Source organism: Sphaerodactylus townsendi, linkage group LG07 (genome assembly GCF_021028975.2).
Source record: "Sphaerodactylus townsendi isolate TG3544 linkage group LG07, MPM_Stown_v2.3, whole genome shotgun sequence".
Classification (NCBI taxonomy): domain Eukaryota; kingdom Metazoa; phylum Chordata; class Lepidosauria; order Squamata; family Sphaerodactylidae; genus Sphaerodactylus; species Sphaerodactylus townsendi.
The window spans coordinates 102,930,183-102,990,945 of NC_059431.1; the positions used below are offsets into that span (position 1 = coordinate 102,930,183).

At 45.5% G+C, this 60,763-nt stretch overlaps 1 protein-coding gene across 1 annotated transcript; it reads left to right on the plus strand.

The window, feature by feature from the left end:
• Positions 1 to 18,633: 18,633 nt before the first annotated feature.
• On the plus strand, positions 18,634 to 55,973 carry SLC49A3 (solute carrier family 49 member 3). The gene is made up of 10 exons (XM_048502746.1): positions 18,634 to 19,338; positions 35,112 to 35,270; positions 36,546 to 36,765; positions 42,924 to 43,000; positions 43,115 to 43,252; positions 45,134 to 45,250; positions 45,761 to 45,913; positions 48,626 to 48,783; positions 50,580 to 50,692; positions 55,418 to 55,973. Exons 1-10 carry the CDS (start codon positions 18,742 to 18,744, stop codon positions 55,585 to 55,587), a joined length of 1,902 nt encoding a protein of 633 aa, XP_048358703.1. The 5' UTR covers positions 18,634 to 18,741; the 3' UTR covers positions 55,588 to 55,973.
• Positions 55,974 to 60,763: the final 4,790 nt, after the last annotated feature.

The window sequence follows — 60,763 nt, forward strand, 5'->3', positions numbered from 1 at the left end:
GTAAGGTGCAGGGGTTTGTGGAGAAAAATCACCCGGACAAAGCTGTTGCAGGCCATGTCTGCAACTTGATTAATGACAATGTCTTGCCCCATTTCAGACAAATCTTAAAGAGGCGTCAGAAACTTGGACAGCTTTCTGGTGCGACATTGGTCCACTGGCTCGGAAGCTGGTCCTAGTGTTATTGTTTGTTACTGTTTTCAGCATTAAACACTATGTTTATTCACCAAAAATGTGTTTTTGGTATGTTTTTGGAGTGCCTAGAACAGATTAATTGGATTTACATGGATTCCTATGGAAAAGTTTGCCTCAGTTTTCATAGGTTTCGGTTTTCATCGATTCTTTTCGGACGGATTACCAACGAAAACCAAGGTTCCACTGTATTTCCTTTTTTCCATCCTGAATCTATTGCCAAACAACTTCAGTGGGTTCTAATATTATGGGAGAGGGCGAAAAAGCTCCATCAGCCTGCTAACATTCTCTTAATTTGCCTCCCTACATCCCATACCTAAACTAGTGCTTCTTTTTCTTCTCCTCATAAGCGTATACTATCTTTTCCAGGAACCTCTAAATAGATTTCCATGCTGTTGACAACTGGAAACAGGTCACACATAGTTACTTACACAAGAGAGTTCCATCAAGTCGCAACTGAGGCGCACCCCAGCAAAGCAAGCCCGTAGCCACGGTGGGGCAAAAGGGAGTGGAGTCCCATCAATCATTTGTTATGCCCCTCCAATCAGCACTAGGGATTGGTGTAAAATCTGACACAAGTCTCTCAAGTGTAAATTCTCTATGTAAAAGGGAAAACAAAACTTGAGGCAAGAAAAAGTGGGAATTCTGTCATGAATCGTTTCAAATGTGAATTCTCTATGCAGTTGACTAAAACAGAATGAATAGCAAGGCTGAAAAGTCCTGATTTCAAAAGCCTGCAGGCGGTGAAGTAAAATTATGCTAAAGAGAGAGAGAGATTAAGTAATGAAGGGGTAACAATCCTGTTGTACAAGGCCCTGAACAAAGCAGAGAGGACAGGACAGGACAGTGTTCCACAATAGTGCCTTCTTCATGTTCTCTAGTTTTCATCCTACACACACTGCTGCTCGCCCTGGATGTTTGCCATGAACACAACTGGTAACCAATTAATGTCTGGATTCAATTCAAGGTGGTGTTTACTATCAATGAAGCCTTCTTGGCTCAGGACCCACATGACTGCAGGACAGCCTCGCCTGTTGTGTTCCACTGTGTTTGTTCCACTCATCTGAGCTGGATTTCTTGAAGATTCCCTCCCACAGACAAGTGGTCTTCTTCACTGCAGAGACTTGACCTCAGGCCTTCTTGACTGCAGCTACTAACCGTTGGAACAGCTTACCAGAAGAAGACAGAAAAGTCGCCACACATCTGTCCTTCTGCAGTCTAGCTAATACAGAACTCTTTTGGAAGCCTTTTAAATAAATTGGCTAGCGGTTCTTAATTATGATGTCTCGATGACCTATGTTTATTAGTTGTATATGTTATTATTTGTTGGCTTTACATTTTGTTTTGTTATTTACTGGAAGCTCGAGATCTGCCTTGAGTCATTCTTGAGAAAGGCAGACTGTAACATGCTGTAAATAAATAAACAAGCAAGCTTTAAATCCCCCCCCCGCCCCGCCCATACATACCCAAGGCTCTCTTTTTTTTTTTGGTCAGGGCTCAAATGCTAAGGTTTGGCAAGAGTGCCTCTAAGCAGGTGCTGAGTGTCTTTATTTTTATTTATTTATTTATTTATTGGGTTTATAGACCGCCCTCCCCCGGAGGGCTCAGGGCGGTGAACAACATATAAATAGAGCACAATATCAGGTTAAAATCCAGTAAGTATAAATTAATACGGCTCTAATAAAAATAAACCCTACCCCATTAAAATACAGCATTATTAAAATTAACATTAACACAAGATGGCACCTGCTATCAATTCCCTCAAAACCCTAAAAGGGGGAGGGGCGGTAGGATCCACTTGATGTTATAAGAAAAAAAGGGAGAAGGAGGGGCCCCCCCCCTCAACAACGCTTTCGTCTCCCCTAAAGGCCGGCCGTGAACAGCTCTTGTAGTCTTTGCAGGCTCCCCAAGCGGAACTCCAGCAAGGAGTCCCCGCAGGGCCCCGGACAGCTTAGTGGGGAGAGGCTGTTCCACCAGGCCGGGGCCAGAGCTGTGAAGGCTCTGGCCCGGGTGGAGGCCAGCCGTATCATTGAGGGGCCAGGGATCACCAGTAGATTGGACTCTGCCGAACACAGAGACCGATTTGGGACGTATGGGGTAAGACGGTCCCGCAGGTACGGAGGTCCCAGGCCGCGCAAGGCCTTAAAGCTGCACAGAAGCCAATCAGCACACATCTGGGTGCTCCTTTCTAACAGGCTACTAGACACATCAACTCTTGCTTTAAAAACCCATTCAGGCAAAAAAAGGATTAAAAAAAACCCTTATGGCAGTGTTTCTCTAACTTTTGAAGCTTCAACCCCTTTTAGAACTTTCTAACGAAAGATAGCCACGTCATCTCTGCCACTGGGACAGGGAATATTTACATATGTATATATTTATTTCTATTTACAGAATAGAAAATAGGCATCAAGGTAAAGAGCCCAAGGCAGTCTATCGAAGAAGGAGAAAGAGAAGGAAAAGGAGGAGGAGGAGGAGGAGGAGTTGGGTTTATACCTTTCTTTTCTCTATTTTTTAAGGAGACTCAAAGCAGCTTATAATTGCCATCCTTTCCCGTCCCCATATCAGATACCTGGTGAGGTAGGAGGAGGAGGTTTTTATACCCAGCTCTTCTCTACCTTTCACAAGTTTCAAAGCGCCTTCCCTTCCCCTCCCCCCAACTTGTGAGGTAGGTGGTGCTAACAGTGTTCTGAGGGAACTGTGACTAGCCCAAGGTCAACCAGCAGGCTTCATGTGGAGGAGCGGGAATCAAACTGGGTTCACCAGATTAGAGTCCGCTGCTCCTAACCGCTGCACTGCAGTAGGGCCAATTGCCTGTTATGGTGGAAAGTGCCAGTTTTGAGCACAGTCATGAAAAGGAGGAACACGCACTTACTAAGCAAACCAATCTCCTGCCAGCACAAAGATTCTTGCCTTTAGCAGAATGCATAATGACACTGCATGGAAGACACTGCAGAATTAGGGGCAAACTCAGTGGTGGGATCCAAAAATTTTAGTAACAGGTTCCCATGGTGGTGGGATTCAAACTGTGGCGTAGCGCCAATGGGGCTGGGCGGGGCATGACGGGGGCGTGGCCAGGCATTCCGGGGGCAGGGCATTCCTGGGTGGGGCTGCGGCAAGGACGCAGCCACTGCGCCAGTCCTTGGATGGGAAACGAATGCACGCAGCAGGCGCAGGCTGCCATGCATGCCAGTGCACCTCCTGCTAGACTGCTTCATGTTCTGCGTGCTACTGCGGAGAGGAGGGGCGTAACTAAGGCAAAAATCACGTGGCAAAATCACCAATTAGTAACCCCCTCTCGGCACACACAAATAATTAGTAACCTACTCTTGGGAACCTGTGAGAACCTGCTGGATCTCACCTCTGGGCAAACTGTATATGAAACAATATTTTAGCAAGAGGGACTTCTTCCATGTTCCTGTCCCCTTCTATGGTAATACAGCTTGACTAGTTGTTCTTGTCTTTAACGAGAGAGGAACTGAACAGCTCTTTCCTCTATTACCACTACTTGTCAAGTTCCTGTTAAGTAATGTGATGACACACACACACAGAGAGAGGAAACTACAGCAGCTGTTTTGTCTCCCAGCAGATCACTTGCAGAGTTCCTACCACCCAAGATCATCCCCTTGCTTGCCTTCACCCTAAGCTAAGGGGATCTAAGCATCTGAGAATCCCTAAAGGAGGGATTCATTTTCAAGTTCTAGGAAGGAACTTGTGAAATACACACATAGGTGCCACTTTCCAATTATAAAGGCTTAAGGGGTGACAGCTGATTCACACAGTCAAAATAATGTGATACAGTCTGAGCTGTGCCCAACCCATGATTACATAGAAGGCCCAGCAGGGCATTTCACCCATGCATGGCTGCAGAAACTGGACAACACTTTCTGCATATTTAAGAGCTCTTTCAGCATGGTGGACTGTTGCCTCTATAGCTGTGGATGGGCAGGGTGATGAATTGATTCTCTATTATATGATGGCATCCTCAGGGATGGATAGGTTGTACCACATGGAGGTGATTTTGTCTGCATGAGCCTAGCCTTCTGCTGCTGAATGTAAGGATTAATGCCCAGGTCTCACTGAAGCACATTAAGACATTTCTGACTTGAACAGGAGTCCAGTAACACCTTATCACCTAGCAAAATTGACTCCAGCACATGTTTTGCAACTCACAGCTCACTTCATCAGATGTGTGGAGTGTCCATCCAAAACAGCTAGAGTTAGAGCAACAGAAAAGTAGAGAGAGCAGAAGTTACAAGATTTCTGTGTGGAATAATTGACATGTTCCGATCTCTGAATACTTAAATCTGCAGTTTGGGGCCCCATAGAGAGATGGGAGACTGTTCAACAATCTTGGAGGACCCCCAAGGAGGGACAGCCACTGCAGCTGCCTGCCCCCCATTTCAAGTAGGCAGATGAGGTAGAGAGACATGGAGAAGGGTGGGTGGGTGGGTGAGCAAACAAAGGGGGGGCCTCTCCACTCCACCATGTCCCCACCAAAACTCCTGCTGAGATAGCAGTATTGGAGGTGAACAGGCAGGTGAGGAAATTTTGTTACCACATAATTTACTACAAATAAGTAATACTTATATGTCATCCATCTCAGTGTATTAGTCATGTAATTAGTGCAGTCAGAAGAGATCCTTATTAAAATATTGTTAGCTGCTTTGAATTGCTAGATATTAATCCAAAAAAGTAAACCTTGTTTATTTTCATTACCATCCTTCACTTAGTTTTACCGTTTCATATTCACAAATACTGTCCCCTTGACATTTCAGTGCTTTTTGTGTCCATGCCAACTCCATTCTTGCAGAGTTATTAAAAGGGCTCTTTTAATTATTCAACTTCTTTAAGCACTAACTTTAAGATGTAAGAACTGGTCTCCTTCCTTCTTTTTAAAAATTATTCCCCCATTTTTTTTACTCAAAGTGAACTCAAAACCATTTACAATTTTAAAAAGTCTGTCCATAAGTATACCCTAACTCAGCCCAAAATATACATCAAGATAATCAAAACTATATAAAACTATAAAACAATATTTCATTTTTTAAAAATAGAAGAAATCAGCCACGTGAATTGGTGGTTTGAAATTAATGCCTGTTTGAATGCTGATTTGCACACTCTGTGGAAAGCAATGGATGCACCTTGGATCTCCAGTAGCAACCCATCCTAGATCCCTGGGAAACTATACCAAAAAGGGGTGCTGTGTGGTTTCCGGACTGTATGGCCGTGTTCTAGCAGCATTCTCTCCTGACGTTTCGCCTGCATCTGTGACTGGCATCTTCAGATCACACAACACCCCAGTGATTTCGGCCGTGAAAGCCTTCAACAATACATTGTACCGAAAAGCATTGCAAAGGGCTGCCACAGTTTAACCAAAAAAAGTATGAATTAGAACACGGGGTTGGGTAGAGAAAGGCAGTGGAGCAATTAGAGGGCGAAGAGTTATACGGTACCCAACAACTGTTTGGCATTATATCAGAATCTCTCCTTCAAAGCTGCCCAAACCCACTAAAATCAGATCACAAAGGGCTCCCTCTCCTGGCAAATTGTAGGAATAGATGAAACTTCAAAGTTAACTTGGAACAGTGTGAAATTATTAGCTTCCTGGCATTTGGGTCTAGAATCTGATTGAATGGTTCAGAAGCTGGTGCCGTAAAAAATGAATGAAACTTCCCATTCTGTCATCCCCTCTGGAGCCAAAACAAACATTCTATAACCCTTTATTTTTTAAGAACATAAGAACATAAGAACTAGCCTGCTGGATCAGACCAGAGTCCATCTAGTCCAGCATTCTGCTACTCACAGTGGCCCACCAGGTGCCTTTGGGAGCTCACATGCAGGATGTGAAAGCAAGGGCCTTCTGCTGCTGCTGCTCCTGAGCACCTGGTCTGCTAAGGCATTTGCAATCTGAGATCAAGGAGGATCAAGATTGGTAGCCAGAGATTGAATTCTCCTCCATAAATCTGTCCAAGCCCTTTTTAAAGCTATCCAGGTTAGTGGCCATAACCACCTCCTGTGGCAGCATATTCCAAACACCAATCACACGTTGCATGAAGAAGTGTTTCCTTTTATTAGTCCTAATTCTTCCCCCCAGCATTTTCAATGAATGCCCCCTGGTTCTAGTATTTTTAAAATTAACATTTATTTCTAAAACAGGGAGTTTTACCATCGAATGTTTTTACAGGACTGAATTCTCCCACGTAGCAGAACAGATGCAACAACAGAGAGAAAACTGTTCAGTGGAAGGGCGTTCAATTGGCAAGGAGTTGCAAATGGAAAAGGACATAGGTGGAAACAAAAGAGGTCACCTTAGATTTAACTATAAGATGGATAATTGAACATGTGTGTTACTTATTGATGATGGCAATGTTACAGTAACCAGTAATGCTGGAATGAGATGTCACAGATTTAACAAGGCAGACCAAACTTTTCTGCGACTTTAAACACCATGTTTTTCAAAAGATTCAGTTCATACATATCTCCTCAAGTAAAGACGTTCCATCACCTGCCAGCTCACTTCACATCATGATTGCGTGTTGTCACCATGGGGTTTGATTCAATGGACTGTTCCTTCCACATATAAACAGCTTGGATTCTCCTTCTGTGCATGTGCACAAACACATTCCATTTTTTTCTGTGCACCTGCCACCACTGCTACAAGCTGTTTCAAAAAAGGATTCTACATAAAGTTCATGTTGTTGATGAAGGGCAACAGGTATATTTAGAATATATAATACTGTCAAGCAAAGTAACAAGCAGAAATGTGGATTGTGCGGCCCGTTAAATTAGAATAGTTATCTCTCAAAAGACCAGCCGTTTTACCTCAGAAGTTCATAAGGAGAACTTTACTTCACTGAGAGAGAAAACATATACAGTATATACACATTAACAAAGTATCACACACACACAGAGCCCTTCGGGGATGGGGTGGTATAAAAGTTTAAAAAATAAATAAATAAAATAAATATATAGATAGATAGATAGATAGACAGACAGACAGACAGACAGACAGACAGACAGACAGACAGACAGACAGACAGACAGACAGACAGACAGAGAGAGATCGATAGATCGATAGATCGATAGATCGATAGAGAGAGAGAGAGTTACACACACACACACACACACATATAGTTACACACACACATATATAGTTACACACACACACATAAATATAGTTACACACACATATATATAGTTACACACACACACACAGTTACATATATATAGTTACATATATATATATAGTTACATATATATAGTAACTCCGCTCATAGCATGGCTCATAGCAAGGCTGCGATACAATATCTTTGTCAGAACACTTTTACATAGCATTTGGTTTACATCAGTACAGAGAACATCTTTTCACCTAGTCAGGTAGTCAGTGAGTGAGGGAACAGAACACTACCAACGGTTTTTAACTGTCACCTTTAGAAAGTTCGTGCAGCTTCCCAGAATTCCATGCTGCTTGTGCTGCTGCTGCATGCAAACAAGGCTGGAAATTCCAACAGTTGAAAGAATCACCTCACCCTTCTTTGGTATTTTCAGCTCAGTATTGTCTCGATTCAGACTGGCCACAGTTCTGCAGGGTCTCAAGCACAGGTCTTTCACATCACTGCTATAGAGCCCAAGGAACTTGATCCTTTGCACTGGAGATACCAGAGAATGGATCTGGAACCAACTGCGGGCCAAGCTCTACCACTGGCTTCTCCGCACTAGTCCTGACAGCATAGTGGCTATCATGAATCCAGAGCAGTTTGGTTCACACAGGTACTCTCTTGCACAGACTTATAGCAACTATAGTTGATTCCTTCCTTCATCGAAGCAACAGAACAGCTCAAGTCCCGGCTGTCTGTTAATAGGACTAGAAATTTCCAACAAAGAATTCCCACCTGCAGTTCCCAGCACATGTTGCCATTGTGTGTGTCAGTGTGTAGTCAAGGGTTCATTGCTCCGATTTACAGTTACCCTTCCACATCACAGGGGTTAGGGGTATGGCACCCCCATGATCTGAAAATCCACGTAAAAAACTTTGGCCTTCCCTTCATACCAGAGAAAAGGTCTGGATTTTTTTTCCTTTTCTTTTAACTTTTAAAAAGAACTTGGGTATATTTATGATATTAAAAGATAAAATATGTTGATATTATACAATACTATACATATATTTATGCAATTCTGAGTTTCTAACGTTTTTCTGTGTTGTCTCCTTGCCTTCACATGTTGTCTGAGGCTTCCACAAAACTCTCCAAAACTCCCATTTAATTTCTTTTGCCGACCTGCGATATATCAAAACCACGATGAGGAAGGTTGTGATGTGGAAGGGATAGCTGTACTTTATCCTACACAATTCACTTTGCTTTAGACAAACGGTTTGATCACTATTCTTTTAGAAATGTGTTAGTCTTTGAGGTGACACAAGGCTTCTTTTATGGGCCGGTTATAGGTTTTGATGGGCCCTGGGCAGAATGTGCATTGGGGTCCCCATATGCTCCGTTGCTTGTTCCTGTGCCAGTGGCGTATTTGCCTAGGGACGAGGGGTACCCTCTGTCTCCGAGCACCACTAGTCTGCTCACATGGGGGTGCAAAATCAGCCCCTACATGACCCTAGGAAGATAGGTGCCTTTCACCCTACAAGGTCATCATCGACATGGACAGGGTCAAGGGCACCTGGCTGAAGCCCCCCCCCCCTCCACTTCTAGCTGGAAGCCCAGCTGGGAGCATGGGGATGGCAGCAGGGGGGGCTAGGATAAGTCATCGAACGTCAATGGGAAACCACCAAGGAAGTCCAGAGGAAAGCAATGAAACCACCTGTGCTCATCTGCCTTGAAAACCCCATTGTCCATGGGTCACCATGAGTCACTTGCCACTTGACAATATGGAATTGTTATTCATTTTCAGTTCTGCAAGCGGTCTTTTTTGTACTGGTTGCTTGTTGCGGAAATTGGCAGAAGTCTCCTTTTTAAAGAGATTCCAGGGGGAAGGAACATCTCTGAAACATTACCCACAGCTTCTAGAGAGCCAAATCAATTTACAATGCTAATGTTAGCTCCAGCCAACATTTACCAACCTCCAGGTGATCTGAGGTAAGAGCACCTTCCATGGAAAATAGCCTCCACCTAATACACTCACCTGATTACTCACATGTGGTTTCTAATGGATGTAAGAGAGTTTGCCGGCAAATAGACTAAGATAAAAGAGGGCTAACTGTTTTGGCAAGAGATGTTTATCTACATTTAACGTGTCCCCAAATAAGTATAGAGCAAAGCTGAATGGATTGTATATTGTTTTGAAAACAAATGGGGGGAGGGGGGAGGAGGGGGAGGGGGGGAGGAAGGGGGGAGGGGGGAGGAGGGGGGGAGGGGAGGAGGGGGAGGAAGAAGAAGAGGAGGAGGAGTTTGGATTTATATCCCTCCTTTCTCTCCTGTAAGAGAATCAAAGGGGCTTACAAAGGGGCTTTCCCTTCCCCCCTCATAACAAACACGCTGTGAGGTAGATGGGGCTGAGAGAGCTCAGAAGAACTGTGACTAGCCCAAGGTCACCCAGTTGGCATGTGGTGGAGTGCACACGCTAATCTGAATTCCCCAGATAAGCCTCCACAGCTCAAGTGGCAGAGCGGGAATCAAACCCGGTTCCTCCAGATTAGAATGCACCGGCTCTTAACCACTACGCCACTGCTGCTCCCTCAAGGCACCTTAAAGGTGAACACAGTGGTGGGATTCAACTAATTTAACAACCGGTTCCAGTGGTGGGATTCAAATAATTTAACAACTGGTTGTTTACAAGCACCATTTTCACAACCGGTTCTGGCGAAGTGGTGCAAACCTGCTGAATCCCACCACTGGGTGAACACCATTTTATTCTAGCATAAATGTTCAGATGCAGCAAGTGTATCCCTACTATGTAGACATTTTATTTGGAAGGCTGAGCAAACAAACCCAGCAGGGTCAAAAAGGCTTTGAAACAGACATTTCTTAGGCAGGGGCGCAGCTGAATGCTGGCTAGTGGGACTTGCCTTACCTCCAACCTGCACATGGAGGTCAAGAGTGGGGCCAGCTGGACTCACCCCACCCCCATCTCCACATGGAGACTGGAACGGCAAGGGCCCGTTTGAGCCTGGCCTCAGCCTGAATGGAGGTGGAGGTGGAGCTGGGGGTGAGGGTGGGGGCAGAGCCAGCAGTTATACAACTAAAGCCAATGAGAAAAATCAGCCCCCATGCCTAGGATGACAATAGCAAAATGGCCCCAAGCTCTTAATTCACCTTTAATGTAATATTCAAAGTGCAAGTACCTATAATGGGAAAATCTCCCACCCAAACAGGCAAATCTCCCACCCAAAATCCACACTATTATATTACTAATCCAGGGAAGCTACCTGGGTATACAACATGGATACACAAAATGTGTATCTCTGTCAGCCATGACAAAATTGCAAATACATCAAGTGTCCTAAAGTGACAATGATCATCAGAGTCTTAAAGTGCAAATGCATCAATTCCGGAATCCCCCAGTATTACCTACAAGAGCCACAGCTTTTCAGTCCTCAAAACCCACAGCTCTTCAGTTCCCAATGCAATGCAAAAGATGTTTCTTCACATTTATTCTAGGGCAGGGATCTGCAACCTGTGGCTCTCCAGATGTTCATGAACTACAATTCCCATCAGCCCCTGCCAGCATGGCCAATTAGCCATGCTGACAGGGGCTGATGGGAATTGTAGTTCATGAACATCTGGAGAGCCGCAGGTTGCAGACCCCTGTTCTAGGATATCGGTTGATAACAATATAAGACATAGAATTTAAAATCTCTATCTCTATGTTTGCAATCAACAAACTGTAGAACTATTGGGGCTTCAGTGCAAGCATTGTGAATTTTTGACATGGGTTCAGGAATACGTGTACAAATTACCCTTTCCGTCATATCTACATACATAAGGTTGCATTTACATATGATGAAATAAATGCATTGTTTACTCATACAAGTTGAACAATGATTCATATGTCATTTTGGTGGATGACGAGGTGTATGAATCCTCTGGTGGCTAATGACAAATTGCAAGCCAGACAGTGACTGCATCTAAAGCAGCCATATATCAGTGACATAACATCCCTATTACGAGACAAGGACAGAACAATTAGAGCCAGTTAGCTTTTGGGGCTGTTTGCTGCTAGGCTCAGTGAGGTTTGGGGCCAGCTGAGATCAGAAGCAAATGGGCTGCCCCGGGCCCCGCATTTGAACTCCACATGGAGTTTGGGGGTGAGGTGGCCCCCTCCCAAGCTTCACGTGGAGTTCAAGAGTAGCCGGCATTAATTGTGGAGGGCTTTCTAATGGCAGGGGAAGGCGTTTCTGCCTCCCTATGCCACCAGAAAGCCCCCTGAAAGAAGCAGGGTGAGTGCACCATGGCAGCCTGGGGCTCTGGATTGAGCTGTAAGAGTTGTTATGAATGCACTGTAATGAAACCTGGTACAGAAACAAATCACTAGAAATTCATGTAACAAGTTCTAGAAACAGATGTCAGCTATACTAATTATTCCTATGTGTTGTAATAATAATAAAGTCTTCTACTTTTAAAAGCTGGATCAATACTAGGGCTTTTCCATCACAGGATGTGGATTTGATGAAAATCTTACTTCAGCCATGGACATATTAAGGGACAGCAGACCGTCACTTTTGTTCAGACCTCCAGCCCATCTGGAACATCATTGGCCTGCTTTATAAGCCTACTGCAGTGATGGCGAACCAATGGCACGGGTGCCAGAGGTGGCACTCAGAGCCCTCTCTGTGGGCACGTGCACACAGAGTTCATCATGTGGGGGGTGGAAAATCACCCCCCACAGAAACTTCTAAGCTGGCCTGGGCCACTGAGCATGACGTGCGCACACTGTGGTCAGCAGGGAGGACTCACCTGGCAGGCCTGGTGCCTGTGCTCCAGGTGGTTGCTGCCCGAGGGGGGGGGGCGCAGAGGAGGCAGAATTGCTAGAGAGGCACAGAGCGGTGCACGTGGGACTTGCTGAAGGCTAGAGCAGGCTGGCCCCTGCTCGAGCGGGTGGGGCGGAGGAAGAGGGAGTGAACTGTTTTTTTAAAAAAACTAAAACCTCAGCATTCAGGTTAAATTGCTGGGTTGGCACTTTGCGATAAATAAATGGGGTTTGAGTTGCAATTTGGGCACTCTGTCTCAAAAAGGTTCGCCATCACTGGCCTACTGTAAGCCTAAGGTGCATCCAGTAGAACCTTAGAGACTAACAAGATTTTGGGGTATGAGCTTATGAGTGTCAAAGCTCCTTTCATCATATAACAAGGAGGAATGTAGGTCCTTGAATCCCAGTCTGAAGACAGAAGAGGTGTTGCACAGAAGGGAATCAGGGTACAAAGGTACAATGTCAAATGCCATCAGCTTGATTAGAACAGAGGGGAAATGCATAAAATTAGCATCTGTAGTGAGATCAGAATCCTAAATCTCTATTCAGTCCCTGGGGCGGGGGAGAGGGAGTTTCTATTGTTCTGAAAAAGTTCAGCAATTCCTCATTGTAATCTCCCCTTGAAGTTTCTCACTTTGAGGACTTCCTTTCTCAGGTCAGCAATGGAGTGACCGGGAAGATTAAAATATCCTCCATTTGCTTTTGATCGTTGTGATTTTTAATACCACAAGCCTTGTTGAAATTAACAAAACTGCCTTATGTTGAACCACACCATTGGTCTATCAAGGTCAGTATTGTCTCAGACTGGTAGCAACTCTCCAGGGTCTTGGGTTCAAGTCTCCCATCTTGTTTGTTTGTCTTGTTTGTCTTTGTTAACCGGCAAGCTGCAGATTGAACATGGGACCTTCTACATGCCAATCAGATACTCTATGACTGATCCCCAGCCGTGACTGTGAGCATGTTTCTGAAATGCTTTAAGCACCATGTAAGTAAGACACATTCTAACACATGAAATAAGTGGTGGTTCGCCCCATTGGCTGAGTGACACAAGTGTAAAAATGGCACTTAAGAATGCCAACAGCAGGGGGTGTACAATGACTATAAAGCAGCTCTGTAGAAATGCAGTCACTTCTACTTGAATACACAAGCCTGACTTGTGACTTAAAAGATGTAAAATTAGGCGCTATTGAGGGTTTCTGTAAACAGCACAGTAGGGGGGCCTTAATCTACTGCACAGGGCAGCTCGAATGGACAGTGAAAACGGCCACGTTTCTTCCCACCTGCTTCTCTTATCTTATACCATATCTAGCCCTGTAAAGGGCAGGAAGTATAGCAAACTGTTATTCCAATGAAGTGGTTTTGGCCATTGCTGTTATCTTGAGTTGAAAAACTGGGTCTTTCCACATGGACACTTTAAAACATTTTGGGGTAGGAAATAAAGTACTTCCTCCGAGGAGTTCCTCCTAGTTTTTACCCAAAAACATTTTGTTTCCAGCTGAAAACACTTTAAATGAATCCTCAATAATAGTGTTTGTTTTGCTGACGCATTTTCAAAACATTTTGGCTTGCTGTGCGTATCTCTTCAAAATGCCTCCCACGCCTCTGCAGTTCCCGGACTTTCTCCTTGGCACCATTTTCATGTCATTGTCTGACTTGTTTCTTTTTATTTAATAATAAGCAAATATTGTAACTTTTGCTTTATTTGTTACAAGTTACAAGGTAATATAACAAGGAATATATTACCTGAGTTAAGATAAGAGATTAATATTACATGTAATGTAAGAAGTAAATTTAGAAGTAATAATACTATCCATGATAAAATATTAATGTTATAATACATATCTTGTAGAAAGTAAATCCGAAGTAACATTTTAAGTACTACTATCTTGTAAAGCATGGGTGAGGGGCACTAAGGGGTGAGGGGTGGTAGAGGGTATTAAATGGATCTATGGATCTATATATGTATGTAGGAAAATTCAATACTATATTGATTTTATGTATGATTCTGAGCACTTATATCATTTGTTTTGTAAGTTTACCTTTTTAAATTAATATTAATAAAAACTTTATTTTTTAAAAAAAGTGCATTATTCTGCATGTGCGGAAGGAAATTCGGTGAAGGAAATTCTAAGCGTTCACCCGTCGGTGTCCGGATAGATGCTTGTATGACCCCGCTCTCCATCCACAGTTTTGAACTCAGGTTTTTGTTTTGTTTTGAATTATGGGGGAATCTGAATTTATTTCAGCAGCAGAAGGCCCTTGCTTTCACCTCCTGCACGTGAGCTCCCAAAGGCACCTGGTGGACCACTGCGAGTAGCAGAGAGCTGGACTAGATGGACTCTGGTCTGATCCAGCAGGCTAGTTCTTATGTTCTTATTTATTTGGCAGAACGGGGCAGCGGTAGAGCCCTATCTGCCTCAACAGATGGTCTTCAGATCATTTTAATTTTTGGTCGCTTAAGGGGGGAACCTTTCCAGACGGGCCTCTCTACAGGAGAAAGAGGTTTTCAGAAAGCCACGTGCCACACTGGGTTTCATTTGGCATAGAGCCGCTGCGTGTGTCTTTCACTGACCTGCCGCTCACGTCTGTCGTGGGTGGCAGGGGGTGTGAGTTTCGGCACATGTGCAAATTTGGCAGAGGTGTGAACACAAGTTGTATACGTTTGGGGGAAATCCGTTAAAGGGGAAGCCGATTGGAAGCCAGAGACCCCCCCCCCTCCATTTCTCATAGGCCGCTTCCTTTCATTCATAACCTCCGCCTCAGCGAGCACCAAAAATACGTATGTGTTAAGTGCCATCAAATCGCTTCCGACATAGCGACCCTATGAAACAAAGTCCTCCAAAACATCCTATTGTTAACAGCCTTGCTCTGGTCTTGCAATAAGAAGAGGAGGAGGAGGAGTTTGGATTTATACCCCACCTTTCTCTCCTGTAAGGAGACTCAAAGGGGCTGACAATCTCCTTTCCCTTCCTCTCCCCACAACAGACCCCTTGTGAGGCAGGTGGGGCTGAAAGAGTTCAGAGAGAACTGTGACTAGCCCAAGGAGAATGTAGGAGTGCGGAAATACATCTGGTTCACCAGATAAGCCTCCACCACTCAGGTGGAGGAGTGGGGAATCAACCCCGGTTCTCCCGATTAGAATCTACCTGCTCTTAACCACTACCCCACGCCTGGTTTCCTTTATCATATTGGGTTTTCTCTTTTCTTTCTGCCTTCAACTTTTCTTAGCATTATTGTCTTTTCTACTGCCTCTTCTCATTATGCGACCAATAATGGACATCAGGAATCTTGGCACTCGGTCTCAGGAGAGTGGATGAAGAACCGGCTGAGCTATGAATGAAGGCTCAGAGAAACATGGTGGCAAATTGGGGTCATTTTATCCTCCAAATAATTTTACGAGGTAGGTTAGTTCGAGAAGATGCAACTGGCCGGACGTCACCTTGCAAGTTCCCATCGCTGAATGGGTTCAAACCCAGTGGGGGGTGGGGGGGGGGGGGGGTGGGGGGGGGGGGGGGTGGGGGGGGGGGGGGGTGGGGGGGGGGGGGGGTGGGGGGGGGGGGGGGTGGGGGGGGGGGGGGGTGGGGGGGGGGGGGGGTGGGGGGGGGGGGGGGTGGGGGGGGGGGGGGGTGGGGGGGGGGGGGGGTGGGGGGGGGGGGGGGTGGGGGGGGGGGGGGGTGGGGGGGGGGGGGGGTGGGGGGGGGGGGGGGTGGGGGGGGGGGGGGGTGGGGGGGGGGGGGGGTGGGGGGGGGGGGGGGTGGGGGGGGGGGGGGGTGGGGGGGGGGGGGGGTGGGGGGGGGGGGGGGTGGGGGGGGGGGGGGGTGGGGGGGGGGGGGGGTGGGGGGGGGGGGGGGTGGGGGGGGGGGGGGGTGGGGGGGGGGAACATCTGGAGAGCCGCAGGTTCCCTACCCCTGCACTAGATACAGCCCCAGTTTGTAGTTACTGTGAAAACACAACTCAAGTATATACTGTGCACAAATTATACATAAAATTCACTGTAAATTATTATTATTATTATTATTATTATTATTATTATTATTATTATTATTATTATTATTATTATTATTAGGTTTTATATACCGCCCTCTCCCCAGAGGGCTTTGGGCGGTGTACAACGTATTAAACTTGTGAACAGGGTTTCAATCTCAAATAGACTAATCCAGTCTACCCACTTAATTACCACTCTGCATGCCACCCTACGCTCCTTAGAGGAAGGGCGGGTTAAAAATGAATGAGCTGTATAATTAGTTCACATTGAGATGCTACATATTAATAAAGAATGAATTGGAACACCCTTACCCACATGTTTACAATCTAAAGAACAGATTTAAAAACAAGAATGAAGAACAGGGCGAGTGAATGAACAGCCCAAAGCAGTTCTACTCAGAAAGGAGTCCCAAGTTACTTAATGCGATCTCCTCCCAGGAAAGCATCCTTAGTGCTGCACTATAAGCCTTTTTCAAAACGTTTGAAGGTAACAGCAAACTGACTGAGAGCTAACACAGCATAATAACTAAGAGGATGAGACACAAGCAGGAAAACTCTGAAACGTCATCCAGCAATTTACAAAGCAGTGCCTGGATTCTCATGCTCTGTAGTATGGAGAAGACCCATGTCCTGACATGCAGGGCTTGTTGTAAGAACGGTGTTGAGACACTGTGCGTGATGTGCTGTGAAGGCTGCACAATGTGATTGGGTACAAGATCTTGCCCCATCATTTCCTGTACACACACACTGTCTGTCTGTCTGTCTGTCTGTGTCTGTTTGTCTAATTATATCTATCTTATTCTATCTAATTATTAAGCAGAGTGTGCAAGACATGGCCAACCAACAAGACTTAGCAGCGCTCCCAAATTTCAATCTTAAGGCAACACGTAAATATATCTTGGGTCCATCCCCTTATCTTTACGATCTGGATATTCAGTCACTTAGGAGAGCTTTTACACTTGCTAGATGTGATGCCCTTCCATCTGCAATGTTAGAGGATCAGAGGCGGAGCGAGGGGAAACTGCGCCGGGGTGTGTGCATGCCCTGCAACCTGCCACAGCACTGCCCGCCATGCCCCAGGATGCCCCCGCCACACCTCCACCGTGGCTCCTATCCGGGGCATTGCCCCTCCGTCCCGTGGGTGTTACACCACTGCAGATATAAGAAAACACCATACATCGATAGGCTCTGCACATGTGAGATGGCAGAAATGGAGACTCTGTCACATTTTTTTCTACCATGTCCCCTGCATAAGGAGATGAGGGCAAAGATGTTTAGCTCTCTCCCAACAGCAATGTTATCTGGTTCAGAGGAAAGCTGTATGAAAAGGCTTCTAGAAGATGATAATCCTAACATCACAAGAGTGGTGGCAAAGTTCAGCACCTATATTTTTAAAAGGCGTAGATGTAAACAGGGTAATTTAAACACAAATTAGTGGTAGGCCATTTGGATTATCAATTTTATATTTCGGTTTTTTACATCACTTGTGCTATCAGTGTTGAGACCTGATTTTATGTTATGGTTTTAGCATACTGCATTTGTAAAATGTTCGCAGTTTTAATAATGTTCCCAAATTTTACTTGGAAATTGTATATTGTGGTTTTATACTCTGTATTGAATCATTTCTGGTCTTCGACCGCAATAAAGCTGATTGATTGATTCTATCTAATTCTGAACTGGGCAATAGAGTGTGGACCAGAAAACCTACACGGTGGGGCAAAGAATCGGCAACTTGGAGGAAAATAGGACTGGGAAAAATATGCTGGGAATTAGAAAAGCCACAGAAGCGATGCCCACTTCTTTAAGAAAAGTATACTTCTGAAATCTCAGGAGACTACGTTGTGAGGTCTTGGTGACCATTTTGCTAGGCAACCCACAACCAACATTGCTAAAGATTATAAGACTTAAGGTGTCCATGTGTGGGACTGGGAAAAAACAAATGGGAAAAGTAAAAGATGGGGCATCACCCCATTTGAAGTCACACTTTTATTGCTCATGAAGGGAAGAACAGCTTCCTTTGCCGGAGAGATATCCTCACCCTTGGTTGAGTGAAGAAATACTTCTGCCTCAAATCTAGTGCCCATCAACGGAGCTCCTGTGAGCTGGTCTGGCACAACAAGGCTGAAGGAGGCACTGAAGGCAAGACAAAAGAGTTTGTCTCTCCACTTACCAAGCCTTCCTCCCAAAGGAAGAGTCAGTGTGATGTGGTGAAGAGCTCTAATCTGAAGGCCTGGGTTCGATTCCCCACTCCTCCACGTGAGCAGCAGACTTTTCTCTAGTGAACTGGAAGTGCAGAGTGAAAGTTACTCGCCCCACATCTCCACATTGTTTCCCCCACATCTCCACATGGAGCCTGCAGGGTGACCTCGGACCAGACACAGTTCTCTCAGAACTCTCGCAGTCCCACCTACCTTGCAAGGTGTCTCTCGTAGGGAGAGGAAAGCGGGGTATAAACCCAAACCCCTCCTCCTCCTCTTCCTCTTCTTCTTTCTGTCCCCCACCCGTTTGTTTGGCTCTGCCCTGAGGCCGAGACCGACTAGCAGAAGACTTGGCCACGCAGAGATGATTCTTGGTGGGGAGGCCTCATCGTCTGCATTAGCAAACGAAAAACAAGGGTAAAGGGGCACCTTAAAGACCAACCAAACGTTTCCCAGAATGAGCTCCCTAGAGCGGGAGCTCCCTGGCTCAGACTCGGCAGCGCGTGTGCATTCATTGCGCAAGGCTGCCCGCGTAACAGAGGAAGACTTTGGCGCAGCTGAGCCAAGGAGGAATGGGGGGGGGGCTCGTCTCCTTAGGTCTGCCCCCCCCCCCGAAACCCGGCTTTTGGCCGGGGTGGGGCAGAACAGGGCCGGGCTAGGAGCGCTCGTGGGTCCCCGCCCTGGGAGCGTCTGCCAAGGAGGAAGGGCGAGCGCGGCGGGCAGGGCGCGTTGCCAACCCGGCGCCCGCGCCATTCCCGGGCGACTGGCTTTTCCGGAGGTTTGGCAACGGGCCGGGGAGGTCCGGGCGAGCCACGCCGCAGAGCCGCCCCGCGGGGGACGCGCTGAAGACGGCGGGGTGCAGCCACCGCCGGGGAAGGCGGCCCTTTGCCCCAGCCGACCTGGCCCGGAGAGGATGGACGTGGAAGGGGCCGCCGGGACCGGCGACGAGAAGGGCGACCCCAGCTCCCTCCCGGGGCCGGGCGGCTTCCAGGTCTACCGGAGGCGCTGGCTGGTGCTGGCCGTGGTGTGCCTGCTCAACTGCTCCAATGCCATGGTAAGGAAGAAGGGCGCCGCGTTGGGGACGGAGGGTGCTGCTGCTGCTGCTGCCCCGGAGGGTGCCCTGCAAAGCCGGCATCAGCTCCGACCCTCGATCCCGGGAAACCGAGCCGCGGTGCCCGGGATCACGTGCCCACACAGCTTTGCTTTGCCATTTCCTGAGAAGGAACCGAAAGCAGAAGTCCGGCGGTCCCTCATGTAGGGGGAAGGGACGCCCGAAATCATAACCACCAGCCTCCACGTGTTCAGACGGCTTTATCTTCAAGGAAGCGTGTAGCCGGGGCTGCAAGCAGTCTTCGGGCGCGATCCCCAAGCACGTTGATTCACAGCGGGGTCCTTTTTCTGAGCCAGGCCGATTCGAAGATCTCAGAGTCTCCGGTTCAAGCCTTCCCGCTGTCCCATAAAGCTCACTGGTTGATCTGGATCCATCCCTGCTTTCTCAGCCTTAACTACCTCACAGGGTTGTTGTGAAAGGAAGATGGGGGCCGTAAAGCATCCCAGGCAAGGAGTGTCAGGTTAATGTCATAAAGGTCACTGGGTGACTTTTGGCCTCTCTCAGCCTTACAGGGTTGTTGTGGAGATGAACTGTTGGGAACATCCGTGCATGCCGGCCCTGCGCTACTTGAGAGCAAGGGAAACATTTAAAAACGAGAAATTTAAGATAAATAGTCCTGTCAGCTCAGTCGGCTTAACTTCCAAATGCTCATTGAATTCTTGCTTCAGGCTGAGCTCTGAAACCGAAGTTCAGTAGGAGTGCGTCAGAATCCTCTGCACATGTGCCGAGTGCTGAGCAACTGCAGTCACAATATAGGGGACAGGGTTCAAAGTTGAGCCCCCTGCCCTTCTTTTTAAAAGAAGCATTTCTCCCTGACCCGTAAAAAGTGCACAGATAACACCAAGCCGGGGGGGGGGGGGTGTGTTGTTATCTGTGCACTTTTTACGGGCTGGGTGGGGCCCGGTCAGGGAGAAATGAGATCAGCATGTTCAGTGCTCAGTCAGCCTTTTTAAAGGCTACAAACTTCCTTGTAGTTTCCTTCCTTCCTACAAAATCATAAAGGAGAAGTGCCTTGGCTGCGCGTGGGGCCATGGGAGCGCCGGCACGCTTTCCCCTTGACAGAAGGCCAAATGCCTGCTGGGCTGTTTAGTCTGCCATAAGAGGCCGCAGAGGTGGGCTTGGATAAAACAGAAGGAAATTGTGCACGGAAATGTTTTAATCCGCTCTCAAAGAGCTTTGATGAGGAAGACGGACAATTAAGTTGGATGGCGGGCGGGCAGTTCCGAAGCTGCATCCAGCCAGCAAGGCCCCGACACAAAGCAGCGCCAAATCAGTATGCAAAACCCAGACCCAAGCTGAGAGAGAACCCGGTTCAAATCTCTATCCCGGCCCTGAGGATCTGAAGCTAGTAACTTTCGCTCTGCGCGCCCAGTAAATGGGTTAGGCTTCAAACTATCATTTGATTCTGCTGCTTTGAGACAAACAAACCCACTCGGCCTCCCTTCTGGCTTTAGCCCCACAGATCTCAGAAGGGCATGGGAGTGGTGAGCACCCTACAGGAAACAATTATCCTGTCCAGGTGTTTATTTACCTTGTCAATCCTGCTAGCGTGATTCATCCTTAGTGGCTGCCAGTGGGAAGTAGGTCATATTATCTCAGTATACCATTTATTATCAGCATGGTCATGTGACATACTATATCTGGCATTTTGTAACAAAGACTACTACTCCTACTTCTTCTGCTGCTGCTGCTTTTCCTTCTCGCTTCTGCCCTTACAGCTATCCTGCCCAAAATTTCTAAGGTCACTATGGACATTAAAGACGAAACTGAGAACGAAGCAAAAGGCTTAGGCAGGAAGAATGCAACAGATAAAGATTATTTTAGTCAAGGATGCGATAATGGCCTTGGCTCCAGCTATCTTGCAGCTCCAACTCCCTTGCAAGTGGGGCAAAAACTCTATCACGTTTCCCCTTATATCTCTACAACGAAAAGGGCTAAAAACCTTACTTTTTTTAAAAAAAGGCTGGGAATGTAAAAAGAGAGCATGGCGTATTTCTGAGCATGGCATATGCCCCATGTAGCTTTAGGCCTGCATCTAGCCACAGGCTTTGGCCTACATATATTTATGCTCGAACTTATTTGTTGATCTTTAAGATGTCACGAGTCTCTCTTTTATTTCTGTCGTAAAGTAGGTACCTCTTGGGGTGGTACAAGCAAAGTAGGTACCTCTTGGGGTTATTCGCTTTGCCCCCCCCCTCCCCCCATATAAAGTTCCCTGGCCTGTTAGTAGGCTTTGAATATATAGGGAGGGACAAACTGGTTTGAGGATACCCTTGCTGTCTGTACTGACCTGTAAAGGGGGTAAGGAGAATGTTATCCCCTGTTAGGTAATGAAGGACTGGATCAGACTGGCTCTGTGAAAGTTCCCAGTGGGCCATTGCCCTCGAAGATCTGTTGGCCCTGCAGAAAGCTGAGCCAAGCAGACTCCAAATGTGCCATTCTATTCAGGCATTGCTCCCTTCCGTCAGCCAACATCTCAGTCATCCACAAGGTCTTCCAGCCAAGTCGTTGTTTTCACTGACAGAAAGAACGTGTGCCAATTAATATTTCTAAGATGGAGCAAAGCTTAGGGCTACCTGTCATACATCAAGGGGTGCAAAAAATGGGGTGAGCATTGGGAAGAAATGGGAATAAGTCAAGTCATGCAGGATCAGTGGTACCATAAGCAATGTCAAGGTATGCACATTTGCATGACATTCCCGTTAGGCATATACTAGCATATGTGTGGATGTCCCAACCTTTGGCTAAGCCAGCACTTCTTGCCTGCATTTGATTGAGTGATCACTGGAGTACAAATGTTAAAGTTCATGGTTTGAGGACAAATCCATTGCAGAGTTGATAAAAATCAACATTAAAAAAAATCAATCATATTTTAAAAATTCAAATCAGATGTTTTTTTAAAAAAAATCAAAGGTTTTTTGAGGAAAAAAATCTATGAAAAGATATGTATTGTCGAAGGATTTCACGGCCTGATTCAACTGGTTGTGGTGGGTTTTCCAGGCTGTGTGGCCGTGGTCTGGTAGATCTTGTTCCTAATGTTTCACCTGCATCTGTGGCTGGCATCTTCAGAGGTGTTTCTCAGAGAAAAATCTGTTTCACACTGTGGCAGACACAGTTAAATTAGTAAAAGATTGTTTGGAGTAGAAAAGATCTGCACAAGGAACTAAGTGTTAGGAAGAGGGCAAGCAGTAAAAATAAAAGTGAAACCTTTTGTGTTTGTTCCTGGTTCTGCAAAACAATTGGACCCTTTGCTGTTTCCTTATCCTGCATCTCCATCTGTGCCCTTAACGCCCCAGGTTCCTCTGGGACAATTGGACTATTTACTGCTTCCTCATCCTGCAGCTCCATCTGCCCCCTTAACGCCCTAGATTCGAGGACCTGGGGTTCCTGATCTACTGTTGGACCTGGCACTCTCTTCCTTACTTGGTCAACATGTCTGCGGATCACCCGCCCCTCTTCAGTTTCCACCCTATAAGACAAGGGCCCTGTCGGCTGCCTCACAACTGCTGGGACCCAACATGGACCTGCTCCATGAACTGTCTCCGGACATACACCGTATCATCAACCTATCTAAATGTCCGAGGTGCTTTCAACACCTGATCTTCTTTCCGATGGACCGATCCACATCCAACTGAATCCAAAGGTTATGCATCATCGGTCCAGCAACGCTTGTAGCAAGTTTCCTCGATTCATTAGCAACTCCGCGAGGACTCCTCCCGGTGGCTGGTGCACGGTGTTGTTATGTGAAAGTTAACAAAAAATTCGCCAACCGACGGTGCCAATCCCCTCTACTATTCGCTGCAATGCATCCTTACAGAGTTGTAACGCACCATCCCTTTCTGCCTGCCCATTCATAGCCGGATGAAAAGGGGCCGAGGTAACCTGGCGAATAACACCATTGGCCAGGAATACTATAAACTCCTTGGATACAAACGCTGTCCCATTATCCGATACCACCGTATCCGGGAGGCCATGGGTTGCAAATAACTTACGCAGTGCCCTAATAACTGTTTGTGATGTCATTGACATTACTGGCACTACTTCTAGCCATTTGGAATATGAGTCCACTACGATGAGAAACACCTGGCCTTGGAAAGGCCCTGCAAAATCAATATGTACCCTTGACCACGGTCTTTTGTGGACTCCCATTGATAGGTAGGGGCCTGAGGTGGGGCAGGTGCCGTTATCTGACACTCCCTGCACCTGGCCACCCATTCTTCTATTTCACTATCCATCTTTGGCCACCACACATAACTACGGGCCAATGCCTTCATTCTCACTATTCCGGGGTGCCCTACATGTAAGGCCTCCAGCACCCTAATCCTTAAAGCTGCTGGGATCACTACTCTATTTCCCCACAGTAAGCACCCCTTGTGGACAGATATCTCGTGCTGCCTCATTCCAAATGGTCTGAATTTTTCCTCTAACTTACCCAATGGCCAACCCTTCCATGCCCAATTCAAAACTCGGGCAAGCACTGGGTCCTTAGCTGACCTTTCTGCTATTTCTGCCGCTTGCACTGGAGGCTCTGATAACGATTCCAACATCAAAACCTCCAAAAGTGGGGAATGATCTTCCTCCTCCCTTTGTACTGGCAAGCGACTCAACGCATCTACATGACCAATTTTCTTTCCCGACTGGTGCTGCAAGACATAATCATATGCATTCAGGAACATTGCCCACCGCAGCATTCTAGGGGACAATATCTGTGGTGTCTGGCGCTCTGAGGAAAATAATCCCAACAGCGGCTTATGGTCTGTAACAATCATAAATGGTCGCCCATACACGTAATCATGAAACTTCTTAACCCCAGCCACTATTGCTAATGCCTCCTTATCAATTTGCGCGTAATTTCGCTCCGTTGTAGACAATCAATACAATACATTACATGGGACAAATAGTATTGCCTGTTTTGGACAAATGAATAGCAATGTCTGTTTTAGATTGTAAGGTGAAAAGCCAGGCCAGGGTAAGTAGTTGAAAATATTTACACTGCAGGTACATGCTGCAAACCTCTGGTGTTTACCAAGGCTGATTCCGCATGGGCCAAAAACAGCGGTGTGAAAATGGTGTAAAAGGGTTTATACCGTTGTCACACCATTTTCACACCGCTGTTTTTGGCCCATGCAGAATCAGCCCAAGCTTATCAAGATAAGCTCTTTGCAGTGAACCAGGTCTGTGTTTTTTGTCTATTTAGACCAGAAAACTGTCTAGTTAGAAACTATTTCACCTTATATTGAGCAACCATCGGTGTGAGCCTCGAACCTCTAGCTCAGGGGTAGGGAACCTTTAACACTCAAAGAGCCATTTGGACCCGTTTTCCACGGGAAAAGAAAACACTTGGAGCCGCAAATAATTTTTGACATTTAAAATAAAGATAACACTGTATATATTGGGGGTTTTTTAACCTTTTACTCCACTCATTCTGAGAAGCACATGGATGCACCCGCCCTGCTGCCTGCAGGGCGGGCAAGGATGGGGCCAGCGGCTCGGCCTTGCTGGCCGCCATGAAAGCGCCCACCCTGCTCCAACGGGGCGGGCGAGAGGGGAAGCGTGGCCCAGCCGGCCGAGGGCAATTGGTGCGCCCGCCCTGCTGCCTGCAGGGCGGGCAAGGATGAAGCCGGCGGCTCGGCTCGTGGAGCCGCAGTGCAAGGGCAGAAGAGCCGCATGCGGCTCTCGAGCCGCAGGTTCCCTACCTCTGCTCTAGCTTGTAGGGAAACGTTTGTGCTTTTGTTCTCCCTCCCTTGACACACATGCATATTTGAGTGTCTCCACTATCACTGCAATAAAAGCTACTTCATGAGACCAACTGTTTGTTTGGACAGCCTTGTTATTTGTCTAACATTTTCAGCAGAATATTCCATAAATCTTGAGATCTTTGTTTGTATAGCCAGAGGTTTATCATATTGTTCTCTCCCTGGAGGAGAATATACTGGCTGCACGCCATAAAAGAGATCAGGTTTGGGACTATGTTAATGAAATTCCTCTACTTAATTAGACTTAATTGGTAAGTCTTGAAAATGAAACCTTCATTTTTAATATTAAGACTATTCTAGGAAGTGTGAGTCTTTATGTAGAAAACCATGATTTAAATCGAGTCTTGCTGGCTAGCGATTTAAATCGTGATTTAAATCAATTTGACCCCTTGCCATTCAGGAAATGTAACAACGAACCAAGAAATGGTTGCAGATTGTCCAAAATGGGCACATTTTTGGAAGAAGTGCTTAGTGGCTTTGTCAGTCCCAAAGAAGTAAAATCCAAGAAGTCACAACACTATCCGTTTATCACGACCCGTCAAATGATGCCTGGCAGGGTGGAAACTTTTGAGTTCAACAGCATTCTTCTCAGGCTGAATATTACAAATAAATAAATAGTTTGTAAAATTATCACATTAAGCCTAACAAAGAGTTCTGGTGAGCTGGAATTCTCACACACTGTTAGGTGTCATTTGTTGGTCCCATTCAGAGGTTTTATGTGGAATGTGTTTTGTTTTGGGTTTGTTGGTTTTTTAGAGGCAGACTCTTTGCCAAGCATTTTGTTCAGGTCAACAGGTGAATGTCTTGACCTTTCAGCAAACAGTCTGGTGTTTTCCTTCTCTCTGCCATGCCCAGTTATTAAACTCACCCATACTGACGAATACATTCCATTCAGTACCCGCAGTTAGAAACTGTGGTCAAAAACTTTATAGTCAAACTTCGCAGTATGTCAATTAAAAAGCTAAATTGTCGCATGTTCTCTCTCTGGATTGTTGTGAGTGTCCATTGCGACACGGAACAACAATTCTCATTAGTTCATTTTACCTGTGTTAAGGACAGCTCCTCTTAGATGACTAACAGTCACAGAGGAAATTTACGAGAGAGAAACTATGTAGGTTCATTGAAAAAAGGTCCTACCTCCAACCGCTTCAACAGTGCTAAAGAAATGAGACAGCCAAGTTGCAGCTGATGTGATAACTGTGATATCTAGAGCAATGAATTACTTCAGCTGCTCAGTCCTTTCTTGGCCCCCCTTCAGACAGGAAACTATTGGCATCATTAAGAAACGTTTAGGTATGGTTGCCATAATACACTCTGTAGAGCACAATGAGTTTGTTCTACCCATTTTGCCAATATTCTTCTATCTGGCCAGCTTCCCGACTAGCATTCATATTTGACTGTTCCTCGGCATACATGTAATTTTTGAATTTTGCTCCAACATCTGGATCAAGAGGAGATATTAGCTCTTTTATTAGAAGGCAATAGACCCATCACTCTTGCTGTTATTAGCTTTTACACCCCATGCTTGATTTTTGCAGCCAGATGTGGCCTAATTTTTTTATATTTTAGTATCCTGCTTAAAACTAATAAGTTACAAAGCAGTATGAAGTAGAGAAACATTTCCAATGTGACATGTCAGGCAACCTGCTTTACTGCCGTCTCTTATCTGGGGCCCTGTGCCAAAGTCACAGAAAAAGAGAATCCTCCCCCACCCCTCAGGTGGGAAGAGAGGAAAGCATCCATTCTGTTTTCAATCTGCTGGTACCTCTGAAACTTCTGGGAATATTCTCAGATTCTCTACTTCAACTGGTCCAAGAAAGAGAGATCACTTTTCTGACCAGTGCTGTCATCCTGCTTTTGAATTCTGAGAACCAAAGGTCTATTGTCCTCTTTTCTCCAGCAACCAACCCAGACGTCTCCGATAAAGCTGGCAGGCATGTCCCGTGAAGACAACAGTTCTCTTCTCTGTCATTCGGTCCCAACATCTGACAGGTTCTTTCTCTTCAAGGCCGCAGCCTCCTCCACAGTTTGCAGGCTAACTTGTGGGGGCTGTTGTCATGTATGAACCATCCAGCATTCCTACTCTCCATACATTAGCAAGGTTAACTGGAGCAAATAGAAGAAAGAGCTTTTGTCTGGGCATGCTGACTAGAAGGCAATTCTTTTCATGTTCAAAGCTAGTGCATCAAGACCTTAGAAAGGCAGTAGAGGAAATATGAGAGCCAGTGTGGTGAGGTGTTGCACTAGTATCTGTGAGTCCTGGGTTCAAAATTTTCCTTCTGCCATGAAAGCTTGCTGGTTGACTTTGGACTAGTCGCACTGTTAGTCTAACATATCTCGCAGAGCTGTTGTGAGGATAATATGGAGATGAGGCTGTTATTCTTTTTTGTAGAGGAGTTGTTTTTTTGCGGGGAGCATTGTTTTGTAGAATCGTGTAGGCTTCATGAAATCGTGTAGGCTTCATGAGCTCTTCGGGGGAGGGCGGTCTATAAACCCAGTTAATAATGATGATGATGATGATGATGATGATGATGATGATGATGATGATGATGATGATGATGATGATGATGATGATGATGATGATGATGATGAAATGCCCTTTTCCCAGGGCAGGTGCAGCTGGACGGTTATCTCCGCAAACTGGTACAGATAAATGCTGAGCTGTTGCTTGGTAAGGGGGCACTGAGGGGAAGGAATGCAGTGCCTTTATTGGGATAGCTTGGTGGGAACATTTTAATCTTGGCAATGATTTTCTGATGTGTAACCTGCTGTAATCTCCATTCAACAAATCTATTTCAGTTCCAACCATGGCTGATTATTGGGAAGACCTGGAACACGAGGGGGGAGGGGGTATAAATGAGTAAATATATAAATAAAATCTTTTTTTCCATTGATAATTGTTTTTTTGAGGTAAACTGTCAGCTGAAAATATCCCTCTTAACTTGGAGCACCAATGACAAAGTATCTGCATTTTAAATGCATTAAGGAATTTAAGCGCTGCATTTTAATAACTTAATATTAGTATTGTATTTTATCTTTCCACTTGTCTGTTTCATGTTGTAAACCGCCCTGAGCCCTTTGGGGGAGGGCGGTATATAAGTGGAATGAATGAATGAATGAATGAATGAATGAATGAATGAATGAATGAATGAATGAATGAATGAATGAATGAATGAATGAATGAATGAAAATCTGAGAGAAAGATTTCATATAGAAGAAAGTTAAGAAGAATCTATGAACAACAGGCGGCAGACGAACCTACAAAAACCCCTTGCCAAGACAAAAGTAAATTTCTTATAAAATGTGATAGGAAAGCCATGGAAAATTAGATAGAAACGCTGCGCCAGGTAAACTCACCGATCACACCGGGATGCAAAGAAATCCTTCCATATCACTCAAACAGGCAATTTTGTAGAGGGCAACATTGAAAAGGACTCTGATTCATTTGCCATTGTTTGTGTTGGACTCCATCTCTAAGATGACTCAATTCCTTTACTGTCACATTGTGCTCGAAGCTGCCAGACTGCCCGATGGCTTGTTTTAAAGCTGATTATGTTTCCGCTTCTGCGCAAGGCCTACCTGCTCCTGAGGTGCTGCTGTATTTTGCTCAAGGATTATCGCATTCTGAGTATAATGAGCTTGACAGGCCTTGTCAGCTCATGGGAAAAGCTCTTGGTGACAGTTAAGGCTTTATTAATTTTGTTTCCACTGGCAATTTCAATTTAGGGATCCTTGGCTATGACAAGTTGACCCAGCGGGGTTCTGTTCAAGAAAGACTGAAAAAAAGAGCATGCAGACAGAATGGCAGACGGACCTTAGTAGTTGAGTTACAGCACTTGAGTGCCAATTTGAACCCACACTTGTTAAGGGAAGATCTAGGTTGATGAGAATGACTCATTTAAGTCTTCAGAAAGACCATCATGTGGATTGCAGAACAATCAAATTATTCTATATGTTAATTACAATCAGATAAACTCAGGACACCGGAATAATAAAAGAGATATTGGTCATTCACTGAGTCAAGTAATTTGGGCAGATACGGGCTCTCTTGATCTCATCAGTGTTGAAAAACTTCCATCCATGAAGTTTGGATCTAAAGTTCTTCTGGCCTTTAGCAGTCCTATAATCCCCTCAAAGCTGTTTAAAATCATGAAATTTCTTACATCTTTAGACATCTTTCCCAAGAGTGGTTGTTGTGGGCTTTCCAGGCTGTGTGGCCATGGTCTGGTGGATCTTGTTCCTAACGTTTCAGCTGCATCTGTGGCTGGCATCTTCAGAGGTGTATCACAGAGAGAAGTGTGTTACACACTGTGTCCAGAAGTAACACACTTCTCTCTGTGATGCACCTCTGAAGATGCCAGCCACAGATGCAGGCGAAACATTAGGAACAAGATCCACCAGACCACAGCCACAGAGCCCGGAAAGCCCACAACAACCAGTTGAGTCCATCTGTGAAAGCTTTCGACAATACATTTCCCAAAAGTGTTTTTTTTAGAGTAGCTATCCCAAAACTTGATACCTGAAATTGACCTTCTGGAAGAGCAAATGACAATGAGCAGCTGTGGCGTAGGAGGTTAAGAGCTCGTATACCTAATCTGGAGGAACCTGGTTTGATTCCCAGATCTGCCGCCTGAGCTGTGGAGGCTTATCTGGGGAATTCAGATTAGCCTGTACACTCCCACACACGCCAGCTGGGTGACCTTGGGCTAGTCACAGCTTCTCAGAGCTCTCTCAGCCCCACCTACCTCACAGGGTGTTTGTTGTGAGGGGGGAAGGGCAAGGAGATTGTAAGCCCCTTTGAGTCTCCTGCAGGAGAAAAAAAAGGGGGGGGGTATAAATCCAAACTCTTCTTCTTCATCATCTGTTAACACTCAAAATTTTGAAAATGTCCTTTCAAAATTTGCTATCTGCTCTTGGGCTTCTCAGCCACCTTTTCCACGAGTAGAGAGTGGAGGGACCCCAAACACCAGTATTGTCTCAAATATGAATTTACTGAGGACCCATGCCCTCAGTAATCACACTGAACTAGAATCTGATCAAACTGGGAAGGGTCAAATCAAGACCTGTGCATAGAGGAAGAAGCAAAGGGAGGGTGCTAGCGCAGTGAGCCAAGTTCCTGCTTTATTTCCATTGGTTGTGGTATCTGAACATAGCTAATGCAACAGCTGGTCATTGGCCAGTGTTTGACCCTTGACATGTGCTGGAATGCTAGCCTCCGTTACAAGGTGATCTGTGACGGAAAGTGCTGTCAAGTTGCATCTGATTTATAGCGATCCTGTAGGGTTTTCAAGGTAACAGACATTCAGAAGTGGTTTGCTATTTATTGCCTGCCTTTGCATAGCACACACACACACACACACCCAAACAATTGCACCCAAAGGCTTACTTGCAAATCTCTTAAAGTGACAATGCCACAAGGAGCTGAAGGTAACAACCCTTCAAAATTCTCTCACTACGTAGGAAGTATTCAATCAATGTCTCACTCATTACAATCCAGGAAAAACAAGTATGCATGCACAGTAGTCATACACAAAGCAAGTGAATAATACTATCAATAAAACATTGATGATATCAAGAGTACAAATACACACATTGACTTTTCAGTTGTCTCATTACAAAGGTATCTGCCAAATGCAAAAATTAACTAACATACAGTTTCAACTCAGATATGCTCTTAAGTTCTATGAACAAGTTACTCTGATATATCTTTAAGTGTCCTTTTAAAGTGTCCTTTAGACCTGGGGAGTGCGGTCTAAATATGGAATGAAATAAATAAATTCTTGAAATGCAGATAGCAACAAATCCTCTGCCGATGCATGAAATGTGGTTCGGACTAACCAGAATCCAGTGTATTCTGGCTTGAGGTACAACCCTTCCAATTGGCCCAGGATTCTGTGTTAACAATAAACTGAAGCATATTTAAATGTCCCCCGTAAAAAATAATGATATTCTGCACAGCAAGCCTGCATTTCCTTGGTAGTTCTATCCAAATACTAACTAGGCCCAACCCTGCTTAGCTTCCAAGATCTGACAAGGTAAGGATAGCCTAGCCTTCACAGCAATTTACATTTTAAAATATTTCCATTCTGGAATTTTAGGTAATTGTTGGTCTGTTTGTTTATTAGCCCTCTATGTGGCCAGAAAATAAATTGACTGATTTGTGGATACATTTTGTCCATGGGTTTTGAAAGAAACATTTACCAGGTATTTTCAGACTCTTCTGAAGACCAGGTTATCTTGGACTATGCCTATACTAAATTTTACAGCACAGAATTGTCAGGAAATATTTATACCCCTGGAGCCAGAATGCCTTTATAGAGATCAGCGATTTGTAAGCATCTTATCTTGATGGCCCAATGATCACAGATTATAGAAAGACATTTACTAGGGCTAGGTTGGATAATCTACAATTAGCAGTATTGAAAGGCTGTTACAATAAGATCCCATTTGCAGATTGAGTATGCTGTTGTGATCACAAATCTATTGAAGACTTGACTCCTGTAACATTTCGAGGGAACTGGTTCTGGAGGGTTTTCCAGGCTGTGTGGCCGTGGTCTGGTGGATTTTGTTCCTAACGTTTTGCCTGCATCCAGACTTTTCTCTGTGATACACCTCTGAAGATACCAGCCACAGATGCAGGCAAAACGTTAGGAACAAAATCCACCACACCACAGCCACACAGCCCGGAAAACCCTCCAGAACCAGTTGAATCCGGCTGTAAAACCCTTCGACAATTTCAAGGGAAGTTTCTTAGCAATATTTTTACAGCATTTGGCACAGAGATCAGAGTAAAATAAATTAGTTGTGTTAATGGCAGATAAGGATAGAAGGATCGCAATACAAATGGCAAAGTTTGTTGCATCAGTCGTTAAGAGCCCCATCCAAAGGAAGTGAACCACCAGATTCGCCCTCCCTCCCTGAGCGATCTGGCCAGTGTGCAGCTGCCACTGCCTACCACCACCACCACCACCACCACCCCCCCGTACTGTAACGTGGCCGCTGGCACAGCTGAGGCGAACTGGGGCATGGCAAAGCTTCCCTCCCAGCCTTTGCTGAAATTATACTGGCGGGCTGTCCCTTGGACATAAGCCACCCTTTTCGATGGTGTAAGTCCATTGAGGTACATAGAGTCTTCTTGGCAACAGGGAGACTTTTTGAGTCCTTCCACGCATTCATTAGGCTTCACTTTAGATTTCTTCATAAACATGGACGAAGCGCAAATAGTCAAACTTCTGTCGCTAAGGCTACTTGACGCTGAAACCCAACTGCTTTCTACTCAGCACATGAAGGGCATTTTACCGGAGGGCTCCTACCTTCCCCCCTTCCGTAAAGGGCTACCAAGGTATTTCTACAATATATCTTTGCCGCACCTCCGGCGTACCTTCATCCTAGCCCAACTGAACGTCCTACCCTCAGCAGTCCTGAGCGGCAGATTTCTCCAGATCCCATACCAACAAAGAACGTGCCCCTGCTCACAAAAAGCCATCGAAACAATCGAGCACATCCTCCTAGATTGCGAACTATATGCTTCATCTAGAAGACAATATATAGACCCATATACTGAGAACTATGCCTACTCATCAGACAAGGTCAAATCTTTCTATCTGCTTTGTGATCAGTCTCCTCAGAGATCCCTAGTTGTTGCCAAATTCCTGGCGCTGGCACAACAGATTCACCACAGATTTTAGTTTGTTTGTTTGTTTGTTGTTTTAACTGCTGGAAATGTCTGAACCTACTTATTTTAACTTGATTCTCCTCAACCTCTCTGTTGTATTTTAAATTCATGCCAATAAAAGGTTGATGATGATGAGTCCTTCCACGCTGCCAGGTAGCCTCTTTGGGGGAGTGACCTGGCTGTTGGTGGGACTGAAAGATAGTTACGATTGCAGAAGTAAATTAATAAGATCTTAGATATGGTTAATTATATTTCATATTATTTTATGGATTTTATGGATTTATTTTAAGGGGTGTGTTAATTTGTATTATTACTTATTGGTCAAATTATGTGACAGCTTGTGTTGATATTGAAACTATAATTTACTGTGTATTTCTTCTTGTGTTGCCTCGTTTGCTGTGCTGAAGCAGTGAAGTTATTGATTGACTGATTACTTGCAATTAGTCTTTGTCGCTATATATTTTCCATGTGTCTGTATTGTACCAATCTGAGCATATTGGTTTGAATAGAATGAATTTGATCCATTTGCCCACCATTGATTTCAAGTATTTCAAGGAATGGGTCAGAATCAGAAATCTAAGGGGAACGTGTGCTATCTAGTTGTTTTAAATGTATTTCCAGGATTTGTTTTCAGTTCCTAATTAAAGCATTAAGGTGGTTTCAGTTTCAATACAAAAAAATTATATTGTACACTGTGCCAAAGAATGAGGACTAGAAATGCAAGCCATGTAACATAGCATGGTGTAGTGGTTAAGAGCAAGTGCACTCTAATCTGGAGAACCGGGTTTGATTCCCTGCTCTGCCACCTGAGCTGTGGAGGCTTATCTGATAAGCCAGATTAGCTTGTGTACTCCAACACATGCCAGATGGGTGACCTTGGGCTAGTCACAGTTCTTCAGAGCTCTCTCAGCCCCATCCACCTCACAGGGTGTTTGTTGTGGGGGAAGGGGGGAAGGGCAAGGAGATTGTAAGCCCCTTTGAGTCTCCTTACAGGAGAGAAAGGGGGGATATAAATCCAAACTCTTCTTCTTCATAAGGTGTACCATGTAAAGAACAAGTCAAGGGTCAGAGCCATAGAAGACTCTTCACCACCACTCAATTTCTTTCAAACTGCACTCTCTAGAAAACTTTTAAGAAACAACCCCTGGCTGTATTGGAGCAACCTGCTAGCAACCGGCACAAGGCACAACATGCTGGTAGGAATCAAAGGGAAAGGTCATAGGCAGCCAGTGTTTGCAATCCCTGCCCCAAGCCCAAACAACAGCAAACTGCCAGAACAGACAGAAAAAATCTGGATCTGTCTCTGCTTGCCAGTTCATTTGGTAACTGTTGGGTTCATCCATTCCCCACAGCAGAGAGAAATCCCATCTCTTACTGTTGTTGCAGTGATCTTTAGCCTGTGGGGTTGGGACACTGAAGTGGGTCATGAGTCTTATAGATCTGCCTCTTCGGTTGGGAGTTGGTTCTTGGAAGGAGTGCCACAATCTGCAGCTGGGCCAGAAGGAGCGATAGGATGGCAAAGCCAAGAAACTGGTGAGGATCCCTCCATTGGTCTGATCCTTGGCTTGTTGCTCAGATGGTCCATCTTCTGATGCTTGACTGGCATTTCTGCTCCCCGGCTGCCTTGACACCAGTTAGGTCATAATTCTGGTCCTCCCCTTAGTGCTGTCACATGTTTTTGAGATCATAGACCATAATGTTACATGGCTTCATTTTACATGCATGCCTCCTAGGAGTTAAAGGTGGATCCCAGGTCTGCAGAGACTGGATGCCATCTCCTTCTGGTTTGTATAGAATGACTCTGATTCATTTTCCCACCACTGATTTCAAGTATACTAATAGACAGGTAGGACATACATTTTACTGACAAACATTTCATAAGTGGACCGTTCTAAACTCTTCACTCGTCAGTATAGCATTACAAAAGTTACTGGCCCACAAATGTTACTAGCCACCTTACTTACGTATCCTTATTGCAGCCATTTATGGCCCGCGAGCAAACGAAACCACCAACTTTCATAAAGTCTTGATGCTGTTCAATTATCGTTGACTGGCCTCTTCAATGTAACAAATGTTGATTGACTGATAAAGTCTCGGAGGTTGCCTGGAATTAAGCCTTGCATGGTATGCAAAACTGAGCAAGTAGTTAATTGCAAGTCTTTGTTGAAAGCAGTCATTATTAAAGGAGTGTAAAAAATTTGCCAGGTGCAAGGTGTACCTGGGTGTTTTACTTTATTATGTGAAAAAAACACCCCACTCTTTCTTTCATTTCTACCCATCCGCAGCTCTGGTTGACATTTGCTCCAGTGGCTGATAAAACGGCCGAACACTTCCACATTACACTGGATATAGTCAACTGGCTCTCTCTTGTGTACCTGGTGATCTCTGTTCCGTTCGGGCTGGTAGCCATATGGATGCTGGACACCCTTGGACTTAAATGTGTTGTAAGTTGAAACAAAACTAGGGCTCGCAGGCTGAATCCTGCATTTGAGGTTTTCAAAGTGTGTCCCACAGAACCTAGAGGCTCCTTGGACACTCATCACAAGCGTGGTGTAGCAGACAGCATATGGGGCAAGCACCCTCAAAATCCCAGGGTCATATGGGCATCAAACCATGAAGCTGCTTTGGGTCCATTCACCATCCTTTAGACCTGGGATAGGCAACACCCAAAATATGCGCCAACTGTGGTATATTAGTCTTGCTTGGCACCCAAGGCCATGTCTTCTGACAATCTTCTGAGGCACTACTGGGACCATCAGTATGAGAAAAGGCAACCGGCCGAGCTGATGTCTATCATTGCGTAGACCTACAAGCTACCAGCCGAGTCCAAGAAAAATCACTGAAACACTAGTTGCCTGGCCAAGTACAACCCTCTGCTTCCCCCCTTCCATTTTGTTTGTCCCCACACCAAAACCTTGACAGGTTAGGCCAGGGGTCAGCAACCTTTACCACCCAAAGAGCCATTTGGACTTGTTTTCCACGGCCCCGAAGCTCTACTGAGCCGGAGAGGCAGCTCCACATGGAGCCACCTCCGGTTCGGCCCCTCCACTCACCTTTCCTGGAGGGACACGCCCATGCTACCCTCCGACCTCCAGGCCACCCGGAGCCGCAGTATAAGGCTGAAAGAGCCGCATGTGGCTCCGGAGCCACGGGTTGCAAAAAAAAATAAATCTGATAAATAAGCCCTTTATAGGTGTTACATCCCCACAAACTGGGAGTGCGTGTCACCTGCAAATGCTCCCAGTACATGTGGCCATGTACACAGGAGAATGTGCCTCTTTTGCATTTCTGTACAAGCTTTGGCACATACATAACAGATTCCTGGCAAATCCAGTGGTCAGTATGTGTAAGGGCCCTTTCGCACATGCAGAATAAGGCACTTTCAATCTACGTTCACAATTGTTTGCAAGTGGATTTTGCTATTTTGTACAGTAAAATCCAGCTGCAAAGTGCATTGAAAGTGGATTGAAAGTGCATTATTCCGCATGTGCGAAGGTGCCCATGCTGGCAGCCTGTCGCATCTCTTACTGTTGTTAGCATACTCATGTGAAAAGAAGGGGGGTGGGTGGGAGCCAGAACTATGATCTCAGTGGTATCATGGCCAGAGAACCAAGGACATGAAGCATAAGCCAGGTGGGGAAAAGGTGCTTCCTGTCCACAATTGGATTACACACTTGAAAACAAATACAGAAACTTTAACACAGTCTACTCTGTTGTAGGTGATGCTTTGTGCCTGGCTGAACATGGTGGGAAGCATTGTCCGAGTGCTCAGCATCGTTGACCTCCTGAGTCTAAGTTCCTTCAATGTTGTCTACCTTCTCGTAGGACAGTGCCTCTGTGCTATGGCCCAGCCACTCATTGTGTTTGCGCCAACCAAACTGGCAGCCGTGTGGTTCCCTGATCACCAGAGAGCCACAGCCAATATGATTGCCTCAATGTGTAAGTAATTCAATGCGGCTGGGGCAGAGTAGTGCAATGGCGAAACGACTGAGCTGTGAGCTGCTGGCTTCAACTCTCAGTTCTGCCATGAACTCATGAGGTGGCAAGCCTCTCTCTCTCTCTCTCTCTCTCTCCCCCTCTCTCTCCCCCGTCACTTTTTCCAGGCTGTGATATGGAGATACTGGCATGTGTCCTACCACTCCTCTCAACAACAACAAATGTAATGCCTTCCTTTAGTCTGAAGAAACGTTTACCAACTGAAGGTGGCCCTTCCACCAGTGGGATTCATGTCAATATCTGGCCTACCTTGTAGCTTTTCTTAAAAAATGAATGGATTGGATCATAGTGAAAATCTCCACTGTCAGTGAAGAACAACCTCCTCCTCCTGGCTGTAGTTGTGCCCTGAAATGCTTCTACTGGAGGCCAGGGTACAGAATGAAGGAGGGAAATCTGAGGCCTGCGACGGGAGGGATGACTCAGTGAAAATCAGCCTCTCCTTGTGTCAACAGAAACCATCAGTGAGATTCAGCGGGAAGTATATAAAATGGAGTGTTAAGGGTTTCCCAGGCTGTATGGCCGTGTTCCAGCAGAAACCCCACAACACTCCAGTGATTCCGGCCGTGAAAGCCTTTGACAGTATATAGAATGCTGTGAGCACTTATCTATTGAAACCTTAAGCATAATTCCATAATGCATAAATACGGGAATTACTTTAAAGAAAGAAGGGACTTGAGGCACGGGGCAAACCAGACGCCATCCACATTTTTAAATGGGTTCTGTTTTGATGTAACTGATATTTAAATTATGTTCTAATGTATGTTTTAAACTTGTTGTGAACCGCCCTGAGCCCTCAGGGGGAGGGTGGTATATAAAATATATATATATATATATTTTATGGGGTAGTGGTATAAATAAATAAATAAATAACCTCCCACCATCTTTAATGCCAGTCAGACTGTCTATCTCAGGGGTGGCCAACCTATGGCACTCCAGTTGTTCATGGACTACAATTCCCATCAGCCCCTGCCAGCATGGCCATGCTGGCAGGGGCTGATGGGAATTGCAGTTCACGAACATCTGGAGTGCCATAGGTTGGCCACCCCTGGTCTATCTGTTAGGCCCCTCTGGATAATCAAACCCACACAGTCCAACCCTCCAGCGCATCAACAGAGGACCAGTTTTCTTATTGCCTTGGCTGGTTCCTGCATTCATCAGATATGTGTGACATCAGTTGCCCAGATTGTGAGAAGATTTGCTGAGCATCATGCTTTTCTGAAGGGCGGGGTGACTTGATAATCTGGGAAGTAATTGTGGTAGGTGCCAGGATGCTTCCCACCTGCAAACATGGAGAGCCAAGAGCTAGCATGGGGTAGTGGTTAGAGTGCTTGACAAGGTTCTGGGAGGTTCAGATTCAGATCCCCACTATGCCATGGAAGTTTGCCCAGTCACCTGCCCTCTCAGCCTAACCCAAGCTGTTCTCCAGCATCACAGACCAATCTGTAACATGCAGTCTACAGCCCAGACCAGACATTCCACAGTACAGAGGCAAAGTGTTTCTTAGCCTGAACCCCTTCAGGGCAGTTCTGTACCAATCTGTTCTCCAGCCTCACAGACCAGTCTGCAACATGCAGCCTACAGCCCAAACCAGACACGCCACAGTACAGAGGCAAAGTGTTTCTTAACCTGAATCCCTTCAGGGCACAACATGTCTGTGTTTTTTTATCCACTTGGCATCTTTTTATTCAACAGACTGGCCACAATTAAGTAACAGCAGAGGACAAAAATTGAGACTTGTCAGAAGCCCTTGAACAGTTTTCAGTATTTGAATCCTTCTTTGGAGTGAAATCTATTAACCTGGCGATTAAAACCATATTGAATAGGTGAATTTTACCACTGTAGCAAGTGACCCATTTTTAGCATCTGCCCTTTCTCAGAAGGATTGGAATTTCCAGTCCAGTAATTCAATTCATGCAGTAGTTGAGTCTTGAACATTCTGCTCTAAGGCTCTGTTTTGAGTGGCTTATAAATATACAAGGAAGAAATTCTGAGAGGCAAATCTGGCCAAGAAAGTAGTTTTTTTGGACTGCAGTCTATTGGATAGTATAGAATTACATCCTTCCAAGTCCATTGAAGGAAGCAGGCTGAGAAGGTTGTACCTCTGCTTCACGTTGGACTGATAGTTGTTACTTACTGAAAATATTTTGCCACCATACCCATAATTATTGTAAGTTCTTTCCCACTCTGTTTTTGGAGTTAGTCTTGGAGGGGAAGGTAGATCTCAGAGCCAGCCAGATGTAGGGGCATAGAATGCTGGCATAGAATACACAATCTTGGACAGGTTGTACATCAGGTCTTCCCTGATGGAGAAGAGATTGTCAGTCCACCAGACTTTTCCTGGTAGTCTAAGTGGCCTGATCACCCTGGATCTAAGGCAGATTCTGCACGGGCCCAAAACAGTGGTGTGAAAATGGTGTAAAAGAGTTTAAATGGTGTGAAAGGATTTACACCATTTTCACACTGCTGTTTTTGGCCCATGCGAAATCTGCCTAAGAGTAGAGATGTAACATTTCCAGAAATTGTGAAGCCTTGGGGAAAAAAGTCCCCTCCCCCCAAAAAATAGGAACATAAATTTTGGGGGAAATTGAACTATATCCCATGCTTACTGTCTTATCCACCCTAACCTGATTTGGCTTCGTAATTTATAACTCACTTAGCATATCCAATTGCAATATTTGACATACTTGTGGAGTTTTAAAAGTTACAAATGTCTTGGTTTTGTTCAAGAAGCGTTACCAGTATCTCCAACCCTTCAGAGAAAACTGCAAGCTGGTGCACCATATACTATCTCATCACTAGTACGGTACCTTCATTTTGGCTATCTAGTTAGAGAGAGCTCAATTCTCAATTACACTTTCAGAGTTTTCATCTGAGGTTTTGGTACAGTTTCTGTCCTACTTCTGAACTTTTCTGTCTGTCTCTCTCTCTCCTCCCTCCCCCCCACCCCACCCCACTGCAAGACAGGGCAATAAGGTCCTTTTTGCCCAGTCTGTTGGAGGATGTGTCACAGTAGTTTGAGGGAGAGGTGAAAACATCAACTGTCAGGTCCAAAAAATGACAAGAAGGCATGCAACAAGGGAGGAACAGTGACAGTCCTTCATGCTCCCCTCATGAAGATCAGGTAGCTTTCTAGGGACAGAAAAACACACTAAATTGAATAATTATATATGACCACAACATTCCTGCCTGATATTTAAAAGCATTTCCCTTATTCAAGAATAGAAAATATGTCATAGACTTTTTTTTTCAGCAATCCCTCAAATTTCCGGTGGAAAAATTGAAAATAAAAAGGTCCTTGGGGGGAAAAAAGACCCCCCCCCATTTTTTTTCATTCTCCCACCCCAAGCTTTCAAATCTCTACAAGATTCCAAGTACAGATTTTGGTTCTGCCTTGACGCTTGCTAGGTGACCCAGGGTCAGCTATTCTCTGTCAAAGTTATCTGCTTCACAGGATTGTCACATTGTCGTGACAAAATGGAGAATTATGTGCACCGCCCTGAGATCTTTGGAGAACGAGGGGGGGGGGGGATTTACTAGACAGAGCTTTTGACATAACTGCTGCAACTAGATTGATTGTTATCAGATAGATGGCAAAAAAATAAAACTGGTGGATGAATGGCCTGAGAAATTTTGCAGTATCCCAATTCTATAAAAGCTAACATAATTTATACCGCTATTTTTCTAGAGAGGAAAATTGTTCAGATTTGCAGGGCAATGGAGTTATACCCTTCTAAGCCCACTGACTTCAACAGATGTAAAAGGGTATTATTCTGTTTAGGACTGCACCATTAATATCCTGGAAGTTTATTTTGGAACCACAAATGTGATACAAAGCATAGTTCAGATTCTTTGATAAAGATTTTTTTGATGAGCTAAATTAGAGATTCTATTGGGAATTTTCCTTCTCTTCCCTCACTGTCATCTCTTTTGTATTTTGTTTTTCATGATCTTTATAAATGTATCAAAAAACACTAAACAAAAGAATCAGCATTTTCTGACCATATTGTCTAGCAACATTTGTATTTCTAGTACTGGTCTGCTTCTCACAAAGTGCAGGTAAAATGGTAAACCTGTTTGGGGATAACATCACTTCAGATCTCAAAAAACAGAGTGTTCTTTCATATACAGTTTTGCATCCAAGGAAAGCTAGCATGTCAGGGATTAGAATCCTGCCCCTGATATGCTAGTTTTCTCTGTGGATGTATTTTTCTGTAGGTCATCCACAGCAGCCTGAATTTGAAATCTGAAGACTCGCCGCTTCAGGACTCTAGCGAAGTGTGTTAATTTTGATATTTTATAATTACAGATATGATTTACTAGTGTCGGAATTTCTCTTCTGTGGAAGAACTTTCCAGGAAATGCATCCCTAGCTGTAGTTTGAAATTCAGAAGCAGGTTTGCTTCGTCATCTGAGGAGGGCCGGTTGGTGGGTTTTAGTCACCCCCAGCACAGCACACATATCCAGTGGTGGGATCCAAAAATTTTAGTAACAGGTTCTCTCACCAGCCCCCCCTCAGCAAAAGGGGTAGAGGCGTACCTAGGCAAACCTGAGCCCTGGGCAAAACCTGAGTTAAATGACACCCCCATGGGCAGCCACCCCACCACGACCCCAAATTTTTTTTTTGCACCAGGTAATTTCTAAATCATCACCACATTATAGAAAATGCCCCAACTCACAAATCTGAACACAGCAATGGTGAAACACACAGGTTCTTTGATAGAGACTAGTGAAATAAAAGGCACAAAAGGCTGAGAATCAATGAACTGCAGTACCTGAAAGGGATTAACCCAGTTTAGGGAGTTACATTATTAGTCGCAATTGCTATACGGAACCTTCACGTTCAAAGGCAGTATGCCTTTCGGGGAGGTGAGGGCGTGGAGATGGAAAAGCGGACCCAATTAGTAACCCCCTCTCGGCACACACAAATAATTAGTAACCCACTCTCGGAAACTGGTAAGAACCTGCTGGATCCCACCTCTGCACACATCACCTCCCGGGCTTGGGCTGCTATAGAGAGACCAGAGACAAGTTCTGGCAGCATTGCAAGCTCTCTGCCATCCAATTGATGGCTGGAAGCCGGCCCATTCCCTGGGGAAAGTCTCTGCACCCCACTCATTATTAGTATGACAGTTCTGGGTTGGGAAATCCCTGGAGATTTGGGGAGTGAAACCTAGGGAGGCCGGGGTTTGAGGAGGAGAGGGATCTCTGTGAGGTATATCACCACACAGCCCATCTTCCAAAGCATCCGTTTTCTCCAGGGGAACTGAACTCTGTAGCAGGGAGATCAGTTGTAGTTACGGCAGATTTCCAGGCACCACAAGGAAGTTGGCAACTCTTCTTGTTGTAATGCCTGAAGAAGTTGACTAGGTGGCTTGGTGGGAGAGCCAGCCCTTCTTCTGTGGACTCAGGACTTAGAGAAGCCAGACAAAAGTCCTGAGAGATGCTGACAGGCGTTCTTCAGCTGGAGGAACAGCCACTACACTGAGTGTCTAAGACGCAGCTCTAGAAAAGAAGCAATGAGTGTCTGAGTGTCTAAGACACTCACTTCTTGAGTGTCTAAGAAGCAGCTCTAGAAAAGCAGTGAGTGTCTGAGTGTCTAAGACACTCACTCCTTGAGTGTCTAAGAAACAGCTCTAGAAAAGCAGTGAGTGTCTGAGTGTCTAAGACACTCACTCCTTGAGTGTCTAAGAAGCAGCTCTAGAAAAGAAGCAGCTCTAGAAAACATGAGTTTGGATCCATTGGAAATGGAAGCAGCGGGCGGGGGGAGATTACTTTTGATGATCTTCTCCTTTTGCTGTGATTTCTAACTTTTTCTTCATACTGTTTCTGAAAGATTCCCCTGTTTCCCACTAGCAAATGTTATGGGTGCTGTGGACTGTGGCAGGAGGGGAAGAAAAGGCTGAAGTTACCATTCCATGGGTTGAAGTTACCATTCCATGGGTTGAAATTACCAGTGGGTCCAATCCAGGATTTAGTCCTGGGGAAACTGTCCTTGCTTTTTCACTTTTGGTCAGCTTGTATATAAAATTGTTTGGCATGGCATTTCAACGGCTTTAAGGAGGGAAAATCACTTTTCTTTCTTTTTTAAAATTTCCCTGTAGCCAATCCACTGGGCATTCTTATAGCTAACATACTGTCTCCGGCTCTTGTGCATGAAGAAAAAGATATCCCTTTAATGGTAAGTGGAAGCTAATGAATTTGGAATCAGCCCCCCCACCCCCCCCCCACACACACCTCTTGGCAGACTTGCTGAGCGGTCCGTTTTTGACTTGCTGGGGTTTTGTTTTTTCAGCTTGGAGTGTATGCTGGGCCTGCCATCTTGGCCTGCGTTTTAACCACAGTGGGTATTCACAAAAAGGAGCCTCCGACACCCCCCTCAGCCAGCGCGAGTCAGGCTAATTCCCAGTCAGTCTTCACAGGTTTGAAGATGGTACGTCGTAAGTGAAAAAAGGATGGGTATACTTGGAAGGGCAGGGGCGCTTTACCAGTCTTGGGTTAAAAAGGGCATAAAAATCTGCTTTATGGCAGAGGAGATGGTTGGTCCTTCTTCCTCCGCATCACCTGTCCGGGATCTTCAGCAGAGAAGCCTTCCTTGCTGTTTCCCGGCATCTCTTATCACGAGATGGCAGGAATCGAACCAGAGATCTGCCGCCTGCATTCTGACATTCAGCCTTGCAGCCCTAAGATTCACCAGAAGAGTCTGATCTTCTGTGTATGGATGGTTTGATACACCACTGGTGCTGCATGGGCAGTTCCTACCCCATAGTCCTCAATACAGCTAATGGGACAAATTCATGGGTCATCATCACCCTGGGACTGGGTGGGTGGTGGCCTGATTAAAATATCAGATTAACTGGTGATTTCATTAGAAGAAGAAAAGTTGGATTTATATCCCCTTTCTCTCCTGTAAGGAGACTCAAAGGGACTTACAAACTCCTTTCCCTTCCCCCCTCACAACAAACACCTTGTGAGGTAGGTGGGGCTGAGAGAGCTCCGAAGAACTGTGACTAGCCAAAGGTCACCCAGCTGGCGTGTGTCAGAGTGCACAAGCTAATCTAGTTCACCAGATAAGCCTCCACAGCTCAAGTAGCAGAGCAGGGAATCAAACCCAGTTCTCCACATTAAAGTGCACCTGCTCTTAACCACTACGCCACGCTGGCTCTCCAGACTGAACTTGTGGAGTGGAGCTGGATTACTGAAGGTTAGGAAAACAGCTTTTGGAATAATGGAGAAAGATAATGGAGGAGAAAAACTATGTGGGGGGCTTGAAAAGGGTGCAAATATCCTAGAAATGTGGTTGTGATCAGAGGAGAGGCAAGGGGCTCAAACAAAGAATCTTATTGCTGGGGCCATCGTAATTGTTTTGTCTCCATATCCTATGGATTATCAACACAGCACCTTCCCTAAAAGGTACTCTTTCAGTGGTTCGGGGCAACAGATTGTGACTTGCCCACAGACTCATTCACATCTGCCCGACTGAGTGAGCTTTTGAACCCAGATCTCATCTAAACAGATCTAAAGAGCCAGCATGGTATAGCGCCAGGGTCTCCAAAGTATGACCACACCTGGCGCGTCGAAAGATTTCGGCAGCTTGTGATCCTCTTCAATATGCCCCTGCCACAACAACAAAGGCAGATGGGCCAGGTGGGCACAGGTGGCAGAGGAGTCCTTCTCTGCAGAAAGAACCCAGTCTCAGGGGGGCCAGGGGGGGGGGCAGGCAAAGAGCTGAGGGAGAGGTTTTCCTTCCCTTGGCTGGCTTTCGGCTTCTGCTGCTTTTTGTGCAATTTGGCCAGGGGGGAGAGAATGAGCCTGCTACTGGAAGGTGGGGAGGGTGGACTCCAGATCCCTCTTTGGATCCCTCTCTGCTAGGGGCAGCTCTTGGATGCTGATGCTCAGTCAAAGAGAAAGAGCAATGCTGGATCCCCCCCCCCCCCCCGCCCAACAATAAATTGCTGCTTTTGGTCCTGAACAGAAACAATCCAGCTGGCAGATGGCCAGCGTGCTCTGAACCGGAGAATAAAGCATCCTTTATAAGAGTTTTGTTCTTTATTTTTTCACAATGAAAGAGAGAAAGGGCAAGGGCAGGAAAAATGGCACTTCCCTCAGAATCTGGGGGAATCAAAGCAACTGCCTCCTCCACAATTTACCTCAGAACGGTTAACTTTGGACTCAGCAATGGGCAGCAGTCCAGAATTCCTCGAAGCCCGATGGGCACAAGTTCCCCAGAGCCGTTGGAAAGAGAAGCAGGTCCTAGCTTGCTGGCAAATATTGCATTGTTTCCTCACAACTGCCTCTTGTCTTCCTTTCCTAGCTTTTTAAGAATAAGGCTTACCTCGTCTTGGCACTCTCCATCGGAGGAGGGGTCGGACTCTTCACCTGTTACACTGCTCTGCTGGAACAGATCCTGTGTGTAATGGGCTATTCGAATGTAAGTTGCTTCATCTCTGTTGTGTGTCTCAACTTGTGACAGGATAGTAGAGGCAACAGTGTGAGGCTGCAGGCCAGGAATTCTGGTTGGCAAACATAATCTTTGCTGTATGGCTGGTGGGACAAGCCAGGGTTTACTCACAATTGTCTGCATTCACATATCCCACAAAGCCAGACTTGTGAATAGCAAGCCAACTTCAAATGTGGGTTTGACCGCCTCTCCAAAATTAGCTGGAAATTTGGGGGTGGTGCATAGATGGGGCAGGATTTGTAGAAGGGAAGAATTTCACAGCATATCATGCCATAGAGTCCAGCCTCCACAGCAGCCATGTTCTCTAGGGGAATTCCCAGGGGATCTCCCTGGCCCACCTCCAAACAGTCACATCGAAACTGTCATGTAGCCTGATGTCTGAACTGAGCACCTCTGTTGCTTTCAAAACAAATAAAGCCTGTTCTGCATAAAAACGTCTTAAGCCGTACAACTACAATCTCTCATCAAGCTCCCAATTAGTTTTTTGCAGGCCTGTGTGGTGCCTTGTTCACCGTTTCTGGGCTAATCGGTGCCTTCTTTCTTGGGCTCTACGTGGATCGGACCAAGAAATTTATAGAATCCACCAAGATTGGTTTTTGTTTAACTGCACTGGCTAGCATTGCATTTGCAGTGGTAAGTACCATGGGGACCAAACACTGTGTAAATTGCCATAATGGGAACCCAGTGTTTATCTAATTCATTTAGGTCCTGCCTTTCTCCCCAGATAGGGACCCCAAGCGGCTTACGTCATTTTCCTCCCCTCCACTTTATCCTTACAACAGCCCTGTGAGGCAAATTATGCTGAGTGGCTCAAGGTCAGCCATAGCACAAAGTGGGCATTTGAACCTGGGTCTTCCAGTTAGTAGCCCAACACTTTTAACTACCTCACCACACTGGCTCAATAACCTAGGTCAGTGGTGGCAAACCTTTGGCACTCCAGATGTTATGGACTACAATTCCCATCAGCCCCCACCAGCATGACCAATTGGCCATGCTGGCAGGGGCTGATGGGAGTATAGTCCACTGCTATCTAGAGTCTCAAAGTTTCGCCACGACACCCTGGGAGAATGTCACACTCACGGCCCTCCAGATGTTTTGGACTACAGTTCCCATCATCCCCTGCCAGCATCATGCTGGCAGAGGATGATGGGAACTGTAGTCTATAACATCTGGAGGGCCGCGAGTTTGACACCTATGTATGCAATGAAAGAGTGCATTAATAGAGCTAAGAAATAGCTAGCCATCATATGTCTTATGGATAACATTAACGAAGGAAATATAACAAGATGAGCAGAAATTGTTTTGTATTGTACTGGCAGGTTCTCACTTAATCAAGTGCTAGAATAAGTGCTTAATAAGTGCTAGAATATTTAGAGGGTTTTTTTAAAGTGCTTTGAAAGGCCCAGAGGGGGCAAGCAAGATTGCTTGTTGCTACCATGATGCAAGCAGTGCCTGCCGAATTTAGATGAAGAGAGACCCTAGGCTAGTGATGGCGATCCTTTTCAAGACAGAGTGCCCAAATTGCAACCCAAAACCCACTTATTTATCGCAAAGTGCCAATGTGGCAATTTAACCTGAATAACTCCCTCGAGCAGGGGCCAACCTGCTGTAGCCTCCAGCAAGTCCCACATGCGCCGTTCTGCGCCTCTCTAGCATCTCTGTTGCCTCTTGCCACCCCCCACACCCCCAGCAGCCACCTGGAGCACAGGCACCAGGCCCACCAGCCGAGTCCTCCCTGCTCGCTGAGGTGCACGCACATCAAGTCCAGCGGCCCAGGCCAGCCTAGATGTGTGAGTGGGGGGACCATTTCCCGCCCACATGACGAACTCTGTGCGTGCATGCCCACAGAGAGGGCTCTGAGTGCCACCTCTGGCACCCGTGCCATAGGTTCGCCACCGCTGCCCTAGGCTGTTTCACATGTGAGGCCCCTCCCAGTCTTCCAGAGATGGAAGAGTGTTTTAAACAAAACTGAGTAAAGCCAAGGATGGTGACTGGTGTTTAAAATTCCACAATTCACAATTTCTCGTCTAAAGGACATGGGATGTTCTTGTTAAATACCATAGTGCATAAATGTGTAAGAAAGGCCTATGCCAGTGTTAAAAATATTAAACACCTTGGCCAGAGGCCCCCTGGATTTTGAGGCCCTGAGCCTCAGCCTGCCTACCCTATAGGTAAATCCAGCACTGGATTCAGACCCAACAAGGCTCTTGTGTTGACTTTAAATGAGTACATTTCCCTCTAAAATGACAATCAGCTGTCATGGATTAGATTTGTGTCCACCAAACAGGTTGTCTGGCTCTCAGAAGTTTGTGAGGAAGGAGAGATGAAAACATAGGTGACTTTTCAGGGCACCAAGATGAAGGCCAAAAGCCTTCTCCAAACAGGGGGGCAATGAATATGCCTTGGGTTTCCTTCTGATTGTTGCTCAAGCTGAACAATAGAACTGAGATTAATATTCCATACTCTGGAGAGTCACAAATAAGATGGCTGCCCTTTCTCTCTCTCTGAGAGTCCTCCCATCCTTGGATTGGGCCATCACAGGCCCACTGATGGTGGTGGTGGTGTGTGTTATGTCTTTGGAGACACTGAAGTGATAAAGGGTCAGAACTGAGTCACAGAAGCAGTCCCTCGTTCTTCAGTCTGCTTTAATAAGTGTGGGCCAGAAGCCTGAAGGGAAAAAACCGCACGGCGAGCAGGTAGCTGGATCCCCATAGTTTGCTGCCCTCTGCTGAGACAGAAGACTGTGTATGGCAGGGCAGGGTGGGTCACTCTGGCCTAAGTGTCCAAAACAAGGAGCCTTTCTATTTCAGTCCCGTGGTTGGATCCACTGCAAAAGGTTCACAGAAGGTATTGGTGGGGAGCAATCTTTTCACATCTTCTCAAGCAAGCTGAAACTTTTCTCTGAGGATCGGCTGGACTTTGTAAGGGAAGGGGTACCTCACAACGGGGTTGGGGCCCTGCAGTGGCAAGAGAGAATCGAGCAAAACTGGCCCCTTTTCTGGCTGCTGCTGGCCCAAACAGCAAACAGACGGAGGGATACATCCTTAGTATGCTTGCAAAAGCTACGACGATCCTCACAGAGGAGATTCGGGAAGAGAGAGATGCCCCTCTACCAACACCTTTCACGAACTCTTTCATTGGTTCCAACTTCTGAACTGTGGGACATAAACCAACACAAACGAGGTGTAATTTGGGAAGAGGATTGTACACTAGCTGTGCTCAGATAACCAAAAAGGCATTGCCGCAAACTGCTAAGAATGGGATGGGTAAAGGCATATTTGGGACTTCCCAAACAAAGAAAAGTAAGATGCATAACCTAGTACTCTATGTGGATTCTTCCTTCAGGTGTCTCAGTTTAGGAACCAAGCCTATGCATTGGCGGTGATCAGCTCTCTCTTTGGGTTTTTCGGATTTGCGATTTATCCGGTTGCTATGGAACTCGCTGTGGAATGTTCTTACCCTGTGGGAGAAGGAACATCATCTGGGCTAATTTTTGTCTCCAGGTAGGACGCTGAACTGGGATAGGCTGTTGACTCATTTGAGAAAATTGAGTCCGCTTCTTTTTGCTAAGCTGGTGCTAATATCTGATTCCTCCCGCTCCTGGGCCAGTTACTGGCAGGTTTTGTCAAAACCTTGCTGACTAAGGCTTGCCAGCAATGAACTCTTAATTTCTCATCGTTCCACAGCAGTTGTTATCAGAGTTAAGCATATTACTTTGATGGATACCACAAAGGCTTATTATAAAAGGACTTGGGAGGACCAAAATAGTGGAAATTGTGCCTCATAAACAAGTTTTCTTGGGTTCAAAGGATCTGTCACATTTCCTTTGCCTGGCGCGTGCCTTTGGTTTATATTTTCTCATCTTGTTGCTGGACTTGTTCCATTTCCTTTTCTTTGGCCTGACCAATTTATTCCCTTAGTATTCCGAAGAAGAGAGGAAATTGCTAGCTCTACCGTTCCATGATCTTGTCTCTTTCTTTCCTGTTCCCTTTCTTTCATTTTTTTTCTAAAAACAGAAAAGCCACAAACCTTTTAGCTTTCCCTTTTCCCAAAAAGAAAGTCCTCCAACCCCTCGATCTATTCAGTTGTTCTTCCAGCTCTAGAGTGATTTCTTGACGAGGTGGCCAGCAGACGTAATTGTCGCACCCACAAACACAGAGTTGATTCAGGTTGAGTCTTTAATTTGTATGGAGAGAAAATGTGTCTTATAGTCTTAAAAAAAGATGTTAATAGGGTTGTGTATTCCTCTGCCCCAGAACTCAACATGCTGAACCTTCTTTGTTTTAAATATTCCACCTGGGTCCTAGTGCCTACCAATTTGCAAAAAGCATGTATGCTGATAGTCATTCAATGATCCAAGCACCATGTTCAATAATACACAAAATAATGGTTTTGACAAAGGCAGTGTGTAAAAATGAATAATTCTCAATATTCATTCAGGACTATATTTTGATGTGGAAGCATGCAATTTGCTCAACCGTTGCACCTCAACTGACCGAACTAACATCTTTTTCTGAGACTGAGGATCGTATAGATGCATTTTGCTATGTACTGCATGTTACGTATTAAAATTCACTGTTCATGTATGTGCTTGTGTCAAGAATATTGTAGCCTTGATAGACTAGTGATCTATCATGATTCAGTATGAGCCTGGGTATATTCTTGCTTTTTAGTTTGCTCGCTATACCCATGTTTTGTGCTTGTGTTTAGGCATCCACAGACACAGCCAAACACTAGACTACTCAGGAAATGCCCCTTTCAAATTTTTGCAGACTTCTCCAGATTGGAAGGGGATAGGGATGGAAGAATACAAAGTTTTTGATCTGGTGGCTAAGGATGTAAACCAGCATGCGTGAAACTGCCTAATACTGAATCAGCTCACTGGTCTATCAAGGCTGCCTTAAACCATGAGGAACGTTGGGATACAAATGTTTTAATGAATGAGGCCAATATTAGCTACTGAGACTAGCAGCACCTCTCCACAGTCTCAAGTTGAAGTTTTCACAACACCAGGACTTCTCGACCTTATCTTATGTCCCACCAAATATTCTATCCAAGGATCTGAAACCCAGCACTGTACCCAAGAAGAACATTTAAATGTTTGCAGGCATTCTGTTGTTATATTTACCACAAATGACAGTTTTTAGAGTCACAGAACATCTCAAGAGCACAGTGGCTGGGGTGTGTTTTTTATTATTGCATTTAAGTTTGTGATCCACCTGGAATAGGTTCTCTGGAGAGAAGGTGTGGGCGTTTTCTGAATAAACAAATAATGACCTGATTTGGTTTTTTTCCACAGCCAGATCCTCGGAGTTATTTTCATGGTCTTGCTTCAAAGCCTGGCTGTGGAAAAGAAAAACGCCTCGTTTTCTACCTGCACAGTAGCTCAAGGAGGAGCCCTGGATTGGTCAAGTGAGTGCCACCTTCTGCATTACAAACTAATCTTTCCACTTATTTTGGAGACTGAATCAAAGCTGAAGGTCAGAGGCGGCTTCCATCCAAGTTGCGTGGGAGGACATTTAGCTGTCATTGGCTACAAGGCCTGGAAACCTTCTGTCATGGGTCAAGTCCTTCTCAGAACCTTCTGCAGCAAAGAGCTAGGCTGCACTCGTAGGAGTGTGTGCTGTAGATCTTACTGGGTTCTGCACTGCTACTTGTTGGGTTCATACCACAAGCTTGAGGATGGTTAGGTTGAATGGGATGACTAGGCCCTTTTCCGTACAAGTCACCTAGAACATTTCCAGACAATTTTCGATCCCCCCCCCCTTTACCGTGATGTTGGTCCACACTGACCTCCTCCAAACGTATTGTGGCTGCTGTGAGTTTTTTAAAAAAATGTTTTTGCTTATTCGTTGAAATGATGCTTCATTGATTTATTGCTTTGATGCTCTGTAGCTCCGTTCAGTGGTTGCTTTGTTGATTCAAACAAACCACCACCATCAAACCCACTTGAAATTACGAAAATAAAGAGGTCGGGGGGGAAAGAATGAGGTCAGGGATACAAAAAAAATGGTGCCAAGGGGAAGGCTGGGTGACGGCACAGAGGCGTGAAAAACGACAGCGGGGGAGGAAAAGTGTTTTAAATATGGCTGCACCGTGAGGGAAGCCAGCTCGGAAATGTTTCAGTGAAAAGAAACACTATAAAACTATTCGAAACAATGATGAAAAAGTGTTTTGGAAAAGTTTCCAAAACCAAAGGGTGGGAAAACAATGCCAAACTCCATGGAGGAAACGTTTTAGTTCCGACCTGAAAACGTTGTAAATGACTTGTGCGGAAAAGGCCAAACCTGTGCCAGATTTAGATGAAGAGAGGCCCTAGGCTATTCCACTTGTGAGGACCCTCCCAATCCTCCACCCTTACATCATTCTAGAGGAAGATGGAAGAGTGCTTTAAGCCAAACTGAGTAAAGCCAAGGACGATGACAGGTGTTTAAAATTCTGCAATTCACAATTCTTCCTCTAAAGGACACAGATACATACCGTAGTGGATTGAACAAAATGCATAAATGTTAAAATTAACAATTTGCAATAGCAATTTGCAAGAGTTGCTTAGAGACTGCAATGCGTTTTGACAGTATGAGTAAGTAAGGTCTATGGCAGCGTCAAAAATATTTACACACCTTGGCTGGAAGCCAGCTAGATTTTGAGGCCCTGCCAAGTTTGTAGGTAAATCCGGTACTGGGCCTGGCACAGTCTCCCTTTCCAAATTTCATAACTGAATGGGGGGTTGAATCTAGGTTTTCCTGGCCCCAACACAAAACACATCACACTAGAGATGCTAGTTTACCATGTACGGGAAGTTGGATTTTTAAAATATTTGGAAATCTTTGAATGCATAGTTACCCAGCTTTGGTTCAGAGGGATTCCGTTCTGTTAAGTGGTGCCATAAGACTCCCCTGCTCCAACAGTTTGGCTCTTCATCCTTACTATGTGCACTAAAAATGGAACCTCTCTTCACCAAAGACTGGCACACACTGAACTGCAGCCTAACCACAAGAGATTCTGAAATGCCAATGCAACAAAATCAGGAGCGGGACACAGATGGAAACTTCAGTCTTCCGTCTCACAACACTGTGTGTGCTACATTTAGTGCAGAGCCCCTTTAATGCAGTTTGCTTTATGGGCTCTTCATTCCTTCTGCATTTGTAGTACTTGCTGAACTGAGACACTCATTCAAATAAGTTTTATGGGGAGGTAGCCTAGCTTGCCACTTACACAAACAGTGAAAGAGGAGCAATTTTTTGTGAGTCTGTTCCACCTTTTCTCCAAGGAACTTGAACTTGGCAAGCACTCCCTCCCCCAGCTGATCCTTATGGAAGTTGAACAGCACAGGCAGGGCAAAAGGGAGGGGCACTGAACTCTGTGTGAATCATCAGTGTCTCTTCCGAGAGAATCTGGAGGTGAAGCATGTCAGGATAGAATGGGATCAGGAACCTCATCCAGCAGAGGCGTAGCTGGGCCAGAGAGCCCAGTGCGCACTCTGGCTTTTTGGCCCCTCCCTGGCGCCCCCCCCCCCCCACTTACTTTAGAAACCAAGCAGGCTGGAGAACAGGCCTGTTCCCTTCCAGGCTTCAAAGGCCCTGGTGGGAACTACATTTCCCAGGAAACCCTGGGAAATGTAGTTCCCACCAGGGCCTTTGAAGCCTGTTCTCCAACCTGCTCAGTTTGTAACGTAAGTGTGGGGGGGGGGCTGTGGGGGGAGGGGCCTATGACCCAAAACTGTGCACCCAGTGTATGGCGCACCCCCCTCTTCCCCTGGTAGCTTCGCCACTGTCATCCAGTCCTGAAGTGGTTGAGGTGGAAGCTTAGCAGACAGTCTTATCACTGAGAGTCTTATCATTGCAACACCAACTTTTACAGCCTTGGGTTCTACCATATCTCTTTTCCTGGGATTAGCAGGTATTTAATCTCTGCTAGTGCTGTTCTCTGGTTTATTAGTTGTAGTCCTTCGGCTATGCCTCTGTCCAGTGGTGGGATTCAGCAGGTTCGCACGACTTTGGCAGAACCAGTTGTTAAAATGGTGCTTGTAAACAACCAGTTGTTCAATTATTTGAATCCCACCACCAGAACCGGTTGTTAAATTATTTGAATCCTACCACTGCCTCTGTCACATTTTTGACACCGTCTGAGGAATTCTAGGAATTCTACATTTCCTCCTCACTACAACTCTGGAAGGTAGATTTGAGAAATAGATTAAGATTAACTAGTTGGTTCAAGTATATGACTAGCCTGAAGGAATGCTGTGTGAATTCATAGCTGTGTGAATTCATAGCTGTGTGAAAATCTAAAAATAGGTTTCCTTAATCCCGGTATGATACGTTTAACTACTATATCGCATGGATTGTTTTTTCTTCTGCTGAGACTCCAATATACTTAGGTCTTTATGCAGAGCAGTAAGAGGGTTAGAAATTGATGAAATGTGACCTGGCTCACATAACCTAATATGTTTGTAAAGAGTAAGGTGTGCTAGACACTCTTGCTTGTGCTCCAACCAGTGGTGGAGCGGCAAGGGAATGGGGGGTGCGTCACGCACCGGGCGCATGTTTGGGGGGTGGGAAATTGCTTCCTGGCCCCTCCCCCTTTTCCTTGTGACCCCCGCGGCACCCCCCCCCCGCCCCCTTCCCACATTTTCCTTAGTTCCTTTTCTTTTTCTAGTACGTTTTCAGGCTGAAAAAAGTGGCCTATTTACAGTTCAGGCTCAAAAACTATCTGAGGAACTACAGTTCCCAGGAGACCTTGGGGCTCACAAGGTCTCCTGGGAAGTATAGTTCCTCAGGCAGTTTTTAGCCTGAACTGTGAAGAGGCTGCTTTTTTCAACCTGAAAAAGTACTAGAAAAAGAAAAGGAACTAAGGTAAATTTGGGAAGGGGGCGGGGGGGGGGCATGGGGGCGGGAACACACTGCACACCATGCGCAGTTTGGCCCAGCTACGCCTCTGGCTCCAACTAAGCCATCTGGAATTTGTGCAAACTTGGGAAGCATTCTACCACACTGGACAAAGTTGTAGTTCTCCTGTATTCATTGCTGTGGCTGTTTCCAACCACTGGAGGAATCAGGCCAAGATGGGGGGTCATAGGACCCAGATGGGGGTGGAATTTTGCAGGAACTGGAGAGAGAAGGGACAAGGAGTTAAAATTGTTCTCCATCCCACATGAGCACCTCCTGTGAGGGAAGCGGGGCAGTCTCTCCTCGTCTCTCCTTGTTCTAGGGAGCCGCTCCACATGGCAGATTTTGTGACCCCAAGAAGAAGAGGAAGAAGAGTTTGGATTTATATCTCCCCTTTCTCTTAAAGGGGCTTACAATCTCCTTGCCCTTCCCCCCTCACAACAAACACCCTGTGAGGTAGGTGGGGCTGAGAAAGCTCCGAGAAGCTGTGACTAGCCCAAGGTCACCCAGCTGGCATGTGTGGGAATGTAAAGGCTAATCTGAATTCCCCAGATAAGGCTCCACAGCTCAGGCGGCAGAGCGGAGAATCAAACCCGGTTCCTCCAGATTAGATACATGAGCTCTTAACCTCCTACGCCACTGCTTTCCAGAAGTAGGAGGGAACAGCAGCAATGGAGTTAAATGAGAGCCAGGGTGGTGTAGTGGCTAAGAGCAGGTGCACTCTAATCTGGAGAACCGAGCTTGATTCCCCACTCTGCCACTTGAGCGGTGGAGGCTTATCTGGTGAACCAGATTAGCTTGTGCACTCCAACACATGCCAGCTGGGTGACCTTCGGCTAGTCACAGTTCTTCAGAGCTCTCTCAGCCCCACCCACCTCACAGGGTGTTTGTTGTGGGGGGAGAAGGGAAAGGAGATTGTAAGCCCCTCTGAGATTCCTTACAAGAAAGCAAGGTGGGGTATAAATCCAAATTCTTCTTCTTTTAAAATGTGGGGTAAACTCCATGCGTCATCTACGGAATGAGGCAACAGTGCCCACTGTTCCTCTATGGAGGCTAGAATTTGCGGAAGATATTAACTGTTTTTTTGGTTGCACATTCTAGCACATTTAAGATTTAATGTTTGAAATAAATGACGCATTCATAAACCAAGGTTATGTTGTTAGGAGGCAAGCTATGACTTTTCATTCTGCCTCCATACTACAGATGCTCATTTCCAAGAAACTGTTAAATTGTTTTAAAAATTATTTTGCAGCTTCGGCACTGGTGCTAGCAGGACTCTGCAGCCTGATAGCCTGTTTCTACGTGGTGGCTTTTCATACCAACTACAGGAGGATCTACGCAGAGATGTCAAATAGCTGTTCAATCAACAAAACAGACGATTACATAACAGAAGCAGGACAACAAGAAAAAGATACTGATTGAACTCTGGACTAACTGAAGGGCCACGAAACCGTGGACACTTTTTGGACCTCAAGTGCCATAACCTGCATAATAAATTATACTTTGTACAGTAAATTATACTTTGATGAGAACTGGCTGGAGCAAAGTCACTTCTTGATGTATGCCCACCCAAGGCAACACCCCCCCCCCCCCAGGAAACTGGCAGCTTGGCAAGCAGAAGTATGACATCCATTGGGAGATCGTGCTGGGATCCAGGAAAGGCAACGAGAAGGGGGTCAAGCCAGAAAAGCGAATGAAGAAGCAAGGGGCAAAGCCAGACTGAGGAAAAGACTTGTTTCTTTCTCATTGCACATGTGTGCACATGCGCGCGCGCACACACAAAAATAATAATAAACTAGCGGGGCCTGGCCACGCGTTGCTGTGGCTTATTGTAGTGAAATGGGAAAGGAACAATAGCAGCAAATCAATTGCAGAGGCCAGCAGTATGTGCTCATGCAAACATGCAGCCTGATACTGTGCGATGTCATTGATGTGTGTGCCTGCATTCCTTGGGGGTGGGGAATGGAAAGGCACCCCTCCCACACATCTAGGCTGGCTGGTCATGATCCTTTACCTGGGAGTAAGTTTGGTTGGTGGCAATGGGTGTCACTTCTGAGGAAACCCTCTGAGGGGCGTGACATAGCAATTCAAAGTATGTCACGGTTGCTGTACCGAGCTTACTCCTGAGTAATGCGTGCCTGGTTTTCTTAACTGTAACTGCAGTATTCAGGGAATCCAGGGTGCCTGGCCCCTCCCTCCCTTCCCTTGCATGTCGCCCCTCACTCTCTTCCCTCCCTCACTTCTCTTCCCTTGCATGCCACCCTTCCCCCTTCCTCCCTTCCCTCCATTAGGGTGGGTGGGTCATATCAAGATGCTGGGCCCCCTTGCTCCCCTCCCTTGCATGCCACCCCTCACTCTCTCCCCTCTCTCACTTCTCTTCCCTTGCATGCCACACCTCCCTCTCCCTCCCTTCCCTCTCCCTCGTGTGTATGTTTGTGTATGTGTTTCACTTCCACTCGAGTTACTGCCTATGTACTGTTTTCACTGCTCATATCTGGCCATCTGAGTGAACATTCTATTCAGCACGAACATTCTAAGGGTGACAGTTACACACAGGCAGCTGCATGTCCTTCACCATGGAGCGCCAGGAAGAAGGCGTTTTACCTGGGCCAGGTGTGAAATTTCAGGTATGTGAACATCTAAAAACACTCTCGCCTGGCTGACTATAGTGGTTGGGAATTTTCAGAGGAATTGGCCCAGCAGTTACTGAGCTATATTATCATCAACAAAAACACTGTTAGCTTTTTATATATATAGATGAAGATGATGAAAAGAGACCTGCCTGGAGATATGTCTTTGCAGAGGAAAGCAAAAGAAGTGACCCAAGGCACAGAGATGCCTGGCTGAAGCTCATCATCACACAGAGGCAGGGCAAAGCTTGGGGCCAAAGCATGGAGATAGGATGGGAGGTCTTGACATGTTTTTGCTGCAACTTGCAACAGAGTGTCATGACTGGAAAGGAAGCCATTGAAATACAGGTGATGGAGGGCAGTACCACCAGCAGGTGGAACCTTGCTGAGACTTCTGGATAAATGTGCACCCCATAAAACAAAAATCATCCTCACGGTCACCTCTAGAGCCGGAGCACCAAAAAGAATCCACCCCATTACACGTGGTTTGATCCCCGGTGGCAGTGGTACCAAAGTGTAGCAGTGGGCCAACCAACAACTCCTTCCCCTGGCAGGTACATGATGGAGAACAGAGTTAGTCACTGGAATCCTGAGGCATGAGCGTTTGGTTCAGGATCATGCACCAAGCCTTAAACTCAAAGGACAGCTGAGATGATTAAATGGGAAAACCCTGGCTGTCTGGGAAAGAATACAAATGTAAGAAATAAGGATGATGAAAGTACATGTTAAATCATTCCAGTAACATGATCCATATTGTGCAATCACTACAGCTGGTAAGGAAGGAGAACAAACAAGTGGAGCAAATTTACATTCTCCTCCATAGCAGGCTTGCAAATATATTCAGAGATGTCACTGGCCTATAGAAATGTTATATTTGCTCATCTGGTCACAAGTAACAGTGTATTTGTGGGCTTTAGAGGGGAATCTTTTGTAAGTTCGTTGGGTAACGCCTTTGAACAAGCTCACCCACAGCAGGAAAAAAAAATCACAACAAACATATCCAGGGCAAAACAGAAATTTGTAGTTGTATTTGTCACAGACAAATTCTAATCAGAAGTCCAAGACTCACAAAGCACTTAATACAGAATCTCAAAACAGTGCAAAAATATACAATCAAAATGAAAACACAAACACAAAATACATAGCAAAAATATATACAGAATCTCCCAAAGAATATATTCTGAAGACAACAAGATATTTAAATACAAAAAAGAAAGAGCACGCCATATAAATTATTATTTTTTTACAGTTATTACGTTTCAGATTTGAGAATTCAATAGACGAGGTTTTTTGCAAGGACAGGCAACCAGAAACTCGATACACAATAAAAACCCTGTTTAAGACTGGAAAGGAGCAAGTAAACAAAGGTATGATGTGCATTTCTAGCTTCTGCTTAGGCACGATGCGGACAGTGCTCACCCAAAGTGTATAATATTACAATTACTCTTTGGATAACTATGAAGCAAACACATTGCAAAGAGGAAGTACTACACAACAGGCAAACGATTCCAGGTTGTCACCTGTGCCTTACATTGCAGCATAACCTGGGACATGTTTAAAGGTACTAACCACTACATTTTGCTCAGCTTATTCACAGGTCTAGACCAATGTAGGTTAGTGTAGCTCAAACTTTCTGAATACAGTCCTCCTGGTCAATGAAAGACACTTCCTGAACTCACTTTGGCAGGTGAACATGTGGAATCCTTGTACAAAACACCCTGGTGCACTAATCCAACACTGGAATTTTTAAAAAGGAGTCTACAATTAGCCATCGTAGACTTCCTATGCCAAGCCAGACCTGAAAGAGGCAAGGGAGAAAGGACTGCACCCAGACATGTTTGGATACTTCTCTGCATCTTTCATAGTAAGCAGGGAGATTCCTTGCCTGCTCCAGGATGCCCCACCCCCACCCCAGAAGTCCTGTGCTCTCAGTGGACCCCTACCCATCTCGGTACAAGAACCACTGGATGAGTTAGTATTTCATAATCCAGCTAAAACTCACCAGCTGAATACTCTGGAATAGAGGATATAGTTTAGTTGATGTCTTTACAGACCTCATTCTCTTCTTTTCTAGAGACAGAAATCAAAACTATTTAGCCCATACCAACTCAGAGGGGGGGTGTATGCAGGGGGGGGGGAGGTCCTAGGGATCTCCCACAGAGAATTCTCAGCATCCTCACCCGATTACTATTTCCAGGATTCTTTGCAGGAAGCCACGAGAATGAAACTGCTTTTGAAGTTTGTGTCTTGGGTACAGCCGCACCTTGAAATATGCAGTTTTCACCTGATCAGTTTTGCTTTGCCTTCTTCCTGTGAAACGGATCCACCTGTGATAGATCTTAAATTGCGCAAATTTATGTTTGCCCATTTACAACACACAGGTTTTAACTTTTCCATATTTTCACTGTTCGTAAAAAGGGCAGAGCAATTGCTGGTTTTTCTGGAGCACTGAAAGCAATACATTCTTTACTGGTACATATTTGGCCAGAAGTAGTAAAATAGGAACGGGTTCAAGAAAGACAAATGAAGTAAGACTGATTTGCTTTTAACAGAGTGAAACAAAAATGTGGGCAGACTATTGTTGGGATCAAGCAATAGGAATTGATTCAGCACAGTGGTCTTCAAACTGTTCTGAGGCTCATCAGGGGTTCCCTCAATGAGATGATCAGTATCGGCACATCAAACTCCCCGTGATTACTTATCTCTCTCTCTGCCCCGTTCAGTGGCAGGCAGTAGGTTGGATCCACTGGTGAGTCTTCTCCTCTTTCCCTTCTCTCAGATATCCTTTTCAAGGCCAGGCAAGGCAGTGGAAGATGGAGGGAATAGTTTTGCCCTTTCCTTCTTTTCACTGCAGTCCACCCACCCCCATGGATATTACTCCACATAGGTCCAGCAACCCTATGAATCCACCTTTCCAGGGAGGGGAAGAAAGGGAAGAGCCACGATCCTTGACTAAGCAGACCAATGGATCCAGCCCCGTCTGCAATGTGTGCCGGGGTAGACTCTGAGTTCACCAAGAGTGACAGCCAGGCCTGCTCGTGGGCCTGGCCAGCTTAAGAACCACCGACTTGGAGCCACAAGTCTAGGGGAAAAAATCGCATGCAAACATTTAAACCTAAGCAGCTATTTGTATTCTCATTGGTAGAGAAGCGTGGAAGACGAGCATGATTGAAAGAGAGTTGAGTGCAACTATAAGAGCACAACCCATACAGTTTCTTCCTCCCTGAAAAGGGTTACGTCGTACATGCCAAATTTCATACAAAGATATCCTTCTCTGTTGTAGGAAGCTGCATGTAGTATTTTGCATACATTGTCACCGTGAGGAACATTCGTGCTCATGTATACATCAAAACAAACTGCCATCGATTGGGGCTTCACACAGGAAAGATGCCAGGGATTCAGTCTCATGCAACAGTGTGCACATGAGAAATCTCCTGCACAGAAGCAATACTTGTGTAGGACATTTGGTATATACTATACCAGTGGTGGTGAACCTATGGCACTCCAGATGTTCATGGACTACAATTCCCATGAGCCCAATTGGCCATGCTGGCAGGGGCTGATGGAAATTGTAGTCCATGAACATCTGGAGACCCATAGGTTTGCCACCACAGTACTATACTCATCCTCCAAGACGTTCCAAGAAATAGAAGTGCAACATTGAAAGGGATACACAAACACACATGTGACAAATGCATACATTTGCATGAGGGGAAAAAAGTTGAAATAGACTAGATACTATACATCTGTTTACATGATCAATAGGCCACCGCATCAACACTACTACAATTGCATATAAAACCTTCTTTATAAATTATCTTCAGAAAATATAAACCTCGTAAGAAATATTCTATTCAACACTTGTGTCAATACAAACTTTGCTCATTCTGTCCTCAATAGAAAAGTCAAAAGCCACAGTCAAAAATCAGAAGTTCTCAGAAAGGTTGGACTTAAGAGGGGCTCATCAG

What these genes read in the sequence shown, in the direction of transcription:
- SLC49A3 (XM_048502746.1), top strand. Translation starts at nt 18,742, where the DNA reads ATGAGCTCCCTAGAGCGGGAGCTCCCTGGCTCAGACTCGGCAGCGCGT. An exon ending in TCAACTGCTCCAATGCCATG is followed by an intron (nt 19,339 to 35,111) that starts GTAAGGAAGAAG and finishes ACCCATCCGCAG; the next exon opens with CTCTGGTTGACATTTGCTCC. An exon ending in AAAAAGATATCCCTTTAATG is followed by an intron (nt 43,001 to 43,114) that starts GTAAGTGGAAGC and finishes TTGTTTTTTCAG; the next exon opens with CTTGGAGTGTATGCTGGGCC.